Here is a 72,089-nt window from a genome sequence, read left to right as displayed (position 1 = left end):
ACTGAATGTAGCTGGCTAATTCTAAAGACAAGTTTTTCTCACCAAATTATGAATAACATTGAGAAGAATGGGAATCCCAGGACATTGAACAGTGTTCATGAAAAACCTCTACATAGGCCAAGAAACAGCCATCAGAACAAGGGATCACTGCATGGTTTAAAATCAGGAAAGCGGTACATCAAGGGTGTACCCTTTCTACACACCTATTCAATTTGTATGCTGAACTAATAACTCAAGAAACTGGACACTAAGAGGGAAAATATGACATCAAGACTGATGGAAGGCTCATCAACAACTTGCATTATGCAGATGACACAACATTGCTTGCTAAAAGTGAAGATTAAACACTCACTGCAGAAGATCAAATACTACAGTATTCAATATGGGTTACACCTCAACATCAAGAAAACAAAAATCTTCATCAGTGGACCAACAGGCAACGTGATGATGACAGATGGAGAAATGATGACAGTTGCCAATGTTTCATTTTACTTGGATCAACAATCAACACCCATGACGCCAGAAATTCAGAAATCAAAAGACATGTTGCACTGGAGATACTTTAATGACCTCTTTAAAGTTGTAAATAGCAAAGATGTCAGTTTAAAGACTAAGGTGAGCTTAATCCAAGCCATGGTCTTTTTATATTGTACTCTATCGTCTCAAAGTTGAACAATGAAGAATTAATGCCATTGAATTACAGTGTTAGTAAAAAGTACTGGATATCTCTACTCTCTCTTGAAGGAATTCCAACCAGAAAGCTCCTTAGACGCAAGGATGCTGTTGTTATGTGCTTGCGACTCATAGCGACCCTATACAGCCCTAAACTCTGCTCTGTCCTGTGCCAATCACACTGTCTCTGACACTCCCATCCCGATTATCCCAGTGACTGAATCAATCCACCTCATAGAGGGCCTTCTTCTCCTGCACTGTCCCTCCACCCTCCCAAGCATGATGTCCCTCTCCAAGGACTGGTTTCTCCTTAGAACATGTCCAAAGTATGTCAGACAAAGCCTCAGAATCCTTGACTCTCAGGAGCCGCCCAGTTTAACCCTCTCCCGGATGAATCTGTTTGTTTTTTTGGCGGTCCATGTTATGTTCAAGACTTCTCCAGCACCACAACTCAAAGGTGTGAATTCTTCTTCTGTCATCCTTAGCCATTGTCCAGCTCTCTGATGCATTGTAAAGAATTGTGAAGACCACAGCCTGGATCAGGTGCATATTAGTCTCTAGATTAACATCGATGCTTCTTATCGTATATATTCTGGCGAGGTCCCTGACAGCAGATTTACCTAATGCAATTCGTCTTTTGATTTCCTGACTGCTGGTACCAAGAGTACTGATTGTGGAGCTGAGCAAGCTGTAACTGTTAACAACTTTAATCTCTTCTCCATCTATCATGATGCTGTCAATTTGCCCAGTGGTGAGACTCTTTGTAGATATGAATTTATCATTCATATATTAGTCTTAATATGCTAGTTAGTGTCAACCAATTAAAAATAGGCAAGAACCCTAACAATATTAACATTTGTTAACTGCTGCACACCCACTAGAAAGAATATTAGCCCCTCTCTTTACCTTGTTTTTAAATTAGAAGAATGACTAGAATTAAATAGATCATGACCCTCCACGGGAGATTCAATATCTACTTTAGTCCATACTTGGTTCTCTTTAAAGTAGAGATGGCTAGTTAATGAATTATTGACTGATGTAAACACTTTCCCTTTCTTTAATTAAAAAAAGCCAACTCCAACAAACCCAAAGCAATATTGTCTCTTAACAACAGCTAGTTACATATTTATACAAATATTTATAATTATTTGAATATAAGCTTGCCTTGAGCCTTTTACTTCAGTGCTGTATTAATATTAATACTTGTTTTTATAGTATACTAATGAGGTCCATGAGTCTTCATTCCTGTATATATTTCATTCCTTATTCCTGCATTAATTAACTTGAAATAATACATTCTATATCTACAAACCACAAAAGCCTAGGAACAAGTTTATTGGACTTTGTTAACTTCTACTATTAGTTAATTTCTACAGAGAATCAAGGCTTTCTTTGTGATGAACTTCAAAGTAGCAGAGTTTAATCAAAGTGGCTAATTCGGACTCTTCCTTCTGTGTCGTTCATTGATCGGTGCTCAGCTCTACTTTTTAATTGGAACTTTGGTTAAATGATTCATTTGCTAGTCACAAACAGCAATGAAATGAACAACATTTAATGCAAAAAAAAAAAAAAAGGTGAACTGTCCCCTTTGTCAGGAAGCAAACAGACTTGATCATTTTTCACAGTGAAACGCCTTTGCACATGGAGGACTCATCAGTATCCTGGCTACTTATCAAACCCATATTGTGACTGGTCTATGCTTGCTCCTCTGTCCATTGGAGGCAAAGATTCTGAGGCTCCGTCTAACATACTTTGGACATGTTGTGAGGAGGGAACGGTCCCTGGAGAGGGACATTATGCTTGGGAAGGTGGAGGGACAGCGCAGGAGAGGAAGGCCCTCTATGAGGTGGATTGATTCAGTGACTGGGATAATTGGGATGGGAGTGTCAGAGACAGTGCGATTGGCACAGGACAGAGCGGAGTTTAGGGCTGTTGTACACAGGGTCGCTATGAGTTGCAAGCGACTCGACGGCACATAACAACAAAAACAACAACATTAAAGCTTCAGAATCCTTGCCTCCAAGAAGCATCCTGGTCTCACCCTCTCTAGGACAAAGTTGTTGGAGGTTGGAGGGACAGAGCAGGAGAGGAAGACCCTTGATGAAATAGATTGACTCAGTGACTGCGGTTATGGGGGTAGGTGTGTCAGAGGCAATAAGACTGGCACAGGATGGAGCAGGGTTTAGGGGTGTTGTACACAGGGTCACTGAGTCACAGGCGACTTGACGGCACATAACAACAACAATATTAAAGCTAACGGACTGCCAGGAGAACAAGCAGTCCTGGAGAGGGTGAAACCAGTTTGCTCCCTAGAGGATTCTGAGGCTCATACTTTGAGCCTGTGGTTAAGAGGGACCAGTTCTTGGGGAGGAACATCATGCTTGGAAGGGTGGAGGGACAGGCAGGAGAGGAAGACCCAGGATGGGATGGATTGACTCAGTGACTAGAGCAATGGGATTAGATCTGTTGGAGACGATGAGATTGGCTCAGGACAGGGTAGGTGTCAGAGCTAATGTAATGTTGCTATGAGTCGCAGGCAACTCAGTGGCACATAATAACAGCCACTGTGTAATCCGTGGCCATCAACCTATCATCTTAGCCTGAAGATGAAACATCTACAACCCACCTAGGTACCTCTGCCTGTTTAAGACTCAGGTCTTTGTCAGTGAGGGACAAGATTAACCACTATGGGAAAAGCTCTCCAGATGAAGTGGAAGTGCTCTGGCAATAAGTCAAGTGATCCCTTTAACAATGGCCTCAGTTGTTCCAAATGGAGTCACCATGAATTTTAGTGCATCATATATTCCTATTATGGGCCCATTGTTGGTATTCTTTTATTTTATGCTCATGGAACCATTTATTTTACTGAGATAATGTAAGGAGCTTCTATGTGTAGCACTGACCCAAGCCTAGACCCTCAACATTGATGGTTATTTACATCAGTCTTTCTGCTTCTTAGTTGTGGAGCTAACTCATAGTCAAGGTGTTCATGACTGGAGAATGATTCAACCATCAATGTGGTGTTGTTTTGTCTATACAGGAGAAGAATACATTTTTAAAACCAGTAAAGAGGGGGGAGGGTTAGGCAGGGAGAAAAGAGCAACAATGAATGAATGGAAATCCAAAGTCTCTGTAAATTTTCATTTAAATTAATAATAAATTTTTTAAAAAAGGAAAAAATAAGAAGAGTAAAGAATCATTGTAGACCTTGTATATGGAATCCAACAGCATGTTAAAATAATTAGTCATTATGCTCAAGTGAGATTTACCCAGGGAACAAAAAAAATGATAGTACGCTATTGATCTATATGTTTGTTATTAGGTAAGTAACTGATTCAGACAGAACTGCATTCATTCATTCAATACATTAATTCCATAATAACATCACTATCAATGAACCCAAAGACGCTAGAGATAATTGGGAATATTCCTAGCATTTGTGTACCCACTCAAAGAAACAAGTGATCATTTATTTAATGCTTGTTTAAACAACTTTAGTGAACACAATCTGATCATCCTTTTATTAACGACAACAGATTATCAAAAGCCACACACATTTGTTCTTCATACAATTAGAAACATATTTAATCAATTTCCTATTTAGATAGAAGTTTTCCCTTTTCTTAAGTAACCAGCTACAACCCACCATCAACCTTAGTCTATTGATTTTCTTGGACTTAGTGTTTGCAATCTGCATTAACACTGCTCCTTATTTGTTAAATACTCTCATCATTGCTTCAGGTAGAGTCTTCTTTCACCTTATTTCATCTAAATATTTTTCTTTTATTCATGCATTGAGATTTACTTTAAAAGATAGTTAAGAACCTCAATAGACCAAGAACAAGACCCAAGACTCCTTTCAACCTCAGCTCTTTAATTCTTTCCCTCAGAGATAACAGAATACTTTCCTTTCTCAAGTGGACCTCACATCATGAAATTTAATGACAGTGACATAAAGGCTGATTGACTGGTAGTTTAGGCACCTAGAGCTAGTGTTTCTATTGTGCACCATCAAGTCGGAACTCACAGCTGACCCTCCAACATGTCACTCACACAGGAGGAGACTGCATCTTTCTCCCACAGCACAGGTGGCGGATTCAAACCATGTGACTTTGGGTTGGCAGCATCAATCCCTTACCACTAAGCCACCGGGGCTCCCTTCAAAGCCCTATAGATGGATTCTATGTCTACTCCATGGAGTGTTCATGAGTTGGGACCAACTACCAACAACAACAAGCACACAGTTGAAAAATATGGCTATTACTCCCCATTCACACGTGGTGTGGACTCGAACATCTTTCCTAAATAATAGTCGTGACTCATGTAGAATTAGATGCCTCTAAATATTTATGGTGCATTCTCACCATTACTCCTTACTAGTTCTTAGGCATTTGTTTACGTACTAACAGAATGAATGCAACATCTATTTTCCAGAGAATACACAATTTGGCAAACGAACCCATTCATACCTCCAAATTACAACACAGTTAAATCAACGGTACATATAAACCCAGCTTGACATCAGAAGAAGCTAGGTTGGTTTTGTGGTTTTCCCCCTTTATCTAAATATTAATAAAGTATAACAGTTTAAGTAATTGTTATCCAACAGATAATTCTCTTTGGCTTCTACACCGCCTGGTGGTTCTCACCCAGAGGCAATGTCGCCCCCCAGAGGACATGTGTTAAAGCTGGGAGACAACTTTGACCATCACAACTTGGGGAAAGGGATTGCTAGTGGCATCTCTTTAGCAGAGACCTGAATCTACCAGACAAGACAGTCAACAGTGCACAAGACAGCCCTCTATGACAAAGGATTATCCAATCCAAAATGACATGGGTGTCAAGAGCAGAAAGCCTACAGGACCTTCTACAAGATAACTAGTGGAGATTTAAATGTTTTCACTCATTCACTTGTATTATCACACAAACTGGATTAGAAATTTGAAAGGTATCAACAAGGATCCATAGTCAATTACCCTTGGAGAAATAACCAACTAAATCACCTCTCCTGCTGCCACAGGCCACCAGCACCGCCCACAAAGCAGAGCAGAAACAACACTGACGCTCAGGGACTTGTCTCTATCTAACTTACACCACTATCAGTTTTAATCCATTTACTGGCACTAAAAGGCTTTAAAAATGTATTCATGATAGCAGAAACATTACCAACTCTCATAATCTGTCCACATATGCCTCGCCTTGTCATTCATTTATGTATCTATTTAATCAATATTATTAATACAAACCCATGTTGTTGGATTGTGTACTGTCAAGTTGAAACCGACCCATAGCTGAGCCTCCAGTGGATTTTCAGAGGCAGTTGGTCACATGGAAGGAGACTGCTCAGCCTTCTCCCAGAGAGGATCGGGTGGATTCGAACCGCAGGCCTTAGAAATTGCAGCACAGCTTCTTGCTACTGTTGCTGATTGCCGTAGAGTCGAGCACGACTCATATCGACCTTGTGAACAAAAGACCTGAAGCCATTCTATACCTACCATCGTTTCTCATAGTTCATAGAGTTTCCAGAAGCATGTGGTTTAGGAGGCCACCCTAAAAAATCCTGACTATTCCTAAATTCTGCTATCAACTTATTTATAACAGTGGGATTAACTTTCTGTAAAAGACCTCACTTTCTTGAGGTCTAAATCAACAATAGCACAGAATGCAATATAACATGAAAATAAACTCTTTTTCTTTTTCAAAATAATCAAAAGCCTTCCACCATTATTAATGGACTCCAGTCTTGCCGAAATGGATTAATTGCAAAATTTCAATCATTTCTATTACTGGTCCCTCCAAGATAGACTTTGATGCTACTTACATATTTTGGCCATTTATTCCTTTGACATGATTTAGGGATGAACCCACCACCAAAAGCAAGGCCATGGATTATACTGCTATTTATAGCAGTCTTATCTAAGCCTTACCTTGAGAGATAAACACCAAACACCAACATCTTATCACCATTAAATAATTAAATCGGCTATATTATTTGTAGTCTTTGAAGTAAATGCATATTTTATGAAGCATGGGAAAACATACATTTCGTTTTCTTAATAAAGTTGAGTTGTAAGGTGTGAGATTAATCATAAACTTAGGTTCCCCTCACATGCTCATTATTGAACCACGAATGGCATTACTTCAAATGTATTGACTTATTTACTGTTTAATTTTTAATAACATAATGAACACTGTTAAATTCACCACCCAACACAAGAGTAATAACTATAACTATTAACATAATCCATCTATATACCCCCTAACCACAGAGTTCACAGCCTCGTTAACCTTTGCTAATGGCCCATACTTACGCATACTGAAAAGCAATGGTCGGACATTTACCCTAATTTATGTATTCGTTGACTCACTCACGTTTTTCTCTTTATTTAATTACTCAAAAAATAATTTTGTAATCTATTTTTAAAAAGAAAAACCAAGAGTAGACACACTGCTGATATGCTCTTTGCCCCAAGTGAAATTAATCTAGATCTCTTTTTCTTTATCTATTAGAATGAATTCATTATCATCACTGTTTCTTAGACACACGCTAGTCACTGGTCCATTTTCAATCTTAACTTAGATAATCGACTAAGATGTGAACGCATTCATCCTTTCAGTTTTATTATACATCAGAATCCATGAAAACAAAGACTCTAGACAACAACGCTGACTAATCCACCTGTCCCTCACTTGCCAACTATCTCATTATCTATCCTTTACATGCACCATAATAACAAAAAGCCAAGTAATTACTTAGTGACATTAACTACTGCCAGCTGGGAGAAACTGCAGCTTGAGGAAGACGACCTTCAGCGAGACTGACCCAGTGGGATCAGTAGTGGGCAGCTAAACAATCATGAGCTGAGAATGGCACCGAACTGAACAGTTGTTGTGCCTAGAACTGGACAGCGTGTCCTTCTGTTGTGTCTAAGTTGCAACTGACTCGAAGCACCTACTACTCATTAACTTAATACTAATGCCATACATTCTCCCAACTCAAAAATCTCCAGACCACCGCCTTGGACTATTACTCAGAGCTCTGTACATGCCTGCTCTCCCTCCACAGAGCTAACAGATAAGCCTGCTGGTGGAGTGGCTCTCAGAACTGTGTGTCTAAATTAATTGGTTTATTAGTTCTTATTAGTTCGACTCTAATCACTGGGTCATTCAGGGCCCTACGTCACAGCTACATCTGACATCATGGCCCATCTCCTCCTGTGTTCTTTCCTCTCAATAGAAGCAATCTTAATCGTCATCAACAGAGAGATAGTTAAATAAGCTGCAGCACTGAAGACACAGAATGTGAAGCAGCTGTGAGAAGGAATGAGACATACGCATCCCGTTGGCTGGACTGTGGTGACTGAAGGCGAGAAATCAGAAACGCCTTTCCCCACACATTTCTACCACCGCCCCAGGGCTCGTGCTCTTGGGTTTTACTTAATAGATACACTACTTATTATTACTTAATAAATTAAAACCTCCACTTATTACTTTCCAATAATCCAGGGGAAATCCATAGACCAATCCCTCAAACCAAGAACATAAATTTGATAACTTACCTTGGCGTTTCTGTTCTTTCCCAAGGAGGTGAAGGCCATTAGAAAGATAATGATTAAACCAGGAGAGGCATGTTCATGTGATGGTTTAAAATACAGACATGCAAAAGAAAGAAATGACTTACAGTTAGAGAATTTTTAATTTTTCTTAAGTTAGTCTTACGGTACTTGATTAATAATAAACTTGGGCCATCTCCTAATCTCACCATCGCTCAAGGACGTCCTTTGTTTTATTTTATTTCTTTTTAATTATTTTATTATTTATTTTATTGAAATGTATTTTTTATGTTTAAACAATGTCATGAATACCACCGTGAAAATAAGAACTTTATTTATCCTAATTATATGCCAACCTATTCCTTATTTGCAAATTAACAGCTAAGTGATGGCTTTAAACGGACTTAACTTGTGCCAAATTGGATAAATGTAAATCCTTTTTTCATGGCATAGTCTCAACAACGATCCAATAATTTCTCAGATTTATATGTCTAGTGAGCCATTTACTTAGTCATGGATACAATTCTGTATGGAATAAATTAATAACCTACTTATTTTTCTGAAGAATTGATAAATGCAAATTTTAGGAGCATTTTACACACAGAGGGAAGTGCTTAGCATTCTATTTCTCTTTCAGGCCAACACTTAAATTGAGTAGGAGCACTCACTATTTCTGACTATTAATGACTAATCATTATAACACACGTTCCTCATCAGTCCCTAGTCCGGCTTCTCTGGAGTAAACTCATCTAGATGTAAAGGTATTCACTTCATTCCACTCTAACATCACATTAATAACAATAAAAGCCAAGACACCGGGTAGCAATGCTGTCTCTTTATAGGTGTATGGTCAGTTAACATGACTAACGCCTTCGTTGTTTATTTTAAAACTCAAAGATGACTGACAGTATCTTCCTATGTGATTCCTCCTTTCAAGATGAAATTTTTTAAGAACAGCTGTGAGAGAAATACAAAGTCAAGAGTAAAAAGCTCAGAAAATGGATAAAACACCTTCCATCATTTCTATGAGTCATTAGTTGTGCAGAATTAAACTAAACAGCATCACCGCAGCTTCCCTGTGTATTCCCATGGCAACGCGCAGCATGCTTTAATTCGATAATTGTGTATCACTAGCTATCACTTTGAATTATTCCAGTGAAAACTTATGAAAAAAATACCCCTAACCAAGAATCAACTTTAAATGTTTCTCACATCAATATTTATGCTCTTTAAGCATAAAGTCTAAGCCAACATCCTCATCATTTGATATTGATTAAATGTGCTCTGGTGTGTTAATTGCTACATGAAAGGTGGGTATTAGAAAATATGAAAAAGCATAAAGTTAGACATTTTTAAGGAATATTAAACAGATCATTTTGGGTCTTAAACAACCCACATTATGCGGATGACACAACCCTGCTCGCTGAAACTGAGGAGGACCTGAAGCGCTTGCTACAGAAGGTCAAGGACTGCAGTCTTCAATACGGATTGAAGCTCAACATCAGGAAAACAAAGATTCTCACCAGTAGGCTGATTGGCAGCATAATGATAGATGGTAAAGAGATTGTGACTGTTAACAGCTTCAGTTTGCTTTGATCCACAATCAATACTCTAGGTACCAGCAGCCAGGAAACCAAACGACAAATTCCATTGGGAAAGTCTGTTGTCAGGGACCTTGCCAGAGGACTGAAGAGCAATGAAGTCAGTCCAGAGACTAAGGTGCACCTGATCCAGGCCATGGTCTTCATAATTACTTGCTATGAATCAGAGAGCTGGACCCCATCACTAGGGATTATAAAAGAATTGATGCCTTTGAGCTATGGTGCTGGAGAAGAGTATTGATTATACCATGGATTGCTGGGACAAGAAACAGGTTCATCCAAGAGAGAGTGAAACCAGACTGTTCCTTAGAGGCAAGGATTCTGAAGCTTTGTCTGACATACTTTGAGCTTATTGCAAGGCATGACCACTCCTTGGAGAGGGACATCATGCTTGGAAAGGTGGAGGGACAGCACAAGAGAGGAAGCCCCTGGATGAGATGGATTGATTCAGTGACTGGGGTAATGGGGGTAGGTGTGTCAGAGATAATAAGGTTGGCACAGTATAGATCAGGGTTCAGAACAGTTGTACATAGGGTCGCTGTGAGTTGCAAGTGACTCGATGGCACATAACAACAACATTCTAGAGTACAGTGAACATAAAACTAGAATATAAAGAGGACCACACACGAACCAATGAAGATTTGCTTCTTTCATTGATTCAATATCGTCACTACATTTTGCTTATTTAATTACTTCATTCAATTTTAAACAATATAATAAATCCATACTCCAACCCACAAATAAGAAGCATGACTATTAAAAAATATCTGTCCACTTTATATCATCATTTTAATGAACATTTAATATGTAAATTAGATAAATTTAAATTCGATTTCATGGGATATTCTTAACAAGGTCTCATTCTTGATTCTATTTTGTTTTCCTTAAGATACTTATTTAATTGCTGTTTTTGTTGTTGTTGAGTACCATCAAGTCGGGACCAACCCATAGCTGACCCTGTGGCGAGTTTTCAGAGGCTGTAAATCACACAGGAGGAGATTGCCCATCCTCTCCTGCAGAGCAGCTGGTGGATTCAAACCGCGTGCCTTCAGGATTGCAGCACAGCAGTTGTTTATGGCATAAAAACAAGTAAAATGGTGAAATGGACAATAATCCATTACAAATACTACGATGTGCACTGGCCTATGTGTACATTATCCAATATGAGAAGGGCCTAGATGTTTGAAAACATGGGAATCCGCTCTATAATGCAGGATAATCATTATTCTTCCCAGAAATCTCTTCATTAGTGCTTAATTTACCACTTTTTAATGACGATATGAACATACTCATTCACTTATAACAATATATAATTACAGTATGTCATTATTATAATTATCATATAATTCACCAAAGCAAAACTCTGAATAATATTAACATTCGATCATAAGCTCATTGCCCATAGTAAATTACCTTAAATTAATCATAACTCTTGCTGTGACATATTCACATCATGAGGATGCTTGCAATTTAGGATTGCTCTTTTATCTTAATTAGTTATTCAATTAATTATTTGGGCAAACAGTTTGCCCTTTTCTTAATAAAGTAAACAATCACCAATCATCCACCAATGCCTAATAACGTTTCATATTCACACATTTATTTGCTCCTTAGTAAAAGGGCGGGGGGGACCTGGATCATTCCTTTACTAGAACACACTTCTTCAGAAATCCCATCATTTAGAAGCAGGAGCCTGACCTTGCCTTTCCTGATTTCCTTCTGTCTTCTTTATGCATTACTTTACTGGACTAAGAAATAAAAAGGCATACAAAGGCCCAAGAACAGGACCTTGATTACGCCTATTGTCTACTGTAACTTCCTTTATTATAGAGGAAATGGGGAAGTCTCTTCACCTACTGGACCTCAGAGTTAAAGGATTTAACCAAAATTGTTAATTCAGACACCCCAGGTCTAGTAAAGCTCTTTTTTCTCCTTCATTCTTACCCTCCTAACTGGATACATCCTTGGGTGCATCAATTATGCCATCATCACCACCCAGGAATCATGAATGCCAAGTGCAAATAGGACCGTCATGCTCATCTGGATTGATAGTAACATTCTTGCCTCTTACATATGTCTTCCTGCTGCCTGTTTGTTCATCTGTCAGTAACTCTCTATGCCTTTCAAAGCCAGCTCAAGGACCCCACTATTTTGCCTCACCTCTAAAGAGTGACAGAGCGTCAGGCCTTCCTCTTCAATGATGCAGCATCTAGGACGTTAGTTCACAGAAGAGAATTTTCATTGTGATACAAAAATAATATAGAAGACTAGACAGCTGTGAAAAATTAATGCAATACCCTCCCTTTTCATTTCAGTCACTCTTAAGTGGATTGATCCTAATCCAAATATTAGTCCATGCACATTATCCTTTGAAATAGTTTTATGAACCACATGAATAACCACTGTCAAATCAAGAACACAAACCCTATTACTTTCAAGAGTCCCTCTGTTCCTTAACCACGGTGTATTACCTCTACAGAGTGAAAGAAAGATGTTCAAAACTTGAAGGGGTGTCAGTCAAGTACTGTTAAGAAGTCTCACTCTTGCTGCACTAAATTTATCTGAAACTTCCATTTTCATCACGTTCCCTTTATTGGCCAACCATAGCCCTCTTTTTATTTAATGGCTTCTTTAATTATTAATTTGTGTAATATAATGACTTTGGAAGGAGGAGTGGCATCCACTTCCTAAATAACTTGCCTCTGGAAACTTTATGAACTTTGGTAAATGTCAACAGTTGTAGAGGGGCTTCAGGCCTCTTGTTCAGAGGGTCGCTATGAGTCATGCTCAACTCAAAGACAATCAACAACAACAAAACCAACAATATAATGACAATTTATATGTTATATATTTACTTATTTGTCAATTCTAGCTTTATTTTTCAAAGCAAATGAAAAATGATCTAAAATATTATTATAATTGATAGTTTCTACATTATTTATTCAAAGTGAGCAAAATCCCAAACAATTTCTATTTATATGGAAAGAAATTGTTAACTGTCTTAATTGAAACATGGTCCTGATTGGTACATGTTTATCTTTTTTTTTTTTTTAAGAATAAAAAAATCCATTAGCCTCGGACTTCACTCACTTCTATGAACATTATCACTGTTTGTTAACACACAGACCCCAAGCACCAGCCTGAATGCACTAACATCAGCGCTATTTACCAGGGGAGCAGCTAAGGCCTTTATCATCAGAGAATGATAAATATTTATTCTAAAGAGCAGAAAGCAGATATAGAAAAGGGTGAAAAATGTTAGATTTAAAGTTTTTAAGTGATAGTTATGCAATACTAGATTAGTCACAATCCTTGTCTTAAGCCACATTCTCAACATTGGTCTGTGTTTGGACTTTTTTCCTACCCTTAGCCTCTAAAAGCACTCCATATTTTACTTACTTAGTTAGTTCTTAATTATCAAGTTATAACTTATTATGAATTCAATAATTAAACATTTATCACATAAAATAAGAATTATCGCTATTGCAAATACCTGTTTAGATGTTGCCTTTCCTTGCAGATGACAGCTAATATCTATTATTTTAATTGGCCTCATCTGCACAAATCAAATTAAGTTTCAATTCTGGTTTCATAATGCGCGTCATCAGAGGTCCCTGCAAGGCTCTGTTCAAATCTGCTGCTATTTATGTATTTATTCAGCCAGCTAGTCAGTCACCCATCTATTCATTTACTTAAATATTCATGATTTAACTCATTTATCTCTTTATATATGTGAAAATAATAACAGAACCCAATATTCAAACAGTTACTACATGTTTCTGTCATATTTAGCTAATCCAAAGGGATATGGATCTACGTATTTTTCTTAGACAAATGAAGAATGACCACAGTGGCTGTAAATAATAAGGTTAATGTGGAATATATGAAACTTTAACCAATCTACAGAACAACTGCTGAAGTAGTCATAGACTCAAATGTGAGAAATAGATACCAGTAGTGCCATAATTACTGCTGTTATGTAAGTCACCAAAATTATATGTCATCTGCTGTCCTTATTAAACATTTCCATGGTACTAGATAATCTCTGAGCACAACAGTATGAAGCTAGAAATAAACACTTGGAAGAACAAGGAAGAAAATAAAAATTATGTAGAAATGAAATCGCACACTACTAAAAACTCCTATTGAGTTATAAAAGATATAAAAGTAAAATAAAAATTTGGTATCAAGTGAAAAGAAAAGCACAACGAAACTTTTGGGCCACAGCAAAAGCTGTGCACAGAGGAAAATTCATAGCAATAAATGCCTATATTAAAAAAGAAGAAAGATCCAAGATCAAGAACTCAACCTGACATTTTGAACAAACAGAAAAGGAAGAACAAAAGAAGCCCAAAGACAGGAAAGGAAATAATAAAAACCAAGGCAGAATAAACAAATAAGAAAAAGTAAAGCAAGAAAAAGTATCCACAAAACCAGAAGGTGGTTCTTTGAAAGAATCAATACTATAAACAAACCACAGGTCAGACTGGGAGAAAAATTAAGAGGCAAAATAACCAAAAGAAATGAATTTGGATATATTACAACAGATCCATCTGAGAACTGAATACAAAGAAAGATTGTACTTCAATACATTTGAAAGCCTAGATGAAAGAAACAAATTCCTAAAAACCTATTACTGACTTACCTATTTAAACTAGTTCAGGCAAAACACCCAAAAAGGCCTGTAACAAAAGAAGCAATCGAATATGCTATTGGAAACCAATAATAAATAAAAGCCCAGTACTTACAACGGGCAATTTGCCAAACATTCAACAAAGAGTTTACTTCAATTCTACTCAAACTCTTAAAATGTAAGAGGAAGAACAAGAAAATATTATTCTTCTAAAAAGAGAAAATATAAATAAAATAAAAGCATGTAAGAGGAAATAATACTTCCTAACTCATTCTAGGAAGCCAGCATCATGCTGGCTTGATACTGAAAGCAGGAAAAGACATCACAAATACACATTGCAGGCCAATACTCTTTGTGAATATAAACGCAAAGATGTAACAAAATGGTAGCCAACTGAATTCAACAATATATTTTCTGTAAAAACCATGCACTATTATAACATGGGATTCATATTAAGAATACAAGATTGATTTCATATTAAGCCATCAACTGGAATCACATAAATAAGACAAAGGAAAAGAACCAGATCATCTCAAATAATGCAGAAAAGGCATCTGATAAAATCTACACACTTTTTCATTAAAAACTCAACAAAAGAGGGATGGAAATAAGATTTTTTTTCTACTTTAAGTGAAATTAATGACAGTATTTCTAATGGAGAAAAAGCAAGAAACTTTGCCTTGAAAATGGGAATGAGAAAGATGCATTATCACCACGTCACTCAATAAAGTCCTAGCTAGAACAGGAAGAAAAGAAAGAGAAATAAAAGGCATCTAAATTGGAAAGGAAGAAGTAACACTATCTCTATTTGCAGATTATATAATCCTATACACAGAAAATTCTACACCTACAAAATAGCTGGATCTAACAGAAGAATGGAATTGAACTGCAAGGTATAAGATCAACACAAAAAAAGTTAGTTAGTTCAGTTCCTTTAGAGCAACAAGTAAGATCCAGAAACCGTAACCAAGAAGGCAGTACTATTTGTAATAGTTCCCAAAATTATGAAATACCTAGGAATTCACCTTGGAAAGGCTAGTTTTTGGCATTTGAAAGCTTAGGTCCTTTGTTTCATGATAGAACTTGATCAAACGGCATTATTAAGTTCCAGTGCTGCTTTCTAGTTAGCTGAGTGGTGGGTCTTAAAATCTTATAAGAAGCCATTAAAGAGAAAACTATTAGTTTGTACTCATGAAAAGAAAGAAGACAGCAGAAACCAAAGTCTCTGAACAATAGGTAATAGCCTCCAAGAGCTGTTTGCCCTGAGACAGAAAGAGATGGTGCCCAACTACCAATAGAAGGACCCTGATAAAATGGAATAAAAAAGCAGAACAGAAGGTAAATGCTTTTAAAAAAGAAAGAAAAAGTGCAGGCCTCCTGAATAGGCTGAGCCTGCAGGACTTACGGAGACTATTGTCCCAAGATACTCTTTAAATCTTCTATCTACCTTCTGAGATCACCTTTTAGTGAAATTGTATACTCGTTCATAGGATAAAGGGTATTATTCATACATGTGGTGCTCTGCAGTGTTCTCAATATGGTAACAACTCAACATCAAGAGACCAAAAATTCTTCCCACTAGACCTGTACCAGTCATGATAAATAGAGAAAAGATTTAAATCGTCAATGATTTCCTTTTACTCAGACTGACAATCAACACCCATGATAGCAGGAATCAAGAAAGCAAGAGACGTGTTGAATTGGGGAGATCTGCAGTCAAGGACCTACCTCTTCAAAGGGCTAAAGAGCAACGATGTAAGTATAGAGACTAAGGTGTGCCTGATCTAAGTCATGGTATTTTCAGTTGCTTCTTATGAATCTCAAAGTGAGTTGGACAATGAATAAAGAAGCCCAAACAAGAATCAAGAATGGCTGAATGGTGATGTTGATGAAGAGTACCGAACATACCAAGGACTGTCAAAAGAAAAAACAAATCTATCTTTAAGGACGTACAGCCAGAATATTCTCTAGAGCCAAAGATGGTAACACTCCATCTCACTTACTCTGGCCATATTCTTAGGAGAAACCAATCCTTGGATAGAGAGATCATGATGGGAAAGGTGCAGGGTCAAAAAAAGACCCTCAACAATATGGATGAACTCAGTACCACAACGGGCTCGAGCCTGACCGATCGCGGGGATGGTAAGGATAAGGCCAGATGTAGCTCTGTTGCTCCACACGGTCACTATGAGCTGTAGTCAACTTGATGCAACCTAACAACACTGATCTCTTTTTAAAAACTCTATTTAAGACCAAAAAGTAAGCAATTGTTCTAAATCACCAACCAAACACCCATCCTCAAGATCTCACCAGCCATTACTTGCACCAGTTGGCTCATGGGAATACGACTAGGAAAGAAACCGATTTTAACTCATAGCAGCCCTACAGGACAGGGTAGAATTGCTCCATTTCCTACATTTAACAAGAGAAGGAGGGGAGAAAGGATGTATACTGCATTGCAACAGATGAGGGAGAGAATTGTTTAAAAGGGACATATGATTGGGTATTATTGTCATGACAGGAGTCCAGAATGAAGGCTGCACAGTGCAGTGGACTTGGGGGGACGGAATGCATAACAATGAAAGAGTTTTTCTTTTACTTTTCAAGGAGAAGAGTGAAGTAGGGGGCAGGGGGTGGGCAGAGAGACAAGTGCAACAATGAATGACTGGAAACCCTAAGTCTCTATAAACTTCCATTCAAATTAATAAAATGGGGAAAAAATAATTACAAGCATGAAATGTCTCCTCTTTCTCCTCCAGAGTAGCTGGTGGGTTTAAACCACTAACCTCTTGGTTAACAGCTGAATTCTTAAGTCACTTCACCACCAGGATTTCTTACCATAAATACCTATACAGATCCCCATGGACAGCCGCAGTATGGGGCTTCCCCTAAATGTACTAGAAGGATAACCAGTCTGGAAGGCAGGGCCTCAGAGAGGCACGGTGGAGCCTCAGGCAAGACTTCCCCCTTGGGAGCTGCTGGTGGCACTACTCTCACTAGTGCCCCCTCCCTCCCAGGGTGATGCGGAGAAGAGAAGCATCTATAGTTTAAGTGCAAGTTCTCACCCAGCAGAAAGATCATTAACATTGTACCTCCTGCGAGCAGCACAGAGCTCCCAGGGTGCCTTGGCATACATTATCGCATTTGATCCTCACCACAGGCTCACAAATTAGACATAATAAAGTAATTACCCAATATTTACGCAATATGTACTCAGACCCATGGCAGCCTTGCCGGCACTGAGAGCCCTCCAGAGTGGGCACCATTCAACAACCGTGTGTACACTGTACCAGGCACTGGTCCAGGAGCTGGGAAATGCTACACTGAACAAACCAGCAAAATCTCATCCTCCAAGAGCAGTTACCCTGAACACGGGGTCTGGAACAACTAACGTTCAACATCAAGAAACAGCTCAACACAGAAGACCTAAGGGGGGTAACCAAGCAAAGGCATCAGTGGTCCCATTTTACAGATGAGAACACTGAGCCTGGGGTCCCACTTTGTAGCTGATCTCAGGGGAGTCCTTAATGCCCTCAAAGCTCTCTCCTCAGTCAGACACAGCTGGAATTCAAAGAGAGGGTGCCAGGCCTGATGGCCATGGAGTACCCTCACCTCCAGCTGTGAGGGGACCACGCCGGAAGCTGAAACAGGTTCCAGAAGTGCGCTGTGAAAACCTCAGCAATGTGTGAGCTGTGCATCTGGTCTGGTGGCACCTCCGGCCGGCTGGTGGCCCTTGCAGCCAGGGGCCACCCTTGCAGTTACCTGCAGAGGGCGCCACCTAGTGGCTCACCCCCTGAAGGTCCTGGGCTGTGTCGGGGCCGGCAGCCACAGGTGGTGGTGAGTGGCTGGAGGAGGTGCAAGCAGACCCCTTCCTGCCCACCTCACCCTGTCTGCCCGCTGTCCACTGTGACTCACATACTCTCTTGATCACTTAAGGGACCAGGACGGCAAGAGCCTGGGTATGTAGCCTGCAGCCTACCCCAACCCAACTTCTCCCCAGAGGCATCTGGGGAAAAGGAGAATTCTACCAGCACCCATGTGCTGCAAGTCTCTGCTCTATCAGACCCTGGAAATAGGGACTCCCCCACTCTGTGTCTGCCTCCTTCAAGGACCCCAAGAGAAACCCAGAATGTGCCAGAATTTGCCCTAATATAAGGTTTGCTTGAGCCTCTCCTCACTCAGGGTTGGGGACAGACATCCAAGTGTGGGTTTGTGGTGGCGCTTATCTGCCCCAGCCCCAGTGGACCTCCTCCAGCCCCAGGGGACCCTGAGAGCACAGAAGACATGTGACCACTGGGTGAAGGAGTCACCGTAAAAGAGATTTATGACTCCAGCGCTCTGCAAAGCTGAGACACAGGCAGGCGCCATTAAGGAAACACTGTCATTTCTTAGCTGTGATAATGGTTGTAGTTCTGATTTCAAAAAAGAAAATGTTCATGATTTACAGATACACACTGGGAAATGTCCAGAAAACGGGTGTGGAATTTGCTCTGGAATTGGCTGGTGGAGGTGGGGTGGGGGTGCATGCTGGGCGTGGGCCACGGCCACCAGGGGCCTGCCCCCAGGACCACAAATTCTCTGGTGCTGTTTGAAATGTCCCAGAGGGCAAAGCTGTCAAATTGACAGATGAAAACGATGAAGAGAGGGAGCAGAGGGGCCAGGGGCAGGGGGACAAGGAGCCCTGGAGGGGAGCAATGGGGCCAAATTCCTGGGGGGCTGATAAGGCTGGATCACCAAGAACAAACACCCTGAAGTGGACAAGGGGTTCTGTCCAGTGGGAGGGGACATCATCCAGTAACTGGAGCCAGCATCCTGATGGGGCATGTCAAGACCTCAGGGTGCCACACTGCGCCCTCCCAGCACTCCAGACCCTCCCACACTCATAAAGTCCTCTTGTTTCCCCCACATCCCCAGTGCCCTAAAGTCCTCTTGACCCCCTGACCCCCTAAAGTCCTCTTATTCCCTCACAAACTCCTGGTCCCCCCAAAATCCCCTTGGCCTCATCAAGTTCCACTAGACCTCAAAAATTCTTCTAGGCCCCGCTAGACTCCCCTGGCCCCCTAGAGTCCTCATGATCACACACCCCAGCCCAACGATCCTGGTCAGCTACGTGTCCTCTTAACAATCCTAGACACCCCCTCCCCAGTCACATACAATCCTACTTGTTCCCTCCAGACTCTCTTGATCTGCTATAAGGTCTCTTGCCCTCTTCACACCCCTGTTGGTCCCTAGAGACCCTCTTGGACCTCCCAGGCTTCCCTGGGCCCCTACAATCCCATTTGTTATGCTCCACACCCTCTTTAACCCCCACAAGTCCCCTCATCCTCCTCAAATCCTCCTGACCCCCAGATTTAGGGGGGCTAAATTCCCTTGTTCCTCCAGGTCTCTCAGGTTCGTTCCTTTGACCCTAGGTCTTCTTGTCCGCTAAGGGGTTCCCCATCTTTCTTCTTTGCCCCCACCCTCTGCCTCCCTAAGACCTTCCTACTTTGCTACAGGTTGTAGCAAATCCTTTTGTAGGAAAACCCTCTTGGTTTTCCCCAAGTCTTCTCTCCTCCAGATCATTCTCCCCACACCACTCCTGCTCGCTCTCCTGACCCCTGCACCCCCAACCCTGATTCAAAAGAAGAGCTTGGGACCCCCATGCCCCTCTGACACCCTGAGAAGTCTCCCAGTGTCCGCTCTCTCTGGCTCCTTGTTCCCAGCTGACTTTTTGTAATAGCAGTAATATTTCCTCTTTTGGGGGTCGGGGGAAGTGTTTTTCTTTTTTGGGTGGATGACAGTTGGTTCTTTTCCCCAAAAAATGTGTGCTTAGCAGCGAGAGTGAGCCGGACCCCTTGCTGCCACCTCCTCCCTGCCCCCAGCCTCCCCCTCACATCCCTGCAAATTGACCTGTTACAGCCCCAGCCTCACATTTCCTCCCAGGACCCCTCACTCACTGCCCCATCTCCTGGGTTTCTCCCCCACCCTCGTCCACCCAAAATGGCCTGACCCTGGCTGCTTCACCCAGCTAGCCCCCCAGGTGCCCTCTGCACCCGAGCTGTTCCCTCCCCACCGGTCTTGCACCACGGGAAGAATCAAGCAGCCCCTGGTGAGATCCCCGTTCAGTAAACTGCAGCGCAGAGCCTCTGAGAGGGCGGGGTGAAAGCGGGACAGGGACAGCGGTCACCCGCCCACCCAACCTAGCCCCCCAGGGCTTGTGTCGGAGCCTCCAGGAAAGTCGTGGTTGGGGTCCCTGGCTGTACGGCGCCTTCCTCACTATATGGGCTCTACAGTAGCCCAGGGGCCCCCTTGTGGCACTTGGGGGTGTCACAGACTTCAGGATCCTGGCTGGAAGCTCAGCCTGTCGGCTTCCACCGCACCATGAGTTGGCATAAATCTCAAGTAGCCCCAGTGGTGCCAGGTCAGCGCAGCAGCCCCCTGACAGGGGCAAGGCTCCTGGTCTCTCCACCTTCCCAGCCTGCCTCCAGACCTGGACTCTCCTTGGTCACTATGGGACTGGCACGCAGGCTGGGTCAGCCCTGGCTGAGCTGTAAGGCTCAGGCAATGATGTGTGCCTGGTGGTCCCCACATTCATCTCAAAAAATGGGGGACTGAATTCCAGGGAGGCTGAATCCCTGTCCACATCAGGGTGTGGTCTGGGGAGACCCCAAAAGTGGGTTTCAGCTGGGGGTCTTCTCTCTGGGGCAGGAGGCTGCCCTGAAGGCAGACACTTTCAGCCCTGCGCTCACTGAGCCCCTCAAAGGCTGATTCCTACGTCAGAAGCCCCAGGGGCACCAAGTTGGGCCTCATCTGTTCTCCCTGCCTCTGTCCCCACAAACAAGCCTGAGCCCCTCCCTCCGGCCTGCAGTCTGCTTGAAGACAGGCAGAGCCCTCCCCATGTCAACTTAATAAGCCTCTCTGCCCATAGGTGCTACGCCCACTTTTGAGTCTGCCCTTCAAACGGATTGGGCAGAGGGGCTTGGACTCGCGGGAAGCGCGTATATCAATCCACCCCCTTGTCTGCCACATCCCCCCCTGGCAGGCAGTAGGCACAGTCCTTGCTGGGCAGTCAGAGCAGCAGGGTGCAGCGGCCAGCCTCTCGTATGCTTGGGTTCCGGAACTCTAGCTGAGCGCAGGTGAGTGTGGAACTTCACTTGCTGGAGCCTCAGTCTCTCCATCAATGAAATGGGGATTCTGAAGCCCCCTGTCCCTGCAAAGGTGAAACCCAAGTGGCGACACAGCTTGAGGGCCTGGCCCTGTAAACCCCACCGGCCCGGCCTGCCCGGGGTCCTGCTTTATTATCATTGATATCCCCTGTCTCTTCCCCAGCAGACTGAGCCTGGACCATTGGAAGCAGAGCAGCGTCTCTCCCTGGTACCTCTCTTGATCCCCAGTGACAGCTCAGGTCTGGGCCGGGGAAGGTAGGTCCACTGCGGCTGCATGGAGGAGTGGGAGAGCGAATGGTTCTCTGTGGGGTCCTCTGCCTCAGATAAGTCCCTGGGAAGGCTGGGCCCTGGAGAAAGGGTGAGGGAAAAGTGGCCTGGGTCTTCACTCTGGGTCACCGGCTGTCACCTCCAGTGCAGATGCTGGGGCTATTAAATGCAGTGTGGTGACCTCTGAAGGGACCAGAGGTCCCCAGGCTGGGGTCTGCCTCTCTCCCTTGATTTGTGCAAGGAGCCAGTGGAAGGGACTCAGGGAGGCCAGGCTAATGGGTGCCTTCGCAGTCTGTCTGCAAAGGCCAGCTTGTTTACTCTTCCTGCACTTGGTTACATCCACCCTCCCACTCTGGACCCTTCTGTGGGTCCCGTCACGACTCCACACGTATTGATGAAGTGTCTGCTGTGTGCCCAGCTCAGCTTATCTCACTGAGTCCTCCCCGCCCGGAAGAGGGAGGGCCCCCACTCGGCTCCACTGCTCAAAGGAGGAAAACAGCCTCCGTGAAGTCAAAAGACCAGTCGTGGGGTCCCACAGCTACGGAGCAGGAGTCCAGTTCCAGCTGGTGCCTCTCAGGTCGGTCCCCTGCACTGCTCAGGAGTGCGCTGCCCACCAGGCACCTTCTGCAGCCTGGCCAAAGCCAGCTGTACTGAGAAGGAGGCAGGGGGCTTCGCACCGAGAAGAGTTCTCTCTGGCGACTGGCAAAGGGGTCATTAAAAAAAAAAAAGCTGAGAGAGGGCTGGAGGTGAAGACAGCGGCTCAGCAGCCGGGCTGGAACGGGCAACCGCGCCCTCCCCTGGGCCTCCTGCAAAAGCACAGGGCAAAGGGCTCCTTCCAGGAGCCTGGGACAGGTGTAGAGGGCCACCAGTGGCCCCCAAGCCAGGTCCTATAGCTGAGGGGACTTAGCTCTGCAGAGCGGAAAGGCAGGGGCTGAAGCTGAGCACGCTGCCTGCAAAGCTGCAAGGGCCGAAGGGGGCTTGAGGGCGGCTGCGAGCTGCCAGCAGCCGCGGAAGGCAAGGAGAGGCACGCGGCGTGCGCTGGGAGCCCTGAGCGGGCTGCTGGGGAGAGAGGGAGCTCCCTGTCACCAGAGGCATCTGAGCAGAGGAAAGCGGGCTTGCCTCTGGACTCGGGGAGCACTGTTTGGGCGGGGGGCGCAAGGCTAGGCCTTGGAGGGGCAGCTTCCACGCAGGGAGATGCAGGTCAGCACAGGGGCTCAAGCACCCTGCCTGGGCTGACTGCAGAGCACGGAGACGGCTGTGCGTGCAGCATCTGCCTGTCTGAGGGAGAGAGGAACGGAGAAAGGGGGTGAGTGTGGGGCCGTGGGGGGCTGGGGGCTGTCCTGCAGCCAACTCCCCAATTTCAAGGCCAGACCACCTGCAGTGGCCCTGCACCGTCCCCACTCACAGGCCTGCACAAGGTTCTTCCTCTCTGGGGGGATAGGCTGGTGGAGCAGGGGCCTCTCCTGGGGGTGGGAGGGGGCATCAGCCAGTGTAGGGGCTCTGGGTCTGGGAAAAGGACCCATTCTGCAGTCTGCAGCCTGGGCCATAGCTGGGGTCTTGAAAGTGACCCTAATTTGGATGCTGGGGAACTCTGAAAACCCCCCTTCAGAGTCCCCATGCTGATGAATGAGTCAGCTCTGCTGTCCCCAACTCTCAGCCCATTTAGTGTCCTCTGTTCCTAGGAACTTGGAGGTGCCACAGCCTTCACCAAGGAGCCTTCCCTAGAGGACAACACTCTGGTCTGTCTTTCAAAAGGAATTCTTTTGGTTTTGTGGTTTGTTTTTTTTTTTTGGTTCTAGGGCAAGCAGTGTGTGTGTGTGTACAGGTGTGCTTGTGTATGTGTATATGTGCGTGTGTAAGGACACCTAGGCACAGAACAGCTGGGCTGGGTGGCATATTCATGAAATGGCCAGGGCAGGTCTGACCAGCTCTCTGGAGCAAAGACAGAGCCCAGCGTTGGGCAGGGCAATTCTGGGGATGGCAAAGTGATGGAGGGCCTGAGAGACCCTGCTGGCTGTCACCAAAGTCCCTGTTCCTGACAACCCTGTTGCTTGTGCTGTCAACCCAGAGTACCGACAGCTGCTTGGGCTGCCGTGGGGGGGCAGTATCGTGACACAGGTGGGATCCAGAGGGGCTTCTGCCTCACAGACAGACAGACAGACTCTTCCATCCAGAAGCAGCCACCTCAGGTTTGAAACTGCTCACTTTGGGGGAGCTTTGGGGATTTTTAAAAATGTTTCGGGATGTTGATAATATTTGACTCTATTATAAGACTGATCTGAAATGGTCCTTTGAAAATGTTTGATAAATTGAGATTTATATGTGCGTTTCTCAGGGTGGGGAAGGGGAGGGTAACGAGGGAGATGAAACCAGGCAGGATGTCCATCAGAAATGCTCTGAATTAAAGATTTCAGGCCTCGGGGTCACCAGGGGTGCAAAAAAAAAGGGGCTCAGAAAAATGTAAAAAGTCACCAAACCAGGTATCAACCCAGAGGGCAGCCAGCCACGGCACCCCCTCCTGCCCCTGTCTTGCTGAGAGGGGCCCATCTCCTCCCCCTGAAAACTCCCCCCTTTCTGGCTGACTTATCTATGTATGAGGGAGAGAAGAGCCAGTTTGGGGGCAGGGGGCTCGTGCTAGTCTGTCTGCAAAGACACAGGCAGCAGATACCCAGGGGAAGAAGCGTCCCTAAATATTCAAGGCCAGGGATGCTCACTTTGGGGGTCAGAGACACCACCTACCTCCCCCTCCTGCAGGTGAGGCTACCACCTAAGAGCACACGTTCATCCAGGCCCACCCCGACCCAGGGAGCACTTCTCTGTAATATTCAGAAACTAGCTTTGATAGGAATTATTAACCTCTCCAGACTGCTCCACAGGCTGTCATCAAGGTCTAGGAAACAGGGGCTGAGAATGTACCTTGGGGAGTCTGATTTCCAATATATATTTACCAAAAAAAAATATATAAGATACACCCTCACCTAACTCTTCAGAAGGACTCAGTTAAAGGGAAAAGCTAGCTCTGACCCCTCAGAAGTTTGGAAAAGGCAAATGTCTCTACAGGGTGTTGGGCACGTCTAAGGGAAGCGACCCTGGGTTTATTAGAATGACTTGACCTTTTTGTTTATGTTGCTGTAGGCTCCCTGCAGAGAAAGCAAGTTGCCTTCTGTGGAGAGAGGACAGGGGGGTGGGCACTTAGTGAACAATGGGGCGAAGAGACAGGTGGGTTTTACAGGGTGCTCCGTCTTGGAAATTGGCATTTTTAATGTCTAATTTAGCTTCTCATTGGTTGGTTGGTTTGTTTTCTGGTGTTTTGAGTTGGTTTTGTTTTTTTCAATCAGAAAATCAAGACACAGAGATGCCTCCAGGTTTTGCCATGACACAACCCCCACTGCTCTGTAGCTGGGTTTTTGAGACCCTAAGCTCAAGCTGAGCCCCTGCGGCTCCTCCTAGAACTTCTGAGAGTAAGCCACGAGGCTCTTGTCCTCTCATCCTCCAACTAATCAATATATAACATTCACATGAGGACATACGGACGCTCCCACTCTTAAGCCTGTCCTGTGTTACAGTCACCCCAGCTCTGAACCTCACATCAGGGTTTTCCTCTTCTAAGTTCAGAGACACTTCTCATGAAAAGTGCACTCAGCTGTTTCTAGCTGTGATTGCCCCATAAGCCCATCCCAGTCACCCCAGCCCTAAGATAACACCCCATCTATGAGCCCCACACCCACCCACCCCCCGACCCTCTGAGCAGAGGATACCAGCCGACTCCTCCCCCAGTGTGCACTTTCTGTTGGACAGCACTCCAGGGTCTCACCTCATATCACAGGCTCAGAAGACACAACTCTCTGAGGCTATCAGTCTAAGAAGTCAGGGCATGTGGCATCCAGGTGGCATCACTGGCAGGCTGAGGTTAGAGGCCCCAGAGCTGCTGGAAAAGGTTGGAAGAGAGAGGTGATTAGAATGTGAGTGGCTTCATGAGTCCTAGAAACACGGAGAATGTTCTCTAGGTTTGGAAAAGAAATGTCCCTGAGACATGACAGTTGCGGAGATGGATGTTTGCTGGATTTTTTTCCCCCATGAAGTACTCAAGCAGGGGGGTGTTTCAAGCTGATTTGAAGGTTCAGGAGAAAGCAGAGCGCAGAGTGAGCAATACAGATAGTGCCCCCAACCCACCCCCACCCGGGGCTGCGGTGCACGAGGGGAGAGTGAGAAGGGGTGCACACAGCCAGTTAGCTGGAGCCAGGTTTGGGGGGGTTGGACCACATCCCAGGAGCTCCGGGAAATCATTGAGAGGATCTGAAAGAGGATAGTGGTAATGCGAAAATGGCATCTCACACAGATCCCTCAATTAAAAGAAGCTCGGGCAACCCTTTTAACCCAGCAACCTGAACGCTACCAAGTTGCGGTAGAGGAGTAACAGCAGGAGTGTTTACAGATTAAGTCGCAAGACAGCTCAGTGTGCGGTACGCAGCAGGGCAATGGCACAGCGTCCAGACAGGTCTCAGTGGCCAGCACACAGGTGCTGTGCACATGAACTTCATCCCTGCTCCATGTGGTAAGCCCACGAGGCCCACGCCTGTTCATTTCTGAATACGAAAGTAGGGGACTTTTTTTTATTTCTAACCCTTATTTTTTAATACAATGAATACAAAAACGTACTCATTTTTATTTATTCCTTAAAATAATAGAAGGCGCGTTGGGCACAGGGCCCCGGCCTGATTAATCAGGACACGGACCGAGATGTCACTCACACACCACCTCCTGCCTGCTCCTAGCTAGCGGCGGGAACAATAGGGGACGGTGTAGTGCACAATGGTGTACATATACCCCGGAATATTAAACAGCTCTTCAAATGAAGCTAACAGCAGGGCCGACTGGCTTTCCACGGACGCCAGTATTGGGTGCAGAATGGAATTAATCCCGATTCTTTGTCCATCAGCACCTCCTCACCACTGGGCAGGGCCTCCCCCTCTCTAAGGTGGCTAATTTATGCATTCATATATTCATTTGCAATAACAATGCAATAAACCCTTGAGCACACCCCCACCCTGACGCAGACCTGAGCCCGTAGCAGCCGCCTCCTCTATCGGTGCCCAGCCCGAGGCAAGGGTCCAGGGCTTGCGTGAAGCACAGAGGTGATTAAATGCACTCTGTGTGTATGTATTAGGGAATTCTGAGCTAGAGCGCGAAAGCAGGCTGTCAATGTTTCTCCCCTCCAAGCATATTCTTGAGTGAAGAAAGCCGCTGCAGCTGCTGAAAAAAACACAACAGGGCACCCCAAAACCCACCAAAACCTCCGCAAAAACCAAGATCACCTCCTAGAGGTTTCTGTCTGCACAGAAGCCAATGCAAAAAATAAAGGGGGGGGGGTCCCACTTTGTAAACTCAATGCCTGAAACTGCTATCGGGGGTTAAGTTAGGGGAGGGCCTGGACTGGGGGACGGTAACTGATTACAGCTTTGATGGCAAGCTCTGATTCTTAGTAAGGAGGGTGTAGGAATAATTTGATGGTTACTAATTTGATAGTAAAATGAAAATCAATTATTTTGCATATGAGATTTCATTTTGTTTTGCGCTGTTTTTCTCTCCACTCTCATTGGGGGTGGGGGGGCGGGTTGTTTTCACAAAATCAAAAGGTTGAGCCCTTTGGAGATGGACGGGGGTGCACAGATGTTTAAAGCAATGCTGAAAACAGAGGAGCTTAGGTTTTGCGTTATTATTCTTGTTCAATTGTATGTATCCTGAAGCAAGAGCCCAGAGCTTCCAGGGGTCCCTCAGTGCCATCGGGTTAGTAGGGGTATGTCTGCTGGCTGGCCGGGCCCCACCCTCAGCCCCTGAACACCCTCCCAGTAACTGCAAAGTACCCACCTAGGTGGGGGTGAGGAGTGGTGAGAGGGAGCTTTTCATTTTTGACCGTTCAGAGACTCTGGAAGCCAAAGTCTTGGTCCGAGATTATGGGGATGAGCTAAGCGCAATCTGACCACCAGAGGGGACTTGGGGCCCAGACCCCCGAGGAAGGCAGCTACAGCCTGTGCCGAACCTGCTCCAGCCCTGACAGCCTGGTACCTGTACAGACTGGTACAGTCCACCAACTGCCTTGTTTCCTCTAAAATTTCCAAACAGGCTAAACAGCGCCAGTATTTCTAGCTGGTCTAGTAGCAATGCCCGCTCCATCCCACCGCCCATGCCCTAGGGGTCATCATCTCCCACAGCACCCTAATTCTTATTTGCACCCCACATCCCTGTTTTAGCAATCACAGGCCATGAGGCCCCCTGAAGGGCATCACAGAAAGAGGCATCAAGTTTCAGAGATACCCAGTGATTCAGAGACCCCCCCAAAACTAAGCCCAACTTTAAATTCAGGTCAATCAGAACCCCCATCCCTGCAAAGATGATCTGATAGGAGAACCGGCATGACGTCATTCCTCTCATGGAGTTAGTGCAGACAGGGCCCTTCCAGAACGTTCTCCCAGCCCACACCCACTCCTCCCCTCTCCTAAGCAGAAGCCTTTTCTCAACCACGGCTTTGTGCAGGAGAAACCTGGATGCTGGTCGCTGCCTACAGGGGTGCTATCTGTGACAGAGAACTTATCTGGGAATGTGCCTGGTACTAGTGAACAGCATCACGTTTTCCGTCTTCATTTTGAAAAGATATCATTTAGAATAAGTAGAATAGCATGAAATCCTGGGTTTAGGGCAAGTGAATCATGTGAAGAGACCACGTCATTGAACACAGATACAGAGTTTTTTCCAGAGCCCAAGTAAGACCAGGCCACACCAAAAATGTGCTGTCAGGGCTTCCAAAGAAGGCAGAACACCCCCTTTCTCCCTCTCCTTTCTGGACTTTACACACCCCACGAGGGCTTTGGGGTGAGGCGAGGGGAGGGCACAGGGCACAGAACTGCTTAGACAAGGGTCTTTTTCATTTAGCATCATGTCTTGTTCAAGGCAACTCAGAACCCATTTCTGTCCTCCAGCAAGGACCAGCTGGCTTACAGGCTACCTGCCCAGGATTATGCATGCCTTCCAGGGTGGGGCTGGCCTCGCTGTCCCTTTAGGGTGCCCAGGCAGTGGGAGATTTTATATCTCCATTTGGGAAGCATTATGGGCTTATTCCAGATTTTGAGGATGTGTTATTACATTAACTTCACTAGACCCCCACTTCCCAAATGAAGCCAGCCGTCTGTTCCATGCCCCCACCCCCAAAAGGTAACCTGCACAGGCACAGCTGCTGCTAGGGAGCGAAGCTTTGTCAGGTGTGAAGGAGGAGGTGCGCATACCTGAGGGCATCAAAGGAGGCGAGGGTGTGGTCCCATCCCCTTCGTGGGCAGTTGGGGCATCTTCTTCAGGGTCTAGACCCCAGAACACTAGCTCACTGCCCATCCAGGGGGCAGAGAGCGTGGGCTGTGAAACAAAGGACCCGACTTAGTTCCACTCAAGGAGCCTCATGTCTAATTTTACAAATCAAGTACAAATACAGAAATGAAAAGCTCATTTTCCAGACCTGCGTGTGTACTCTGGGGCCAGGTGTCTGCCTGCTCCCATCCCGGAGGATGGCAGTGCTGTCATGCATGCCACCAGCCACGGTGCAGGAGGCTGTTCACAGGGCTCTGGTCAGGGTCATGGGCTCCACCTCAGGCTGACAGTGCCCCACTGCATGCAAGGAGAAAGGGCAGTGAGCACACGCGCCCACATGCCCACACACACACAGACACACATGCATACACACGCACACATACACATACACATGACACACACACCCCAAATACACACACACTAGCCACACAACTTCTGCACCCCTCACACAAACGGCATGTGCATCACACACACACATCCATGCACACTCACTAACCACCCCACATATACAGCACACTCATGCATCTACACGAACAGACACAGGCACACACACATGCACATACGTTTATACAAACACACCACATACCTGCATGTACTAGAGTACATGCATGTGTGTATACACGCCACACGGAGGACTCACACATTCACTTGTGCACCTAGGCACCCGAGACTCCATGGGCACATGCACACTCACGCACATTAACAGACATGTTCATATGCATTGTACAGACACACGCGTAACGCATGCATCTGCGTGCCACACACCACATGCACACGCATCTCATACCCAGCGCACACATGCAAGTGCACACACAACACACACACACACAGCATCCACACACATGTTGCACATGCATGGACACCACACAGCCAGATACCAGGCGTACCATACGGTGCACACCCCCCACATATTCAGATTCACACTTGCACATCCCACACATGTCACATATCCAATTACCTTTTCACATGTGTGTTCATCTACACCACATACAGACATGCATGTAACACAGATAAGTGTCACGTAGCACACATACACACTTTACACACACAGGCTCCACACGTACATACAAACATGCACACACTCCAAATAAAACATACCCATCACATACATTCACGCATACGCACCGAAGTTCACACAAGTGCACATACACGTATCTCTCAAGTCTACACCACATACATGTATCTTAAAGATCCCACACACTCCACTGGTGCAAACACATCACATTCATACACGTGCGTGGACCACACACCACACACATAACAACTACCATTTGCTCATGTGTCCACACGTCTGTGTATGCACTAACACACCCCAGATACTAACATGACACAACCCTCATGCTCTATGCATGTGCATGCCATCCCCACACACATCCATATGTGCACAGAGCATGTGTATATGCATCCTCCTAGCTGCATCAAGGGACTCAGGAGCAAACCCAGACCCCTCAGTGACCTGCACTGAGCGAGCTGCCCTGGGGGCTCATGGGAGTTAAAACAGGAGAGGTGTCCCCAGCACAGAAATGGAGACACACCCAGGTTCAAAGAGATTCTGAATCCAAATTTAAACCCTTGAACCAGGAGCCGAGTGGGGCCCATTCTGGACATTAACAATTTGAGAACTCTTTAGAGTTTAGAGTTTCCCTAACTTGACCAGGAGACCCCACGAGCCACTAACCCCACACCCAGAAGGGCTGAGCTGACCTGATGGCTCCCAGGCCAAGGCAACAGGAAGGCTTGGTTAGATCTGGTGAGGAAGTCAAGGGCAGGCCTGAGTGACCCTCAGTTCGCCTTTCTGAGAAACAGGAAAAAGTAAGGCGATGCCCTCCACACATGGTTATAGGGATTTAAACAACAAAACATAGCAAGTGTTTACAGGAGTGCCTAGCCCTTTGTAAGTACTCAAACCTTACTAAGCCCAGAGACCCCAAAAGCGGCAACATGTCTGCAGCAGTGGTGAGAGAGCCAGGCTGGCATGAGGGGAGGCGGGGCAAGACCATACACCCAGGCAAAGCTGGCCCTCCTGACCACTGGTCTCAAAGAAATGAACTTCTCCATTGACCTTTCAGAGAGAAGCCACCTCTCAGCCAGAACTCCAGGATTTCTCCTGTTCACCTGCAGCCAAGGTAAGACTTGGGGTGTGGTCCCATGCTGACCACCCCCAGGCCGTTGTGGGGCAGGGGGAACTGGACAATTCTGAGTGTGCTTTAACATGTCTGCTAGGAATAAAGTGTGACACGGAAGGGACTTGTGTCCCTCTGCAAATACTTGAGTGACTATAATTAGCGGTACTAGGCCAGCTGTCCTGTCCCTCCACTGATGGGCACATGAGCCAAAATGAGTTGGGGATGACAGCAAGAGCTTTTTGGGGAGATGGAGACAGACACCAAGGGCCCCCAGGCCTCTGGCCAGGCCTCTAGCCAGACTGCATGGTGACCACATGACCGCGAAGGAATGAAAGCCTCTGAGAGTCCCCAAATGTCAACTACTCACTCCACCCAACACCTGCTTCTGCCTCACTGTCCATTAGAGCCAAGCCTGAATGCTCCCTCTTCCTCCCTGAAGTTCTGCTGACCTCACTGTGCCTCAGTTTCCCTCTGTGGGCTGTGAGCTCACCCCTCGCCTCGTGAAGAGCAAATGAAATAATTCAGAGTAGCCAGAAAATGCCCACTGGAGTCAAGAAACTAGTGACCATCACTCAGCTCTTTCTGTCCACCGCTGCCTCCCATGAGCCTTACAGTGAGAAAGTTCAAGGCCAGGTCCAGTATCCTTGCCACCACTTCTTACAAATCCCAAGTACAATATCACCCCCATGGGGTCAATGGGGAAGTTAAACGCAAAGTCAGGTGTAAGGTGTAAGGCTTGACCTCTGGGACTGGAGTCGTTATCAAGAACATCTACCAATCCTGGTTGGTCTGTGGCACTCGCCACTTTACACAAGAGTTCCACGTAGCTGGCATCCACCCCCACCCCACCCCCACCGTCCTCCAGGGGGAAGGTTCAGCTCTCCTCCTGAACCAGATCCATGAAACGTCTGTGTGAACAGGACCCCATTCAGCGAACCCGACCTGCTCTTATAAAATCACAAAGGTTTGACAACTGCTAGAAGAAACCCAGCCTGCACTTCTGACCACTTCTCAGATGTAGGAACTTTGGTTGAAATGATGTCGCAGCAAGACCCTGACTGGCAAGAGGAGCTGGTGGCACAGACATTGAGAAGTCTGGCTGGCAGTAGAAAGGCAGGCGGTTCCAGTCCACCAGCTGACCTACAGCGGGAAGGCGGGCACCCTGCTCCCACAGACGTCCACGGCCCTGGGACCTGCTGGGGCAGTTCTGCTCTGCCCTTTATAAAGGGCTGCAAAGTCACAACTGACTGCATGACGGTGCATTTGCTATGGGGTGAAGCTGAGGGAAGACAGAGTCCTTACATGGACCTCCACAGCCAGCACTCCCTCCCCCAGCCCATCCCTGTTCCCAAGGTCGCCGGGTCCCTTAGAGGAGCTTCCAGGCTACAGGAACCAAATGGAAACCACTTGGCCCTCACTACCTTGGCCCTCCTTGTGGACATGAGAAAACTGAGGACCCTGGGGTGCAGGTCACAGGAGAAGTAGGGCGGGTGCAGGCCCAGGAGCTGGCGTGGCCTCCTGCCCGCCTGCTCGCCTTGAAAGGCAAGTTCAGATGAGGGGGCTGCTTGATTGGTTGGCCTGCTTGGGGCAGCCCAGAGGAGAAGGACACTCCTCAGTGACCCCCCACGCCTCCTGCAGGCAGCATTTCCCCTTCTCCAGGTTATTCTCAGCTGCCCCCTGGAGCTGCCAGTTAAGGGGAGGCGGCGGGGACAGGTCACAAGAGCCTGGCAGTAGCCCACCTCCTCTAGGTCAGGAGTGCTGGCTTCACGCAGGTAGGGCCAGGGGCTAGTGACCTCTCGAGGCCAGGAGGGGTGCCAGGAGAGCCCCCTACCCTGCCTCGTCCAGAGAATCTGGTTTGGGGGGAGTGCAGGGCCTCCTAGGACATCCTAATTCTGCAGTCACCACTGTAAGTCAATGACTCAGTTTCTCTTCTTCTGTCACCCCCAGTCTCTGTCCAGGCCATCGTGGGAGGAGTGGGGTAACTGACCAGGCCTCTCTAGGCCAGCAAGAGAGGCTCTCCCACCTCGAATGCCCCACTTGTCCTTTGCAACAAGTCAATAGATTGCATGGACCCTAAAACTCAATATGCTCCAAGGTTGGGGGACCCCCACTGTAGATGGTTCTGTGATTCCCCAAAGACCCTCAAGGGGCTATAAGAAAGCTGCCCCAAGGGTCCTCCATCCTCCTCCACTCCAAACTAGCATCCTGAATGGTTTGTTTACACAGGAAACTCAGAGAGACCTCAAACTCTAACCAGCCAAGGTCATATCTTGACCTTGGCATTAGTTTGACATCCTACAACCGTTCTTGGCACTCCCAGCCTCCTTACAGGCCCTAGCCCACCAGGCGGCATGACCATGTCCATATTCTCACAAAAATAGGCAGAGGGACATGGGAAACCTTCTCTTCAAGGTCACGGCCCCTCAGACTTGAAGTGCTGCCCCTCAAAACCCAAGCGGTTCTAATGTAGCCTAGAGACCAAGGTGGGGGGGGTGTCTTCACGCCAGGGTGACGCCTCTCCAGGGGAGCAGGGCCATGCAGCCAGCTCTGCAGACAGACCACTATCCCCCCACCTTCTCCTTGGTCTCCTCCAAGCTTCTCCACCACCCTCACCTCCACTCTAATTCCCCCACCTCTGCCCCCCACCCCAGGCACAACACTGCTCCGCTCCTCTTCCAAACTCTATTTTTAAAATCAGATTTCCTTTACAGTACAGGCTGACAGGGAGAGAGGTATTCGCTGAGGGATTTGCCCCTCCACCCCCTGCCCCCCCCATGCCAGACCCTTCATAGACACACGGTGGCGGCCCTGACTCCAGTGACCACTTGCTCCAAGGCAAGCAGGGAGCTGCCGGAGGCTCCAGACACAGCCGTGGGGAGGCTGAGGTGTCCACCTCTGAGTGTCAGGGAACGGGGTCTGACTCAGGAACCCCAAGGCTGATTCAGACCCCACGCCAGTTGCCCGGACTCCTGACTTTTACTGGAAGGTGAGAATTCCCAAAGACATTGGCATGAAGCTCTGGAAATCAGAACTGACAGAAAGGGGGAGGCGGCTGAGAAAACAACAACATCAAGAGTGTGGAGAGGGGAGACTGAGGCGTGAGGCAGCCCCTGAGCTGGGCGTGGGCAGGTGGGCAGACCAGTGGGAGTCAGCTCTCTAGGGCAAGAACAAGGGGACAGGAGAGTGCAAATCCTGATCGAAATTAAAAATGCCCAACAATGCCCCAAAGGCATCCAGAGGGGTAGCAGCAGAATCTCCAAGCGATGACCACTAGGTGTACAAGAAACCCCCTCCCCAATCCCCCAGGTGCCCTGTGCTCACCATCAGCTTGGCGTGTGTGGTGCGGACAGACATGGTTGTCATGGACACGCTGTCTCCATCTCTCAGCCTCAGGGAGAGGGTCTAGGACAGTGTCTGGCCAGGATAAACAATTAAGAGAGGAGATTAATGAATGAACGAATGTATTCTAGGCAGGGGGACTTAAATGAAACGACAGGAGAACAAATAAGATCAAGATGTGTTTGGGTACTGGGGAGAGACATTGCAGCTTTGTGGGGGAAATGAGACAGGGGGCAGGGGACTGGCCGATAAAAAGGTGAGTTTCACGCAAAGTTGCTGAAAGCTTTATATCCTAGGAAATGGAGAGAAACACGGAGATTGTCAAAGTAAATGCTCAACTCGATTTTCATTTCATCTGAGGCATTTGGGGTTTATGTGGTGGATGTGAAATCTGAAAGGTTTTAAGGCGAGAGGACCATAATTAAATGTGAATGCACATTCAGGGGTTGAGATTCTTTTCTGTTGTTAGTGATGCAAATCTGTTAAAAGATTTTAAGAAGGCATTTCAGGAACCAATTTGGATTTGAAGAGAAATCTGCACTTTATTTTGAGGGCAATAGGATCAAACTTTTCTATCATGCAAAGGAGTTTGAATATTCGCTAAAGTATTTTAAGAAAGGTGATGAGAATTTTTTTTTTTGGCCTGTGGAAGATAAGTAAAATAAGATGGCAATATGTATTCTAAAGCTAACAGTTTATAGAGTGCAGACACTGAAAAAATATTGAAAAATTATAAATACAAGAGAAATGGCTAAACAGAAAGTTGCACGTGAAAAATGTTCTATGTTGAGGGTTGTCAAAGGCTGATGTTCTCAGCACACCAACATGAGGTGACTAAAATCTAAGGAACCAAAGTGGAAGCATTTAATCAGAGGCAGTTCATGACTAACAATATACATACACACAAAAACATCTGGCTATATTTGTGGGTTCTGACATGATTAGTTTAGGTTTAAACTCTAGCACAGAAATTGTATTTTAGCCATAAGAAGCTTTCAGGAGTGACATGCTGGGGTGGTTTTTTGGTTGTTGTTGTTGTTATTTGTTTGGACAAGTGATTGCATTTGGGGGGGTGTGGGTAATGGAGGTGGAGGTTTTGGTGGGGTCTGCATGTGTTTTATATAAGAGAGATTACCAAAATACACACTTTATGCTAAAGAACTTGTACTTTTATCTCAGCTGTAATTAAGAAATACTGTAAGATTTTTAAGGTAGGGTAGACGAACACATTTTATAGATGGTGCTGGGAAGTGTGAATTTTATTTTAAAGGCTAACATGATCAAATTTTTATACCATGCTACCATGTTTGGATTTGAGTCAACGAAGGGAGGGCTGGGAAGGAAGGTGAGGTGAGGCATAGGGAGGTGTTTATATAGCTTAGTCTGAAGATAAATTACATGGTAAAACTTTGTTTTATGTTAAGCAGTTAGGACTTTATGTTACAAGCAATAAAGACACTTGGACAATTTCGATAGAATTTATGCATTTTTACATAGTCGAAAGAAAGAGGGGTTTTTTACACTGAAGATAATAAAATGCAATTTTCATAGCATGCCAAGGAGATGTGATATGAGAATTGACGCCCTGGATAATTTTCCTCACAAAGGGCCAGGTATCATATTTGAACTCTCCAGTAGAGAATGTATATGGACTGTTGCCAGTAAAGGGTGTTTAGGAGTTTTGTCTACAGAGGTAATAGATACCCAGAGGTCTAGATGTGAGGGAGGTGGTGGTGAAGAAATCTACGCACACTTTAGGCTGAAGAGGTAGATATTTTTTACTGCAGGCCCTATGGAGATGGGAAGGGGGCTTTCCACAGAATAAGCTCTAGGATGGAATTTATGTAACATGCGAAGCACTTTGGACATTATTCAGGGGAATGACAGGATGATATTTTTGTGTCATGCTAAGTAAGACATCTGGATTCTAGCCACTTAAAGGATCATAAGAGTGGCATGGTGAAACTTTGTAATAGTGCTGTCTGCAGGGAAATTACCTAGTAAGATACATATTTTACGCTAAGAAGTTTAGCTTTTCTCATAGGTCACTAAGAGATCGGAGAAGGCTATCAGCTATAACCTTTTATTTTAAGGAATAACATTTTTAAAAAATCATGTAAAGAAATCAGGAGTTAAATTAATAGAGTTTACAGATTGACTTAATGAGATTTTGGGTTTCATCCTGATTATTCTTCAAGAAAATTATTAAGTAAAAATGTTTCTTTTATGGTACATGCCTGGGACATCATATTCTAGACAATGAATTCAACTTTTAGTGACTTAAATAGAGACAGTATGGGAGGACCTGCATACACATTGTTGAACATTTGTCTTTCATGTTAAGTATCCAGACTAAGGCTTTTGCAAGTCAAAGATAAGAGATTTCAGGTAGAAGACAATAAAGTTGAAAGACTGAATCAGAGTTACACAACCAAATTTGTAACTATAGTAGGAAGGATACAATCTACTTTGACGAAAGGAATGACCTAATGTTTTAAATTATCACGCCAAGGAGTTCAAACTTTAGCCAACAAAGGATTTTTAAATGGGGGATGTTGTAAGATTGTTTACTAGCACTCAGTGTGTCTACAGGTAAGTTGCTAGCTAAATTTTGTCTTTTCTATCATGATATTCACTTACGATGACTTGGTGTTTTACAATGTAGCATTAATGTTACACAGATGACAGTCTTTGTGAAGGCAAAATGCATTCTGACATGCAATACGCTATCAGGAGGGTGATGCAGACGATGAGAATTTTACCTGATCTGTACACCATGCCATAAAAAAGGAAAATTATTACACTGAGGAATAGCCAAATCAGAATTCCGGGTTATGTTAAATAAAGCCTTTACATTTTCACCAGGGAGTGGTTTTCAGTCACTAGCTTGTGAAATTATTTCTAAGCTTCAACATTTGGATTCAACATTGTAGACATCAAATAAACAGAGTGAGGTTTTCATCATGATCACTTTTAGATGGAAGAAGAGTCTACTTAATTGGGAGAAACAGCAGATCAGAATGTCATTTCTGGCTGGAGAGTATGGATTCTAGCCAATGAAGAGTTTTGTTTTTAAAAAAGACATGCATTGTTATTTTTTCAAAAGCATCAGCCTGGTGATTAGGAAGAGGACAGAGAAGTAACAAAAGGTTTCAGGTTATAAAGAGCAATAACGACAGAGCAAGCTATGCTACTCAGTCCTGGGAGTCCAAATCCCTCTGTCCCAACAGAAAAGTAAAACCGTATTAAGAAATCCAACAGAGACCTCTCCTCCTAGGTCTCAACCCACTCTCAGCTCCACCACTCCAAATAACTACATTTCAAAGCATCAAAGGCCCACCTGTCTCCCCAACCCAGGATCCCAACGCTGTTCTGTTCAATGTGCTCTGATGGGGTCAGGAAATGAGGGAAACTAATCAGTGACAGAGAGAAAAGTGTATTCAGAGGATGACTAGAAGGTCACATAAGTACGGCTACAGGTGAGAGGTGCAGACCTCCTGTCTAAGGTTTTTGGATGCCAACAGACGCAGTGAGGTCAGTCCTGGAGAGTGGCAGGGAGGGGCTGGTGGATAGGAGAGACCTACACTGCACACAGAGCTGATGAGAACACAGCGTTAGGCAGAGATTCGAGAGGTAAAGAGAAATCTGCAGAGCTTCCTTCCAAGTGAGATTCAAGTAACAAAAAAGCAAATAACTGGTACATAGTAGGTGCTTAATTGGCACTACAGGGAAAAGAGGAAACTGCTGAAAAAGCTCACTGTTGGACCTCTGCCTGTCCCTTAAATGCCTACGTTGAGGTCCGAGAGGGAAAGAAGAGCTATTTTGGGCCTCTGACCCAACTGGCGGGAGCACAGCCAAATGGCATTCTCTGCTCTCCCATGAATGTGTTAAAGAGGCAGCATCTCTGGGGAGGTTCCACCTCCCCCAACCGAGCCTGGACGGGCTCTGGAGTGCCAGGCCTGCCAGGCGGCTTTGGACAGCACTCAGATATGACCTCTGTGGCTTTCGGGTGACCGAAGAGGAAAGGAGGGTTCACGAGGCTTGTGGGCCAGTGGGAAACAAAACCACTGGCACACATCCTGCCAGGCTGCCTGCCCGCCAGGGGCAGTCACACCACAGAATTTACAGGCTGTGAAGTTCTCATGTCCCCTGGGGAAGCAGGCAGCGAGCAGAGGGATCGGGTGCCAGCTCAGCAACTGGCAGATTTTTTTTTTCACGATCTCTGCAGTGTGATCAGCTGAGACTCTGACTCGATTTCTCTCTGTTCTGATCAGGTGGGCTTCTCTGATTTTTGGAGAACTTGACCTGGTTCAGATCCTAAACTATTGCCGCTTTTTCTCTCTCCTTCTCTCCACCCTCACCCCCAGGTTCTGATCTCTGTGGTCCCAGCTGCTAACGGGACTCACAACCACCTTACCAGTCTTCAGAGGCTACTCTTCCCAATCCGAAGAAATTATAGAACCCTCTGAAGACTCATTTGAGACGATGATGGAGCGTAAGAATCCATCATCAAAACAAATGGAGTCCTCCGAGGGCTCATCCAACACCACCGTGGAGATGTCCAGCAGCCAAGTGCAGGAAGCGATGGGGCCGGCCAGTGGAGCGGCCCAGGAAGTAAGGGAGCTAGCCAGCGGCCCCCTCCAGGAATCGGCAGCGTTGCCCACTGATCTCCTCCAAGCCATGGAGGAGCCATCCAGTGGCCCACGTCAGGAAATAGAGGATCCACCCAATGACCTACTCCAAGACATGGAGGAGTCACACAACGGTTCTCGCCAGGAAGAGGGGGGTCCAAGCAGCGAAGGCGCTGGTAAAATGGAGAAAAAGTCTGTCAACCCACGTGAAGTCCCCAAGAAGCAAGGAAGCGACACTGACCTGTCCGATTCGAGTGAAGACGAGGACAGCGGAGAGCGGATGAGGCGCAATGTCCTCCAGGAGCAGGAGCTGGTCACCGTGCGCTGCGTCACGTCTCTGTACTACCGGATCCAAGATCTGAGAGAAGAGCAGAGGCTGGAGGAGCAGCTCCTGCTGCAGGGCATCTGCACCGGCCGGCTGCCCGTGCCGGTGCCCTTCGGGGGCGACCGCAGGCAGTACCGCGAGTTCCTGGTGCTCTGTCAGCTCATCGTGGAGCACTACCCGCGCATTTTTGCCAACGACAGCCTGCGCGTCGGCTACATCATCACCCACCTATCCGGCATGGCCCTGGAGTGGGCCAAGACGCTCCTGCAGGCCAACAGTCCGCTGCTCCGCAACCTGTCAAGCTTCCTGGGGGCCATGTCCAAAATGTTCGAGTACCGCCAGGTGCTGCGAATGGCCGAAGAGGCCATGCTGACCATCAGGCAGAGGAACCGTCCGCTCTCGGTCTACATCACTGAGTTCCAGGGCCTGGTGTCCATCCTGCGCTGGCCAGATGAGGTTCTGCAGGCCCACCTGTGCCAAGGCCTCAACGAGGAGATCAGGCACTACCTGTTCCGCATCCCGCAGCCCGACTCTCTGGAGAGCCTCATCGTACTCGTCCTGCAGATAGAGGAGAAGCTGGCCGAGAGGAGGGCCGTGCTCAGGCTGCCGCCAGAGTCCCGTCCACGCAACCTGACCTGGATCGACTCACCTGCGCCGGAGAGGTGGATGGTGAGCAGCTGGCTGCCCCGCGAGGTGCACCCGGCCATCGAGCGGGCCCATCTCTTCCTGCTGCTCCTGGTGCGCGTGAGCCCCTACCACAGCGTAGCCGTCCGGGCCCTGCTTGACTCCGGCGCCAGCGCCAACTTCATGGATGAGAAGTTTGCCCAGGAGCACTACGTGGAGCTGCACGAGAAGCCGTACCCGCAGCACATCCGCAGCGCCGACGGCTCGCTGGTGGGCGGCGAGCCCGTGTGGCTCTACACCGAGCCCCTGCTGTGCATCCATCAGAACCACCACGAGTACCTGGAGTTCGACATCCTGCCCTCGCCCAGCTTCTCCGTGGTGCTGGGCATCACCTGGCTCCGGAAGCACGCCCCCGAGGTGGACTGGGCCCGCGGCCGCTGCTCCTTCCACTCGCCCTACTGTCTGCTCAACTGCTTCCGCCCGCCCCCGCCATGCATCGCACTCGACAGGCAGGGCCTCAGCCTGCTCCCTGGCCTGCCGCCCCCGTACTCCGACCTGGCCGACGTGTTTAACCCGAGAGAAGCAGATGATGAGACTTCCGACCAGCCAAGCTCAGACGGATCCGATGATCTTTCTGAATCAGAGCCCTCTGAGCTTCAGCAGGCTGGAGACAGTGACCACGATGAGATCGGTGACGAGCGTCCCTCCACCGCGCCGCCGTGGGAACCTATGTGGACTGGGGTGCAAGGCAGCGCCAGGCCGCACAGCGCACAGAGGGACGCGCGAGGCATGCGGAGCGACACACAAGACCACATACAGATGATTCCAGAACTCTTTGACCAGTTACACGGAGCGACATGGTTCACAAAGCTGGTGCTGCGTGGGACCATCGTGGAGAGGATGGAGGAACACCAGACAGAGGCGATGTGGAGGGTGGCATTCGGACTGGAGGGCCAGGAGAGGGCACGCTTCTGCCCTTTCCGGATCTCCGCTAACCCTGTCCTTCCCCAGAGCATGATCCAGTTTGTCCTCAAGGACATACTAGGCTACTTCGTGCTCTCCTACGGCAATGAGGTCGTGATCTATTCCATGAGCCGCCAGGAGCACCCTGAGCATGTCCGCCAAGTGCTTGTGCGCTTCCGGCGCTTCTGCATCTACTGCTCCCTGGACCAGAGTCAGTTCCACCGCAACACCGTGGAATTCCTAGGCTTCGTCATCAGCCCCAAAGGGGTGAAGCTCCACAAGAATGTGGTCGCCACTGTGGCCGGGTACCCCACCCCTCGCTCCCAGCGGTCCCTGGGACAGCTGATGGAGTTCATCTTCCCCTACCGCCACTTCGTGGAGCGCTTCACCGCCCTCACCGAGCCCCTCCAGCGGCTGCTGCGCCCCAGGCGCGCCTTCTCCTGGGCCGAGGAGCAGCAGGAGGCCTTCGAGCGCCTGAAGAGGGCCTTCCGGAAGGCGCCCCGGCTCCACCACCCAAAGCCCCAGAACCCCTTCTTCTTGGAGACGGGGATCACCGAGACATCCCTGCATGCCACCCTAATCCAAGTGGACGAGCAGACTGGCAAGAAGGTGTACTGTGCTTTCTACTCTCGGAACACCCAGACTGATGAAGACAACTACCCCCAACTGCAGAGGAGGATCCTTCCCATCCGGGCTTCCTTCATGGTGTGGCGCCGTTACCTGGAGAACACCGAGGAGCCCATCATGATCCTTCTCAACACAGAGGATCTAGCCTCTCTGAATAATGACAGGCTCGCCGTACTTCTCCCCGGCCAATGGGTCTTCTTCTTCTCTCACTTCAACTTCGACGTCATGGAGTGGCCACCCCGCGAGGGCCAAGAGTCTCGACTGCCTCTGAGGGGTCAGCGCGCGGACACGGTCGATCCCGAAATGACCACGCAGCCCCTGCTGCTCTTTCCCACCGACTCGTTCCCATTTGGCCCAACAACCACTCAAGAAGGGGAGAATACGGCCCAGCAGGAGCCGCCGAGTGCCGAGAACATACTGGCCCTGCTGCCCATCGACCAAATCATCAACATCTTCCTCGTCCACTTAGGTGCTGTCCAGATGAAGGCGGTGGTTCTGCACTTCCTCCGGAGCCTGATGCTCTGGAAGAACAACCTGGCGCTGGCTGCCACCCTCGTGCTCCTCCACCTCAGGCCACGGGCCCAGCGCCTGCTGACGCAGACCCCACTGGTGGCTCAACCCCGACTCAGGCACCCGCAGTGCCTCACTCTGGACTCGTCCATCATCACCCACTACAGTCTGGCCAACAGCATCGCTCAGCTCCTCATCCAGAGGCCGCCCCTCATGGGTGCCAACGCCATGCGCGGCCGAGAGCTGGCGCAGCTCTTCCTGAGCCCGGACAACTGGCAGGACTATGTCCCGATCCCCGAGTCCTACCGAGGGCTGCAGTGGAGCCCCAACTTCTGGCTGATGCTGTGTGAGTTCTTTGGTGTGAGAGTCACCCCCGGAGAGGACCGCCACCCACTGCCGCGCCACCACCGCTGCCTCGAAGTGCACGTCGTTAGCGATGACAATGTCGTCTTGCGAGACGCCCAGCAGGGCGACCTGCAACGTTACCGTCAAGGTGGCCTGCATGACGGCCTGCAAGACACCCCGCAGGACGATCAGGAGCACGCTGCACGAGAAGACCCCCAAAGGGCCGCTGCTGCCCTCGCCGTCCCGCTGCACAGCCAGGCCCACCCCGCTGTCCTCGCCTTCCTGCGCAACACCCGGACGGAGGGGCGCCCGGCCCTGCTCTCTGGGAGAATGGTGGCCAGACTTCTGGTCCGCTTCCTGAGCATGAGGAGAAGCCAGCCTACCCCCAGCGCAGTGCAGGAAAGCCCACCACGAGGGGCAGAGCCCAGCCTGGAAGAATCCAGTGACAGTGATGATGGCGCTAACAACTGAAAACACCTAGACTGCAACGCGGTGCCTCCTCCACCCCAACGTGCCCATGGCGTTTCCGCTAGCCTCCTCGTGCCTCTTGCCTGCTTCGCTCAGATTCAGTGTCCCTCCCTGATGCTTCTGGCTCCAGGGGACCCCACTTGTGAAGGGCAAATCATCATCCACCAGCAATACCATCAACACCTAAGGACCACAATCCATCTGAGACCCACTGCCAGTCTCAGGGCTACACAACAATCCCTCCGTCTTAATTCTCCAGGTCCCAGGCCTACAGCTGGGGGTGCGACCAATGTGAGGAGAAAGCGGTGATGAGCAGAGCAGAGGATGGACCCCATGACCCCAGGCCAGGTGGAGAAGCAGGCACAACAGAGATAGCCAAGCAAGCAGGGGCCAGCCATGCTGGCCCCCATGACAACCTGGGACACTGACCTCGGTGCTCCACTGACGTCTACCTCCATCACCGGTGCTTCTGGCCATGATGTAGCCACTGTTGCTGCTCCCGTGGGAGCTGTGCCCCCTCTTGCCCGCCACCCAGTCTCATGGTGCATCATCCTGTTGCCTCCCAACCCACCCTGCAAAAGCAAGCTGCCTCCCACTGCCTAGCTCAGCACAAGCTGCCACCCACTGCCTAGCTCAGCGCTGACCCTGCTCTTGACCGTGAGACTGAGAAAGTGAACTGGGCTCTCACCTGGGTGCTCCGGGGCCGTCCAATGGACCATGTGACTGCTACTTACCGGACTTCACACTTTATTGGTGGCCTGTCTCATAAGACATGGAAACTCAGGGGTTTACAGGACAGCAAAGGGGGTGACTACCCTCAGGGGGCTTGCTCTCTCCCCCTCAACACGGACAGTGCCAAGGCCCAGGCCCCAGCAGAAACAGGAGGGGGGCTGGGAGAGAGAACTGGTGCAGAGCCTGGACCCGACAGACTGTTTTGAACAGCTGAAAGTCCCTGAACAATGCAACCTGCCAGACAGGAGACCCCTCTCCTGCCCTCGCCCTCTTGCCTCTTTTTACTTCAATACCCCTCCTTCAATAAAACAAGATGAAAGAATAGCTGACTTTCTAGTTTGTTCTACAACGGTGGGGATGGGCAGGGGCTCTCAGAGCTACATGAGTGGAAAGCGGGTGAACGGGGTGGGGGGAATAACGTAAGGGGTGGGCAGGGGTTTTTCAAGCCTAGGTGGGTGGAAAGTAGGTGAGGAGGGTGGGCAGGCAAGGAAAGGACAAGTACAGCAAGGGGCAGGTGGAGGCAGCTGGCAAGGGCATTCATCTTATGGGGAAAAGATGGGGAAGGAGAGACGGTCTATACCCCGTCTCACAGAGCATGGATGGCAAGGGGCTCTGACTTCAAGGAAACCATCCCCTGCACTCCATGGAGAAGTCCTAGTCCCCACTTTAGAGGGTTTCACTGCTCTCCATGTGGCCCATAATCATCGAGAAATCTCGATCCTGTGTTGGGGGCTGAAGGAGTATAAAGGGGGGGGGGCTGACTTGATTGGCTCACGGAGCTCACCATGCTGCCACTGAGGCACACACACACGTGTATCCATGCTTAGATACTCACTCCACAGGCACTTGCACCCACACACAAGCATGCACAGAAACACACTCATTCCACAGGCACATGCATCCACACATACACACACATGCACGCAAACATACTCCATACACACACCCCCATACACAAGCATGCACACAAACACACTCGCTCCATGAGCACATGCGTCCACACATACACACACATGCCAACATCCTGCATATGCACATGCACCCACACACATGCACACACATCCATGCACGCAAACACCCTCATTCCATATGCACATGCACCCACACACGTACACACACATCCATGCACGCAAACATCCTCACTCCATATGCACATGCACCCACACACATGCTCGCAGACTTTCATACACACACATGAAGGAGAGCAAGGGACCAGCCCACTCTAAGACTTGGCTTTCATCTACACTAGAGTTGGGTTTCTACATTGGTGGGCAGGGGTCCTCTGCGATGGAGCAGAGGGGAAGGAATGAAGACTTCTCCTCTCAGGGTGACCATGGGCCTCAGCTGGAGAGGTGAACCCCTAGAGGTCGTGAATCCAAACAGCATGTCTCCCACTTGGCAGCAATCTGCCCCCAACCGGGTACCCTGAGATCACAACACATGTCCAGGTTCAAAGGGGAGGTGTTATGAGGGCAGTCCCCGCTCCGCACAGCCCACCCTCCCTTGCTGGCCTTGGACCAGCCATTTCCCTCCATGATCCTATATTCTCCTATCCACAGACCCAGAAAGTTTGAAACTCCCAGACCCAGACTTCCACATGCACCTGCCCAGGCATATCCCCCATTACCCTGTCTTCATGCCTCTGCCTTCCAGACTCCCAACAGGGTGAGGGATCAAAGCCCATCAACCCACCTGAACAATCTCCCCCTGACATCAGCACTCAGAGACCATGGTCAGGATCCTGAGGTTCAAAGTCAGGGGCTCAGCAACCTTCTCCCACTCCTCTACCCAGCAATGCCTTTCCTGATTGGCCACAGTCCCTCTTGGCTTCCTCCCATTCCCCATTAGTCAACCAATCCCAGCAAGACCACTTGGAGGATTGCAAGGGTCACAAATAAAGTGCATCCTCCCCTCGCAGTTCTCAAGACCCTGAAGTGGCAAGCAAAGGGTCACTGAGCAAACTGGGGACAGCGGCTGGACTGGTGACTCCACAGTTCACCATGGGCCTCTTCTTGTATGTCCAGACACAGTGACAATAAGGGGACCTGGTGAAGGCCCCACACTGAGCCAACCCCACACTGACCCAGAAGGCCAAAGGTCTTTCTGTCAAACCCGGAACCCCAACCTAAGTTCTGCCCTACAGGATTATCAGCTGACTTTTGAGGTTCACGGTCCAGGATTCAATGTCAAGACTTCCAGTTTCCTCCCTAAATACACAGATGTGGCAAGTCCCACCCCACCGCCCCTGAGGTATACTGAAATGGGGTCCCAAGCCTCAACCCATGAGGTGACCTTGGAGGATAGCTTTTCACCTTGAGCCTCTTTTCACATCTACTCAGTGGGTTTTCAGCAAGACATGGAGAGCATCAGGGGCTCTTGGATTCCAAAACTCTGTTCTGATGCCAGATAACACTATTCCTAGAGTCTTTGAATCCCTTCTGGTGAACTCAGAAGTGGGTGTCTTTCTCTGAGGGAGGAACTCACATCCACCACAGCAGGGGCTGGGAGTCCCAGGACTGGGCTCCTCCTCAGCTTGGCTTAGAGGGATCGTCTGTGTAAATTATGGTGGACGGGCAGCGTGGCAGACAGGTCAGCCCTGCTGCAGTCCACAACCGCGCCTTAGGGGGAGGAGCAAGCAGGAAGGCCTTGAAAGAAGGCTCATGGCAAACTGCGCCAGCTTCACTCACCCCTCACCGGTCTAACGCAAGTCAGGGTCAGCTCTACCCACCCATCCACACACCTGCCTGCTGCGGGGTCAGGATGTTCCCTAAGGTGTTTACATGTATCCACAGTGTATACACACTTATGTCTACACTCCACATATCCCAGAGTCACGCAAAAGCAGCCCATCATCACACTTCTACCATCCTAGAGAATAGTTAAAATGCAAAAAACAAACAAGTAGCACACGCACTCACACACGTGTATGCACACAAATACACAAATACTCCACACATACATATACACATGCATGCATCCACGCACGCCACAGTCCTTCACATGCACTCACACACTCGTATGAAAAGACATGTTTACACCACATCGATAAACACACTCACATCCATGTCCAATGGCAGGCATACACACCAGTGGGACTAACAGTACGTGGTCAATGTGTCCCACGTGAGCGGAGAGCAGCGTCCTTCCATGCTGACGTACCCTCATCACCGTCTCAGACAGAGGAGCCTTTATCTCCATCTGACAAATGAAAGGGAGTCTCTAAACCCAGTGCCACTGACAAGACACAACCAGCCCGTTAGCCCAGAAAACAGTTAAAATGCATAAAACAAACCTTAGAGTCTCCTGAGGAGGGAAAGAAGCATGTTAAAAGAGTAATTATACCCTCAGTTATGACATTATGGCCAACACAAAATAAGCGAGAACCCAAGACAGTTATCCCATTGATCAATTCCAGGTCAAAACCAACTTGCTGCCCTTGCAGTTCTAGGCCGAGGGCAGCAGCCAGCCCTAACCCACCCCTAGCCCTTGGGCCAGGTCATCAGGCTTCAAATGAATCTAGATCATGCTACATAACCTCCCAGCCTGTCACACAAATTGTATCACATCTACTTACCACTCTGGTCCAGACCTAGTCTTCCCTTCTCCATGATCAGGCAATCATCCTTGTGTTAGTTCCTATCAGAGTCTGAAGTTCCTTCCTCATCCATCAGGCAGATCTCAGCCTTATCTCAAAGGAGAGAAAAGAAAATCAGGTAGAGTCCATGCCCACACCTGACTCCCACCAGCCCCAGACCCCTGCTGCAGGACCAGGGAACTCTGACTGCAACCAAGCCCAACAGAGAAGATCCCCTTCCTGACCTTCTTGAGGGTCTATGAGAACAGAGGATGGAGTTGTGACACCTCCAGTTCAAGTTCACACAGTACTCCACGGTAGTGGCCAAAACAGGCCCTTTAGAAGGTCACCTGATACAGGCCAAGGCAAAGAGAAGCTGCCCTAGAAGAGAGAGAGGACTGAACAAGTTTGGGGCCTAGGCAACTTTCTCAGGGGCAGGGGATCCAGGGTGGAAGGGTGGTATCAAATACTGACCACTTTGTGTAATACATTCCTCCAATGAGGCCTAGGGCCACACGCATCAGACTCATGGAGGTCAGCTACTTAACACACAGGTGGCCACTCGGACACCAGGATATCCTATCCAGGGAAGCAGAGAGTGGAAAAGAACCAGTCTTTTGTGTTCCCAGTACTGTTCACCCTTAAGTCTTTGTCTTCCTTGGTGATCAGATGAAGTTGAAAATACCAAGGGAGAGGAAAAGAGGAGGCAGAGAGGGAAAGGGACAAAGGGGGAATGTAGGTGGGGAAGGGACAGAAAAGGGGAGGAGCAAGTGGAGGAAAGGGATTAGGAAGTAAAGAGGAAGGCGGTGAAGGAAGGAGAGGCTGAGGGGGATTGGGAGGAGGCTGAGGGGAAGCGAGAGAAGGTTGAGGAAGGGAAGAGGAAGTGAGAGACAGAGGAAGGAGAAAGGTGGGTGCAAAAAAGGAGAGAGAGGGAGGTGGGAGGGAGGAAGGAAAGAAGGAAGGATGAAAGGAAAGGAGGGAGAGGGGAGTAAGAGAGGGAGGGAGGGAAGGGGGAGTGAGAGAGGGAGGGAGGGAAGGAAGGAAGGAAGGAAGGAAGGAAGGAAGGAAGGAAAGAAGGAAGGATGAAAGGAAAGAAGGAAGGAAGGAAGGAAGGAAGGAAGGAAGGAAGGAAGGAAGGAAGGAAGGAAGGAAGGAAGGAAAGAGGGAGGGAGGGAGGGAGGGAGGAAAGAAGGAGGGAAAGAGAGGGAAGAAGTGAGGGAAAGAGAGAGGGAGGGAGGGAAAGGAAAGGAGGGAGGAATGAAGGGAGGGAGGGGGAAGGGAAGGAGAGAGGGAGGGGAAGGAGAGGGAAGGAGGGAAAGGGAAGAAAGCAAGGAGGGAGGAAGGGAGAGAGAAAGGAATGAAGGGAGGGATGGAAGGAGGGAGGGAGGAGAAGAATGGAAGAAGGAAGCGAGGGAAGGAGGGAAAGAGGAAAAGAAGGGAGGGAGGGAAAGACAGAAGGAGGGAGGGAAAGGGAAGAATGGAAGAAGGGAAGGAGGGAAAGTGGGAGGGAGGGGTAGAGAAGGAAAGGAGGGTACAGCAGAGGGTGCAGTCAGAGAAAGGGGTGATGCATGAGAGATACCGAGGAGAAAGGGGGGTGGTGAGGAAGGAGGGACAGACAAGGGAGGAAGAGAGAGGCAGGGGAGGTGGTGGGCGTGCAGTGAAGGAAAAGGAGGTGTCATAAAAGAAGGGGGGCTGCAGTGGAAGCAGAAAAGGTGCAGTGAGAGCAGGGGAGCTGCAGGGACAGATACGGAGGTGCAGTGGAAGAGGTGGCACTGCCGTGAGAGGAGGGCAGCTGCAGTAAAGGAAATGGAAGGGCTCTGAAACAAGGGGAGCTGAAGGAAAGAAATGGCCCTGCAGTGGAAGAGGGGGGTGCAGTGCAAGAAGGGGAGCTGCAGAGGAATAAAATAAAAGAAGGGGAGCTGCCATAAAAGAGGAGGTGCAGTCAAAGGGGCTGTGCAGTGGAGTGGGAGCTGCAGGGAAAGCAGGGGAGCCGCACTGGAGGACAGGAAAGGGAGGGTGAAGAGAGGAGGGAGGGAAGGGGAGGCGTCCAGGAGGAAGAAAGGAGGTAGGGAAGGAAAAGTGGAGGCAGGCAGGATGGGGGAAGATAAGGGAGGAAGAAGAGGGGCAGTGGAGGAAATAGGGGGACAAAGGAGGAAGCGGGGAGAGGAGCAAAATGAAGGGGGGAGGGGCAAAGCAGAGAAGGGGAGAAGCAGAGGATACCTAAGAAGAGATGAAAGGTAACAGAGGAGGTGAGGTGCAGAGGAGGAAGTGAGGCAGCGATGGGGGCAGAGGCAATGGGGAGATGAGAACACAGGGGCCAGGGCAGGTTCAGGGTAGGAAGTGGAGAGGCAGGGAGGTGAAGTAAGAGGCAGAGGAGAGGAGGAGTAAGTGGGAGGAAGGAAGAGGTGGAAGAGTTGTGGGAGGAGAGGGAGGTGAGGGAAAGGAAGGGCCGAGGCGAGGGAGAAGAGAACATGAGGCCAGGGAAGGGGAGCACATGGCAGGAAAAGGAAAGAAGACGTGTGGGAGGAGGAAAAGGGTGGCCCTGGGGGAAGGGAATTGTCAAGGAAAGGAGAGAAACAGGACGATAGGAAGAGGGAGGAGAGAAGAGAGAGGAGGAGAAGACAGCAGAAGTGCATGGGACAAAGGGGACAGAAGAGGAAGAGAGGGGAGGTGCAAGGGAGGAAGGAGAAGCTCTGGACAGAAAGGGAAGGAGGGCTCAAGGGGATGGAGACAAGAGACATGGAGGAAGTGAGGAGGCCTGAGAGTAGAAGGGAGGGAACAGAACAAGGGAAGACAGGGACAGGAAGACAGAAAAGGTAGAGGAGTTAAGGGTGGGAGAGAGTTAGGAGTGGAGAGGGCCCAGGGAGGAAGAAGAGGGCCAGGGCAGAAGGGGAGAGGTGGGGAGAGAATGAGGAGTGAAGAGTGGTAGTGAGAGGCGAGGTGAGGGAGAGGAGAGGCAGAGGTGGAAGTGGCGAAACAGAGGAGGAAGAGGAGGGTCAAGGAAGGAAGGAGGGAAGGGAGGCGCATGGCCTTGACAGATTAAGAAGCAGCGTGCCAATGAACTTCCAGAGGTGCCAGGTTCACCCAAGAGTTGGGAGCCAAGCAATGTCCATTAATTTTACAGTTATGTTACATCAGAGAGAGAGAGATACTGTGTAGCGTCTATTCATCTTCTGCACAGGCTTAGATTAAGGTTCCCTACGAAAAGATCTGGCATTGGTGTGGGTTGCTCTTTAAACAACGAGACATACACCTCGAACAAACACAGTCCTTCCATGTTGATGCCTTATTTTTGGTCACACAGCTTGTCCCAACCTCATTCCATCCAGCAAGAGCTCACAACAGACACCCCACAGCTCCTTGCCTTTGTTCAAGCTGCTCCTTAAAAGACCATCACCAAGGATGCCTTCCACAACTCAACCAGAACCACCAAGTCCATCCTTATACCAAGAACAATAGCTAAAACTGTAGAGGGTGGGGTGACAGGGAAGAGGAAGGGGGATGGAGAATGGGGGAGGGAAAAGGAATGTGGGAGGGGACCTCATGGTCCTCATTGAGACTGAGGGCTCTACCCCTTGGGGCATGGCTGCCCTCCTGCTCTCCCCACCCACCATGTGTGCCTGGGCTGGCTGCCAGGAACTGGTTAGTGGGGTTAATTTAATGGCCCCAGTAGCACAAGGGCATGGTCAAGGCCACAGCCCACCACGCAAGGGACCTGAGTTAATGATCTAGCCTCCCAGGGCATTAGATGCCTGTGGAGGCCCCTCGCTAATGGAAGCCAAGGTGACTATCAGGAAAGCTAAGGAAAATGAGGGGGCATGGAGGGTAACGGGAGATGCATCTGCCTGCCGAGAGTCAAGAAGCCGCCTGAGAGGGGCCTTGGCCTCCTGGTCATGAAGAGTCCTGGGGAGAGACCAAGGCCCCTCAAGGAGACCCTCCTCTCATGGCCACCAGAAGGGCCACATCCCCCTCAGTCCTAAACAAAAGTACCCTCTCAGTGGGAGAAGCTCCGGGGTCCTCACACCATCTCTGGTCCTGGGAGTTAGAGGTTGACCATGTGTCCAGCCCGGGAGCATGCCCATTGTTGGGGGAACAACCTTCCCTTTCCAAGGAGAGGGTCCTAGAAATGGCCCAGCCCTGGACCCTCCCCTCTAGGAACTCGGAGTTGGGAAGAGGAAAAAGCCAGGGGGGACGGGCAGCAAGGGCAGCTCCAGGACCCGCCCCAGGCAGCCAGGGTGCAGAGGAGGGCCCGGGGGCTGCGTGCGGCTGAAGGGGATAAAGAAAGGCATCATATAGGAGCTGGATAACTGTGCAATCAACTCCTGTATGAAGCCGTTCTCACCCCCCACCTACTGACTACGGCCGAGACCCTCCTCCCGGAAGCAAGGGACAAGTGCCCGGGATAGCAGATGGGAAGCCTCCTGCTAGTGGTTAGAGCAGTGACAGAGGGGCAGCCAGCCCAGGCAACACGCACACCACGCACCTGTGGCACCTGGCCCTGTCCTCACCTCCCACAGTGACAGACCCCTAGGATACCTGAGGTGGACAGCCAAGGGGGTGGGATGAGAGGGGAGAGATCTGAATGGGAAGACAACATTCAGTCCTGCCCCCTTCCAGCTCAGCCTCCAGGTACACCACACCTGGTGTTCTCCGAGCTCCATTTCGGCAACAGTCCCTTATCCTTGAACTCCCTTCTTCACCTCCTGGGCTTGCTCTCCCTGCAAGTCGCCCTTCCCCTCACCAACAATCAGCTCCATGGAAGGACAGCTATGTGGCCCAAAACTCCAGCCCACTGTGGTCCAAAACATCTACTACTGGCACAAATGTTCTAACAGAGTCCACAAGGAGAGAATCCACCAACGTGCAGAGTTCAAAGAAAACAGGACACGCCGCCCTCTTGCCATGAGCCAATCCTGGCATACACAGACCCTACTGAACCGAGGAGAACTGCCCTACCGGCGTCCACAGCGTCCTCGGACCTCGCGGACAACAAACCCTGAGGAACAGCTCTCTCTAAGATTATGAGAGGCAACCCTGGGCCACCTCATGTCAATAGTCCCCCCTGGACCTCTATCATCCACATCAATTTTGAATCAGAGGGAAATCAGAATGGCACCAAACCCCATGCCCTCTAAGACCTACAAAGGCACACAAAATGACCACCCTACTCTTCCACCATAACTTGAGGGAAAGAAAGTACATGAATGAGCCCAAGTAGCAACGGCTGAGTTTGGAAGTTCACAATGGAGGCAGCTCTGCTTCACAAAAGCACACCCCCTGGCCCACCAGACCCCCGGGAACACACCACAGAGGGGACCCGACTCTCACCCATACGCACAGCTCCTGCCCTCCTCCGTCTCTCACCCCCTGGGCTCTCTTCATCGGGAAACCATTCAAGGGCTGAGCAATGAGACGAGGTAAGCCAAGTTAGGCCCAAGCCACCCTGTCACACGCTGTCTCCTCATCAGCCTGGAGACGCCTGGGGCCTAGGCAGAATCTCACTCCAGTCTTCACGGTGATTCTGTCACCCTGGATGAAGGCTCTACCTTGATGCAGGTGACTTCAATCAGTCCTTGTTAAGCCATGAGGCCCTTTAAAACAGCTTTGCCTGGAAGATCATCAATTCACTCTTAAGTAGTATTTGATGTTCTTTCCTAATGTTTCTTGGAAAATCTACAAAAACTAGCCTACCGGATGCTTCTGTCTCCTCAGCAGCATCAAGTTCCTGCAATGGGGGGGGGGGTGTTGTCCCTCGCTTGATGAAAGACTGTGGATTTTATTATCTCAAGAAGACTTCATATAACTCTTCTCTGGGGGGCATCATGCTATCTTGGATTCAAGATGCCCCTTTGTTGCTTGAGGACCTGTGCTTGGCAAGTGCAGGACTTTCCACACCTTGTCCAAGTCAGGGACTCACCTGTGACTCAAGAGTGAACCCTCCATGATCAATGTGGAGCAGCACCCACTTCCTAAACAACATGCCTCCGGATGCTCTATGAACTTTGATAAACGTCCATCGTTGTAGAGGGGCCTCAGGCCTTCTGTTCATACGGTTGCTATGAGTCATGCTCAACTCAAAGGCGATCAACAGCAACAACAACCCACAGATGTCCACATCCTCTTCCCAGCAGTGAGCCAAGCGCCTCTCTGCACCCTCAGCACCCCTGTCCTGGCCCAGGCTCAACGGCATCCGCGGCGTATGTGGCTCTGTTTCTCCCAAGACGTGCATTCCCTGGCAGAGGGCCTGGCACACAGTAGGCCTTCACCGGATGTGCAGACAATGAATGAAAGCCTAGAGTGTACAAGGCCCTGGAGGCCAGAGTGAAACCCGTGGCTGTGGAGGGGAGGCGGGTGATGGAGGCAGGCGATGCAGCTGGGAGGCCAGGTCCGGACAAGATGACATGCCGTGCTAGGAGGATGGCAAAGACCAGATAGAGGTGACACAGACCATAGTGATGGACAGGCCAGCTCCAGGCACCATAGTGATGACAGGCCAGTCCCAGGCATGGTGGTTGTGGGTGACAGAGACCAGGTGGAAGCGAGGAGAGGCCAAGGTGCTGAAGCCCACGGTGCTAGACAGGCCAAGCTCTAGGAGAGTAGTCACAGGAGAGAGTGACCAGTGAATGACCAGTGGAGGTGATGGGAGCCCAGGATGATGGGGCCCATACTGGCAGACGGGCCAGCCCTGGGCTTATGCCAACCCCAATAATGGAGTTCATGGAGAAAGTCAAGTACAAGATGAGTCCCACCCCCAAAGTTAGGAGGGCAGGAGGGAGAACCCATGGCCAGTTGAACACCTTTGAGACTGAGAGGCCAGGTAAGACACCAAGGCGCACCTATGGAGTCATCACGCTGCCTAGTCCCCAGCTCAAGATCCCGCCACATCTCTGCCCACATACATTAATGGAATGGCCATTTCAAGAGACGGAGAATAACTACTGAGCCCTTGATTCTTTTGAAGGGGTCTTTGATGCCCTAGACCCTCATTAGGCAAACACTTTTTACATTCATGTCCTGTGTAGGAATTTTTAAACAGCATATTACCTCTCCCCAGGCTATTTGGCAAATTAGTAACAACTTTTTCATACCCAGTTTAATCTTTGGTATATATAGTATGGTGACCATGTAATTTAGACAGAATGGATAAAGAAATAAAGAGAGACGGAAATAAGAGATAAAGCACACTCTAGACTCACAGGAAAGAAAGATAAAGACTGAGAGAAACATAAGACATAAATAATTTAGTAAGATAAGGAAATGAAAAGAGATAGAAAAATTAAAATACACTAGAGACTGGTAAAGAGATATCAAACTAAGAGAGAGAACAAATATGCAGAAACAGAGGCAGAGAGAGATGTGATAAATGAGACGGGGAAGAAAAACAGAGTCAGAGAACTGCGCTGAGAACCTGCCAGAGGGTCTTCTGCTACGGGTTGGTTCCGACTCAGTGTTGCACAACAAGAGAGACACAGGGGAGAGGTTCTTATAGAGGGATAAAGAAGGATGCTAAGTAGGTAGGTAGATAAGAGAAGAAATAGAGACAGAAAAATAAAAATAGTGAGGAATAAAAAAAGAGCTCAAAATAGAGACAGAAGCACAGCTAGAGACAGACGAGAAGAGTGAAAAATAAAGAGCTAGAGGGAGACGGAAAGACAGAAATTTTAAAAAGAGTTTAAGCTAGAAATAAAGAGCTAAAGGGAGAAATAAAAGAGTTAGGGACTGGGGGTCGGGGGGAGAGGGCTGGGCGGGTAGAGAAGTGCAGCAATGAAAGAATGGAAATCCAAATTCTCTGTAAATGTTCATTAAAATTATTTAAAAAAAAGAGTTAGGGACATAAAGAGAGAGTGAGAGAGACGGAAGTAGAGACATAGAGACAGAGCTCAACTGACTTAGAGACTCGGTTGGAGATAGCACATGAGCTAGAGACAGAGTAGAGAGAAGGCAGAGAAAGACAGAGACATAGAGAAGCCTATCTCCTAGACAAACACAGAGAGACACAGGAGAGAGGAGGGCACTGCAATCCCAAAGGCACATAGTGGGAGAAAGATGGACAATCTCCTCCTATGCAATTTACTACCTTCGAAAGTCTGTTGAAGGGTCAGCTATGAGTCAATTCAGACTCAACGGCATACAACATCATATATACATTATATACATGAGACGTATATGTGAGAATGTATAGAGGTATATATGCTGTATGCTGATGTGGTCTATATACAGACACACAGAGAGAGGTGGAGGAGGGAGAGAGGGTGTGCAAGGAGAGATGGAGTGAGCAAGAGACGTGGATATTTAGATAGGTAGGTACACAGATGTGGGAAGAGAGAGAGAGAAATACAGCTGTAGAGATAAAAATAGAAGGGGGGAAAGGGTACAGACTTCGCAGAACCTCCGACGTGCATATTCAGTTCATCTAATTTATGGGGAACATTTGCCCTCAACCTTATTGACAACCAATCAGCCAAATAGATTTCTTCATTAAAAGTATGACGTCACTTCTGCACCTTTTCAATGGTCCTCTGATGTCACCAGGAAGCAGACCTCTTATTTGTAGATTCTGACCCAAAGACAAGAATGTCACATGAATGGAATAAGAGAGGGTGAAGGAGGCAGCAGGAACTGACCTGGGAGCCAGCCGGCGGGTCTTGAGACTCGTCATCCACATCCACGGTCCATCATGGCGTGGTGCAGAGGCTGGGGCCTGGGAGGGCTGGCTTGGTCCTGAGGCCCCCACAGGTGCTGGGCAGCCACACATGCACTGGACATGAGCCAGACTGGCCGGGAAGGTGGGGACACAGACACCCCATCTTGTGCCTTTCTCCAGCTAGTGTCTCATGGTCTACTATGAGTGGCCGTAAGGAGCTGAGGGCTGGAGCTGGGATGGGGGAGAGGGTCCCAGCCCTGGGCAAAGAAGTAAGGACATGGTTGGCTCCCCTTCGGGGCTAGGGAGGCAGGAGCCATGGGGAGGGGCTGAGGAGGAACAAGGGCTGGGCTGGGGAGTATCTCTTGGGGGACACAGTCTTGCTGGAGGGAAAAGCAGGTCTTGGAGGCTGGGAGAAGGGACATGGGATCCAAATTCAGGGCATCTCTCGTCTTGGGGGCTGGGAGAAGGGACATGGGATCCAAATTCAGGGCGTCTCTCTCTCTCTCACTCGCACGCTCGCTCTCTCTCCTCAGTCTGTTCCCATCATGTTTCGCTCACATGCACACATGAGCACATACAGGCCAGCACATACACACACTTCCCAAGGACACACACACCACGTCCCCAGGCACATACGCATGCACACATGCATGGGCACACTCCCAAACATGCACACTGGTACACACACACACACACACACACACACGCACGCACACGCGCACACACACACACACACACACACACACACACACACAGGCACACAGCACACCCCTGCTCTAAGCTGCTCCTGTGTCAGGACCTGCCCTGGGACCAAGTCCAGTTCCAGCTTGCACACACCCTAAGCTGCCCCCTAAGCTGTCCCCGAGGCTCCCCTGCTGCTTCTCTAGGGCTGGTGCTGAGCCAGGAGCCCGGGCACCACCCTCTCAGGTCTCCACTACACAAGAAGCCCTACTTCAGGTGCTACTGGAAGAGCCTCTTGGAGTACTAGGTGTTGGGAGCTCAGGCCCAGGGCTTGGGGAGGTCTGGGGGTAACTAAATCCTGGCCCCTGAGGATCACAGTCAATTGGAGGTGAAGGGAAACCAGTTCCTGTCCAGGAAATTACTCCAGGATCCCAGAAAGTCAGGTTGGGGCCCACCAGGGGTTAGGGACTGAGGTCAAACCTGTGTGAAAGGCTGAGAGAAGAGAATGGGGTGCTGGGGAGCTGGAGGACGGGAAAGAAGGGACCAATGCTGCTTAGATCTCAAGGGTAAGATCTCAGGGGTACCCTAACCCTAAGTGTGTATGGGGTCCCAGGACCCTAGAGGGCTAATCTCACCTCCCTGTTGATGTGGGAGTGCCCAGGAGGCACAGTTCTGGAATGGGGCGCTAACTAGAGCCCAGCCCACTGACATCACACTTGCACACCTCCATACAGATCACCAGGCAACACCAAGCAAACCAATAAAGTGCTTTGTAAAGTGCAGGTATAGAGGGAAGGTTCCAAATACCCAGCCAGCCCCCCGCCCAGCCACCCCCCAACCAGCCACCCCGTCTCCAAGCCCAACCAGCCCAACCATTAGCACTCAGCAGTGAGAGGGGACAGGGCCACCTGCTGAGCCCTCCCCCCAAAAGCCTTCAGATGGAGCTGCCATGCTGTGCGCCCCCCTACACATAGGTTCACCCTAGGCACCAACCCCCAGCAGAGCACTGGGGCCCAGAGCAGGTGGCAGGAGCACCATGAAGGTCTGCCGAGCTAAACCGATGCCCAGCAAGAACCCCACCCATCAGGGTCATTCTGGACAGAATGGGTTGACCCAGAGAGGCACTAGGGTGCTGTGGGCTGTTTGGGACCCTCATAGGCAGTAACTTGGCCTCATCAATAAGGAGGAAGCCCCTGACTGGAATTGGGTTCACTCAGGTCACCCATCTGCCCATCTGGCCACTGCCCCTCTCTTCACAAATCCCAGCCTCCACAGGGTGGACGGCTTTTGTTGCTGTCCTATGCAGCTTCCCCAGAAGCCCTCGCTGCCTGGGTTGAATTTCCATTTCAGTCAAATCAAATGCTCTATCCCACAGGGCTGAGGGCGAGGAGGTGGGCAGAGGGCGAAGTGTCTTCTGATTAGTAGGGGGAGGGCATGAGGCGATGTGGGGCACCCTGCCATGCAGAAAGCAAAGCCCTATTTAAGGGGAGCTTTTGGGAGTGCTCTGAGCAGGCCTGGCCGGCCCCACTCAGGCGTCCAGCTCGGAAATGGCAGCCACCAGAGAGGATAAGAGGTGCAAATTACAGTCATTGTGGAAAATTGCAACCTGGGCCATCTCTGTGCCTGACTCTGCTAAGAGCTGAACTGAAAGGGTCCAAGAAATCGGAGGCCCGTCGGCCCCTCCTGAGAAGGAAGAAGGCTGTGATTTTTCTCTCCCCTGGAACTGCCCACCTGCTCTGACTCAGGTCCATTTTGCCAAGTAGTCACCACTCTTAAGACTTCCCTACCAGTGGAGCCCTGCACCCCAAGGGCCTTGGAGGCTGGATGGAGACCCATGGAAAGTTCTACACCAAGGTGGGTTCCTCTAGACAGGAAAAGACAAAGCTGGTGGCGGGGAAACTGAGGCTCTGATAAAAAGGGACAGAGTCAGGGCTAGCCTAGCTCTCGGAATCCCACACAGCCCCAGGGCATCCTTGCCAAGCTGGTCTGGGTCTCCAACATGACAGGGACGGAGCTGAAGGGCCAGGTGCCATCGTGGTCAGTCTGTCCAGAGAGGCAGCAGCCTCTGAACCCAAACCCTCCTACCTGCGCTCTAGGATGGACAGATGGCCACAGCTCTCCAGAGGCCTAGACACTTGGTAAAAGCCAGGCCAGCTGAGCTCAGGGAGGAGCTTGTGGCCTATAGAGTGTCCTGGTCTTAAAAGACATTCAGGAGCCAGCTTTGCTTAGCCTCTCCGTCCTCATCTGTGAAATGGGCAAGCTAACTGAAGGACCTCCACATTAAGACAAAAGCTCCCCTGAAATTTGCTAACAGGGACAGTATGGAATTCACCTTCCCTCCCTGAACCCTAGCACAATGCCCAGCATATAGCAGTCCTTCTGGAATCATCTGTGGGGCTCAGGCTGACCTTCGTGGGTGATGTTGTATGAGGATCACTGATCTGCAGCGTGAGAACTCTGCCTACGAGCCAGTCCACTCCTCCCTCCTTCCCTGACAGCAGTCTTACTTTCAGCCCAGCTCCCTATGCTGACAGGCTGATGGGACAGATTCCACATTCTCTTCACAGACGCTGCTAACACAGCTCACCCGTTTTGCATTTGGCTTCAGAACGTGGTGGAGACTTCTAGGAAATCAGCAAAGAGTGCTTCTAATAACCACCTGTTTCTGAAAATTCCCCAAAATAACCTGGCCCCGTTGAGGGGGTTGGTGTGGAGCAGTTCTTTAAGATGGCGAATCTCTTTCATTCCTTCCCAGGTCTTGAGCTCCAGTTACCCATCAGAAGTGTTTACGTGCAGAGCTGCAAGTCTAATGACTTTCCAGGAAAGAGTACCAAAATAAGGCTGGCATCTTTAAGACATGTGTTGGTTTGAGAACTTTGTGTTTTTAAGAATTCTGGCTCATTGCTCTCTTTGCTCTAGATTGCCACTGTACATAACAAGTCATCCTTTGGATAGTCTATTGTGGCGCTGTCCAAAGGTAGAGCTGAAACTTCAAAAGAAGGGCAACAGTATCGCAGAGGTACTTGTCTGGTCCAGAACAATCTTCAGCCTCTCAGCCCCGAAGCCTATGCTGTCCATTCCATTGATTGTATCTACCCAGGTGATGCATCATCTAACCATGTCCTGATGGACGCTCTTGGCCCTTATTTCTTTCATTGTCATATCTTCACAGTTCAATGTGATGTCAGTCAAGTTCCCAAAGGACAAGGGTCTTGTCAAAGGACACTGAGCAGGGCTTCCATCCAAACCACAGCTGCACCAGAGAAGTCAACATCCATGGCGCTTTGGACCTAAGGGCCCCTGTTGCCATCTGTTTGGTCCATATCCATTCCAATGGTCTTGCCGCATCTGGTCCCAACTTTGACGAACTTCCACAACTTCTGGAACAAGGCAACAGATCTGACTAGTCCCGAGAAAGTCACTCTGTGATGGGCTGGCAAGTGGGCGTTTAACACCTTCTGCCTGCAGAGGAGTTAAGCCGCTGAAATGGGCTTGGGTTACATTCCAGGGTACGGCCAACTTGGCAGCCAGGGGGTCAAGACTGGTATAGAGCCAGTCATGAGTCCAGTACAACGAAAGCAGCATAGTAAGGTGAGGCCTCATGACTTCCTGCTTTCCAGGCAGGCCTTTTCCTAAGGCCATGTTCTTCCTAATGGTCTTCTTTCTACCAAGAGTCTTTTCTTCATATTAGGTGTCTCTGTTTTAGGAACAGATGCCCATCTTTCATTAGAAGCTCAACTACCACATTTGGTTTTGCCAGTGAGAAAGGCTGCAAGTTAGCAGGCAGAGAGTAGACCCTCCTCTTCGTATCAAGTCTCAAAGCCATTGTCCAGATGTTTCATCACTGGTTCTAGATAGCTGAACACCACCAGAGGCTACAGCTAAAGTCCCAGCTACAGAACATCGAAAGGGCCTCAGTTAGATATCTGAGTTCTATTAGACACGGGAAGGGGAAGTCCCACCTCTAGAACAGGAGGCAAGAAATCCCCATTCTGGTCGCTTCAGCTTTGTTGACGGCAGCAGCTGAGTCCTATAACTCTGGGACATGAAGAGAAGAAACTTGATGCTGGTCGCTTGACTTCTGTCAAGGGCTAGAGCTGAACCTCTGACTCTGGGACGTCTGGCTGCTCGAGTTGCATCAGAGGCTGGAGCTGCTGCTGTGGGTCTGGAACATGAAGGATGCTGGAGCAAATGCTGAAACCAAAGTCCTGGGTCTAGAACCTGGAAAGAAGCGGGCTCGTTCTGGACTCTTGAACTTGGTTGCAGACTGGGGCTGAGGTCACAGCTCTAGAACATCAAGGTCATCATTCTGGATGAAGTCGCATTGCCAGAAGTCATGGCCAGAGTTCTGGCAGCAGAGCATCAAAGAGAAACCTCCATCCTGACCCCTGTACTTGAGCAGAGGATTGGCCTCTGCAATATCAAGGAAGGCACTCATTGCATTTGGCTTCAGAGAATCCCTGGATGAGACCGCTAAAGTCCCAGATCTCGAGCACGAAGGGAGAAACGTTCATTTTAGAATCTTGAGCATCTCTGGGGTGTACAGCTGAAGTCAAAGGGACATCAAAGGGACCCTCATCCTGGTGTCCTGAGCATCATCTGAGACCAGGGCCAAGTCTTGACTCTACAACATTATCTGAACACCGGAGTTTCATCAGAGGCTGGAGCTGAGGTTTTGTTTCTGAAACGTGAAGGCTGACCCTGTTTCTGATGCTGAAGGGTCAGTAGGTGCTGAAGGTAAAGTCCCAACCCTCAAACATGGAAGGGATATTGTTCACTCTGGACTCTTCTTGAGCTTGGTTGGACACTGGAGCTAAGGTCCCAGCTCGGACACATCAAGGGGATCCTCGTTCTGGATATCTGAGCATTGTCAAGGGCCGTGACTAAAGGCCTGACTCTTGACTATCAATGGAAATCTCATCTGGACAATTGAACTTTATGAGAGACTAGAGGTGGCTGAGGTCCGGGCTCTGTGCCATTGAGGAGAACCTTCATTTCAGACATCTGAACATCGCTGGCTGCTGCAGCTCAGGTCCTGGCTCCATCTCACAGAGGGAAGAACCCACTCATTCTGGACGTCTGCATTTCACTGGAGACTGGCATTCAAGTCTCAGCTCTAAAGCATCAAGGGAACCCTCATCTGGACACTTGAGTATCAGAGGCTAAAGTTGAGTTTTTTGGTCTTGAATATCAAAACTGACTCATTTTAGTCACCTGAGCATCATCTGAGGCTGACACTAAAGTCCTGGTGTTAGAACACGAACTGCAAACCTTCATTCTGAACTCCTGAGTTTTGACAGATGCTGGAGCCAAGTCTTGGCTCTGGAACGTCAAATTATGCCCTCATTCTTAGTTTCTGGATCCTGTCAGATGGCGGGGCTGACGTCCCAGCTCTGGAATATCAAGGGGACCCTTGTCTAGTCGCTTGAGGACTGTTGGATACTGCAGCTGAAATCCACACTCTAGAGCATCAAAGGAGTAGGTAGGTACCTCATTCTGGAAGTCTGAGCCTCATCAGAGGTCAAGGCTGAAGCGGTGCCTTCAAGAGGACCCTTGCACACCCTGGGATACTTGCACATCACCAGGTGCTAGAGATGAAATCACAGTTCTGGAAAGTAAGAAGGAACTTTTATGTGGACTCTTGAGCCGCATCAGGCTGGAACGGAAGTCCTTGTTCTAGAACATCAAAGGAGAACTTTATTCTGTAACTTGAGTTTCAGAGAATGGAGCTGAGGTTTCAGCTCTAGAACATAATAGAACGCCTCACTGAGCGTGCCTGAAATTTGTCAAAGGCCAAGGCTGTTGCTCAGTCTACACCGGGACCTTCATTGGTTACCTGCTGGCTGAGTCTGCACTGGTCTCGGTGGCATCCACTCTAAATGCCATCTCCTCGTTTCACTGCTCCTGAATCATCCTCAGGGCCATTAAGACATCTGTCTTGATTGAACACTGGGCCCAGGTATCTTAGGCTGCATTGTGGCCATGATCTCCCAAGGCTGTGGTCTGCTTTCTTCTAAGCAAAAGTGACTACCCTCAGCCCGCGGCACTCCCAGTTCTCTTGATGCACCTCCCTGCAAGGAGGAGGAGGAGGGAGGAGAGAAGGAAGGAGGACGAGGAGGAGGAGGAGGAGGAGGTGATGACGGTGGTGATCAGACCTTCCCTGTCGTCGAGGGTGTGTTCATCTCGGCTGCTCCAGCCAAGGGTGTCGCACTGCCTCCAGGACTCCATCTAGACCTCAGTCCACAGAACCCTGTGCCCGCCCCCCAACAATCCCATGAGCCTCAGCAAGATGTTGCTTACCGACTGCCTGATCGTCCTCTGCTTGGTCACCTGGGCACAATACACCTGGGTATGAGGTTCCTTCTTGCCAGGCAGATGGTGGGCCCAAAGTGCCACCTGTGGGCCCACCCAAGCCCTACACAGAAGAGGTGCTCAGCAATTAGGCAGTTGGATAAGAGTTGGCCCAGGGTCCCAGCCAGGCAGGCACCCTAGAGCATCCACTCCACATCAGCTCAAGCAGGATCAATGCCAGCTTCACACCCTTGCATGCCCTGGTAAGTGTGGAGGAGGAGGAAGAAGAAGGCAGCCCTGGGGGACGTTCCCCCCCTTTGCTCCCAAAGCCAGACATCCTCCACCTCCTGATTTTGGGGAAAAGCTAGATCTCAAGACTATGAGAAGGAGACCAGGATTAGTTCATTCAAACAGGCATCAAGCTCAGAACCTACTGAGCTCAACTTTGCTTCTGAGGATCTTAGAATGTTGATATCTTGTCGCCTTCTCACACATCCCACTGGCCTTCCCCCAGCCCAAGCCACCACCCAGGGTGAAAGACACACCAGGGAGACAGGACGTCCAACATTCACTCTTCTTATATTAGTAGCCATACCCATCACCAATTTTGTTAAGACAAGAAATACATTTATTGAGAGCATACCCCATGCCAAGCGCGGCCGGGCACTTCCAACTTCATCAGAGCATCCCTCACAACAGCCCTGTGAGGTAGGTGTCTCAGGCATTCACAGACACAGACCCTCACGGGCCAGCAGTTCCCCCAAGGTCTCAGGGTTAGTGAGAAGGCATGAGCCGAGGCGGCCCCTCCTTCTGACCCACAGGTCAGCTCAGTCCATCAGTCAGGAGTGTGTGCAGAGTAGGCCAGGGAGAACACACCCTATCTCTCACCGGTGTGGCCCCAGTTCCATAGCTGAGTCTTTGGGTCCAGCCTGTCCATGGCTTTGGAGGCTGAGAGAGACAGAGTTGTATATGAAGACCACCTGCTCCTGGCCTCCCAGTGGACAAGAGTTCATATGCAGACAGGCAGCCTCAGAGGAAGGCAGAGAGGGTGACAGGGTCCTCTCCACCGAGACTAGGGCATTCAGGGAAAAACATTCTGCTCTTGGGCAGCCATTGTGGAGAAGGGGAAGCACCTTTTAATCAATGTACCTCGCCTCAACATCGGGCACCCCACACGTCACCTCGATCTTCATCCACAGACTTCCAGAGATATCATTCTAGTCCTAGCAACCCCCCCACCCCCGCAATCTAATCACCTGTGATTTAGCTCATCTCATCTTACTAATCTAGAACGTTTTAGAACTTCTGCTATTTCTAAACATGATCTCAATCTTTCTTGCCCAATCAATTACTAATTCAATTTTGTTTGATTCTTTAAAAGTCTCCTTTTCTGGATTTTCAATAATCTGACCCCATGCCTCACTTCTGCCTCAACTTCCTCCACCTTGTCAACTCATTGAAGTTCCAGATTTAAAAAGCAAATATGTCCCTTCCTCTTTGTCTCCCAGAGCTGGCTAGGTGCTTCCCTCAGGGTCTTCCACCATGGCCAACATTCACATGGTCAACCAGGAGTCTACCATGCACAGGACCACTGGGAGGGCATAGGGCAAAGGCACGTGTGGGCCACATCACAAGGTTTAATTGTCACAGGAAAATTTCATTGAATTCCACAATAACCAGACTAGGGAGATGTAACTGTACCTGGGTTACAGGTGTGCAAACACACTGAGGGTTACACAGTGAGTCAGGGGTAAGGGTGGCCCCCAGCCCAGACCTTGATGTTCACATGCCAGTTGCCGGGGTCCATGGGTGCCATTGGGCAAAGTCTCAGACCCCAACACCCTCACCTCTCACCACAGTACTCCTGAGTGCAAGCCAATCGTTACACCCATTTACACAAGTGGTCCAGAGGCTCAGGTGACGTCAAGACTTGAACACCAACCAGCGAGACCCTTGAAGCCCCGCCCTTCTGTGAGCCTGTGCTCTCTGGGCAAAAACATAAAAGAGGGATCAAGATCTGGGGTCCAAGTATCCCCCAGTTAGCTCCCTCCCCAAAGCCACACTCTGGCCTCACAAGTCACTGGGATTACTACCAGCTGACAACAGCAAAGACCCCTCAGGTGAAGAGTATCCCTCTACCTCGTGGCCTGGATGCCCCTCGATTTTGGAAATGCCAAAGGCTACATCTGGGCTGGAGCACAATAAAGGCCAGGTACCCCAGAAGAAGCTGTATGTCTGGAGACCCCAAAGTGAACCCCTAGGGTCTCCCCTAAAGAGTCTTTGCTGAGAACCACGCTCTTGCCTATCAAAGAGAAATGAGGAATTGGAGCACACAGCAGTGGTCAGCTCAGCGCAGGTCCTCACACCCACTGGAAACTGCCTTAGCCAGTGAGTGCACCACCTTTATGCCCTACTGGTCAAGGAAGCAGGTTGTAGGAGGTGCAGTGGCACAGACCCCAGGGCTAAACAGCCTCAATCTCATTGATCCCTCTTTCTTATGCCCTCAGGATAAGAGGGCTCCTTAAAGGAGCACGGGCATGAATATGGGGAACTCTCTTGTGAGGCCACTGAGGTGTATCAGGGCAGCAGACACTTCAACACAGACTCTCAGCCCAAAGGGAGGTTCCCCGGGAACCCTCAGGAAAGCCCCTCTGCTTCTGGCATGTTGTCAAGGGCTAGGGGCGGACACAGAGCAGTCTAACACCCAGAGGTCCCCTCAGCAAAGCCCGCAGGTGCCTGCACAAGGCCCCGGCAGGCAGGGTGGACCCTCAAAGATGTTGGCTGGACCCCAAGGAAAGTCCAGGCAGCACAAGAGGCACCAGGCGGCAGGAGCCAGGCCAGGTAGAATCTTTCACCTGTGAGAATCCCACACGTCCCTTTGCCTGCAGGGAAATGATCTAAGAATAAGGTCAAACTGACTTTTTCATTCTTTACAACTAGCAAACAATGGCACCACACGTGCACACGAGACCAATTGCCAAGAGAAGACCCTTCTAAATTGAGCCCACAGTGGTACCAACGTGCCATTACTGTGTGCCCAACCTTCTATCCTCACAACAACCCTGTGAGGTAGGCTTTCAGGTTAGAGAAAAAGAGAAGGAGGGTCAGAGAGGCCGAGAAGCCATAGGATGTGGTCCTGAGGCCCACCTGTGCCCTTTTCTAGCATGAAACTGCAGAAAATTCCATTGCAGGATACCCAAAACAGAGATTCTAGCTTTACAATGATACATTTCATACAGAAATCCATGGAGTACAATACAATTGTTAACAGGTTAATTTTTAGCAAATTACAATCTCTTAGTAAAGGTTATAAACATCACTGATTGCATTTTATTACAATTCTGTCATCCATTCACCTAGCCATCTGTCTATCCGTCCAATCAACTAATCAACAAAAGTGGAAGGTGAGCCCCTAGCACTGGCCAGTCACTGTGTTAGGCACCAAGGCGGTGGGCATATGGGGCCCAAATATTGTCATGAGGAGAGGGGACACTGAAAGGGAGGTGCAGCATCTTGGCTACTGAAGCCAAATATTTTGGGGGGAGAAAGTGTTGAGGGCCTTGTGTAAGTGCCGCCCACAGGCCAGACCATGCTAGACAACACACCATAATCAAAAGGTAAAGAGTAGAGCGTGAACTGTGTACCCCAGGAGGGTCCAAGGGGACTCCCTAAAGAGTCCCCCAGCCCCAAGTAAGAATGCCCTTTCCAAGATGACTCCGATGTCATCTTGGAATTCTCTACAAATTTGAGAATCCCACAACAGGTCCTTGCTTATTTACCCAAAATATTTTCCCACCAAACTGCCCACATCGGGCCACACCCCCTGGGGTACACATGCCCTTTACGAAGCATAGTTCAAAGTCAGGGTTATACTGGTCCTCGTTAACAGCCCTGGGAGGTGTGTGCATGGTGTTTTCCCGAAACACTCGCAAGCCCTCCCAGAGAGTGCAAGGCACATACATTTGTCCAGTCCAAAGGGTCTAGCCATGTCCCTACACCTTCTCGCCAATGGGGGAATTGAGAGTTCTTGAGCGAACCCCGGGATAACAGCCTGAACATGGAGACAGCAGGGAGCGAACACTGCATGCCCAGGCTGTGTGTGGGGTTTGCAAAATGTCCATGTGCCTGGACCACCAAATCTGTGAGCGGCTGGCTCCATGCAGAGCCCAGAGTGGGCACAGGCCTGGTCGCCCACACGAGCAATCATCTCCCCAATTTCCCCTTAAGTGGAGCCGAGCATTCAACAAGATGGAAAGAGGGGCGGAAGGGCTAAACTGGGCCGAGGCATAGATGAGGGCGTCCTGATGACTCAAGAGCCCACACCTTCCAGAATCAGCCGCTCGTTTCGGACCGCCCTCCTCCCGCTCACTTTGGGGCCTCTCAAGGATCTGGGCTCTGATTTCCTAGCACTCAGGGAACACGGTTTGCTGATTACTAATCAACCAAGTTCGGGAAGGAACAAAGTTGGAGGGGGCGATCAAACTTTCAGCTGAACTCGGCTCTCCAATTCTGAGCCGCAGTAAGAGCCTTGTCTCGCTCCTAAGACTCACAGGCCACTCTCTCCTTTCCTGGGACCCGCTCTAGTATAGCACGAGTTACTCTTTTAAAAACAATGTCTGTTGACTGTGAGAGATTGAGGGAAGGAAGGGATGAATGAGTGGCCTCCACGGCTGTGTGGTAAGGAAGTGAGGGGCAGAGGGAAAGCTTATGATCATGCATGTGGCAGGGGGAAGCCTGGGAGGACAACTCTGCTCCGAGGAGGGGGCCTCGCCCTGCAACACCCGGACCCTCACCCTGCAATGTGGCTGCAGAGCGGGAAGTGGGGGAAGCATCAGGGGACGGGAGGAAGTTTATGAGTAACGGTGGCAGGTGAGATCCAGGTGGGACACGCTCAGACTCTGGATGAAGAAGCCAGAAATGAGGGTGTTTGCTTTGTGATGGCAGCCCATGGGCCAAACAGCCCACTCAGAACAAAAGGAGCTGCTCTCACCACAAGGAAGAGGCCAGAAGCACCAGGTCAAGAGTTGGTTGCCAAATGCAAGGACGGATGAATGGACTCAAGTCATGTCAAAATAACTGTTGGTCACCTAAGCATCAACATGGAGATGGACATGGGTAAGAAGAACTGACTTGGGCAATTTGGGCAAACAGGACTCAGTGCTATGGTAGAGAGGTCCGAGGAGGGGTGAAGAGGCCCAGATAGAGAGTGTTCTGGAGAGCAAGGCAAGTGCTCCATGGGACTGGCCCCTGCACATGATGTCCCAAACCCAATAGCTGACATTTGAGCCCTGGCAGATTTTGAGATGGGAGCATAGAGACTGTTTGGCTCTTAAGATCACGGAATTCAATAGGTCTCATTGAAAGAACACTTAAAGGTCTTCCAAGAGTCCTGATCATTCATCAAACATACTCAGAAGAGCACCATTGAGGAGACCCATTGGGAATGGGGCTCAGGGACAGGGGTTCCCAGATCACACAGCCTCTCCCAATTCCCCCTGCTGTTTCTGTCGCTGGGAGCTGTTAGAGATGGGGAAATGGAGACCCCAGAGGAGGAGCTTCCTGGGGATAATTATTATGGTCAGAGATGATTGGAGAAGTCTGCCAATTAACTTGGTAAGGTTGCCTGGACTTTGGGAATTCGAAGAGATATTCCTGTCCCACATAAGAACAAACAGAGGGTGAGAAGAGTGAGCTTACAAATTATGTGAACAAGCACATACCCAGGACAGAACTTTGAACATCTCAGACCACCAAACAGAAGGTGCCCTGGTGCCCGCCGCCACCCACTGCCTAGGGGAAACAAATTCCCAAAGCCAGACAACCCTAAGGGCATGTTCATCAACCATATCCCCTAAATAAATCCTTTTCAAGCTATTCTCTCAGTCATAGTGTGGCCTGTCCTTGAATGCTTCAAGGATAGAGCCTTCTCTGAGCTTAAAGGATACACATTCAGTCCTTGAACTCTCTCTTCAATAAGCTATGACGCTATGGACATGGACAAATAGTTCACAGCAAAGAAAATACAATTCATTAACACATATGTGAAAATGTTCAAGTCTGGTTAGTAACCAAGGCAAGGCAAGTTAAAACGGCGGAAATGAACTTTTTAACAGAGACAAATGAGGTGAATCTTAATAAAATCCTAATACACTGTTGGGCATTGCAAAATGCTGTAATTAGTTAATGTTCAAACAAAACTCTTTGAATCAAGAAGTTCACCCTTAAGAATTTCATTCGCTCTACCAATAACCCATTTCTCCATCCATATCTCCATTCATCTACTTCACCATCCAACCATCTATCCATCCCTCTGTCCCTCCACCCACCTATCCACCCATTCCTCCATCTACCCCTCCAGCCATCTACCATTCCACTTACCCATTCTTCCAACCAACCTCTCTTCTAATTCATCTACTTTACGACCCGTCCACTCTTCCACCCACGTACTCCTCCATCCTCCCCTCATCATCGACCACTCACGCTCTCACATGTCCATCTCTCACTCCACTCACTCACCTGACATTTATTTCGCACCTACAACATGTCAAACACTGGAAATAAAAAGATGGACTTAGCAAGCTCCTTGCCCTAAAGGGGCTCACAATCTAGCAAGAGAAACCGATCTCTCATGAAGTCATTTGTTTCTTGATGTAAGGGAGGAACCGTGAGCATGAAAAAGGAGGCGTGCTAAGTCAGTGAGTGTGGAATTATTTATAATATCCTCGGGGGGGGGGGCGGGGGGAAGATGATTTATGCAAAACAGTGACTACTCAACGGGACATCCAGCAGCCAGGGAGATGAGGAAGACTACCGAACAAAGAAAAATGCAGATGACAGACATAAAGTAGGAAAGGCAAAGATGTAAGAGTGGATAGAGTAAATAAAAAAAAGAAAATAGAAATTGATATTTATAATTTAAAAAAATATGCTCATTAAAAAGGAAAGACCATGTACCTATACACAAGAATTTGAAAAGGCAAAGGCAAGACGGCAGGTAAGTTGGGGTGATGGAGCGGTGAGTACCTTCCTCCTTCTCTAGGTTATGTGTCATCACACCATTGACCAAAACATAGGGACCTTGGCCCATCTGTCCAGAGGCCCATCCTTCAGAAGGAAGGCTCTGAAGCCAAGCTTCCACAGGAAGGCTGGGCATCACAGGGAAAGTTCGAGGAGAGTTGTAACTCCTGGTGGCACCAGGAGATGGGCAATGGGCCTGTGACGGGAGTGCCTATAAATGTCAATGTCAAAAGAAAAGAAGTGTCCTCACTTTTCTAAAATTAAAGGACAGCAAGAAAGGCACATCTCAGGGGGGCCTCATGAGGGAGGAGAGCTGGAACCACTTCCAGGATCTGTGCGGGTGGGGCACAGAGAGACCAGGTGGGGCGTACAGGAAGGAAGGGCCCCCTCTACCAGACATCAAGATCCCTGCCCTGAAGCTTAGAACCCCAAAACCCTTTGGGCTCAGATCCAGGACTCTTAGGAGTCAAAGACTCTGAGAGCCCAAACCCAAGCACCCCACCTTCCAAGGCTTATCCACCGCTTCTCTTGGCCCAGTTCTCCCCACCTCCCCATGGCCCCTCACAGGTTTGCGTCTACCAGCCATCACCTGCTCTCCACTGTCTCCACATGACCCCTGATGTGCCCACCTCCCATCCTCTCCATCTTACACCTTCCCAAGCACCCCTGCCCCCCACCACTGTGCAAACAGTCTGAGAACCTGTTCTTGGAAAGAACCCTCAAGTTTCACCCTGGCCTGTTTGCATGTGATCCCAAGCTAGCACCCCAAGATTCAGGCTGCCTGCAGAACCCAAGGCCTTCAGGTTCCAAATCAGGAGGAAAACAGAGCCCTGGGGCTCCAGCACTGACTCCGGGCCCATGTGGCCCTGGTCACTGGGGCCTGGACACTTAGTACTGGAGGCCCAAGCCTGGAGTTCACGTCCCTCCATCTTTGGAAATGCTGCCACTGTCCCTTCCGCTACCCTTGCTCCAAGTGTGAGAACTTCTCCACTCCCTCCCTCCTGTTCTTCTCACCTAGTTAAAAAGTCCCCAAGTCCCTCACCTCGGGGAGTGTGGCCACTCCACCCCCAACCCAGTGTCTTCGAGTCATTGCATCCTAGAACCCCCCCCCATTCCAACCCCCAGGCAGACTCCCAAGACCCTAGCTGCCTGCAAACCCATCACCCCCATCTCACCTCTCCCTGGTCCCTCACATGCTTGCCACCCGCCACGTATCCTGGGTTCCAGCCAAATTGTACTGCTCCCTGTCCACGTCATTCAGCAAGAATCCAATCCTTTCTTTCTTTAATGTTCCAAATAGGAATAGATAAGCGGAAAGAAAATTTGGTTCTTGGTTTTACAGACAGACATAAGCACACGACACAGCCGTACAAATCCTGTTCCCTCACAGAGAAAGGAACCTCAGACGGACACTGAGTCAAGTCCCTGGGGGTGGGGTCAGCACCAACAACTCTCCAGAACAGCCCACACGGCCCCCGGGAGGGCGGGTCAGACAGAGAGGACAATTTCCACACACAGTACAAAAGTAGTATTTTGCAAAAAAATACAGAATACATCATAAAACAGTCAGGGAGACAGAGAGGCCTTGAAACAGGCTCTGGGGATGCCACGTCCAGGGGCCAGGACCCGGGACTATTTCTGCAAAGTGGGGCCACCATGTGCCTGCCCTTTGGGAACGGGGCTGGAGAATGGCCGGGGACACCAATCAGAAAGTTGCAAGAACAAGGTTTCTGGTGCTCAGCCTCTGGGCACCTAGAGCCTCCACTGGGTCCCTCCGTTGGGTCACCCTGTGTGGATGCTCTGGTCACTGGCCTGTCTTTCCTGCACCACCCTGTCGGCCCCGTGCATGAGCCCTGATCGCAACTGTACCATCCCCAGGTCGGAGCACAGGGGTGCCCTGCTCCACCCTGCACCTCCAACTCCTTTGCCCTCTGCTGCCCCCTGGCGGGCAAAGCCTCCCTCACA

General features: G+C 49.1%; 1 protein-coding gene across 1 annotated transcript; it reads left to right on the top strand.

The window, feature by feature from the left end:
• Positions 1 to 18,140: 18,140 nt before the first annotated feature.
• Positions 18,141 to 43,188, top strand: RTL1 (retrotransposon-like 1). The gene is made up of 2 exons (XM_006879176.1): positions 18,141 to 18,296; positions 39,082 to 43,188. Exons 1-2 carry the CDS (start codon positions 18,141 to 18,143, stop codon positions 43,186 to 43,188), a joined length of 4,263 nt encoding a protein of 1,420 aa, XP_006879238.1.
• The last annotated feature ends 28,901 nt before the right edge of the window (positions 43,189 to 72,089 follow it).

The sequence above is a fragment of the Elephantulus edwardii genome, unplaced genomic scaffold (assembly GCF_000299155.1).
Source record: "Elephantulus edwardii isolate Elephantulus edwardi_28Jun2011 unplaced genomic scaffold, EleEdw1.0 scaffold00002, whole genome shotgun sequence".
In the NCBI taxonomy this organism is placed as follows: Eukaryota; Metazoa; Chordata; class Mammalia; order Macroscelidea; family Macroscelididae; genus Elephantulus; species Elephantulus edwardii.
The sequence above is the reverse complement of the archived record's forward strand: the minus strand, read 5'-3'. Positions and strand labels throughout refer to the sequence as shown.

Coding starts and splice junctions, on each gene's coding strand:
- RTL1 (XM_006879176.1), top strand. CDS start 18,141: ATGTGTGAGCTGTGCATCTGGTCTGGTGGCACCTCCGGCCGGCTGGTG. Junction 18,297..39,081: donor GCCGGCAGCCACAGGTGGTG/GTGAGTGGCTGG, acceptor CTGTGGTCCCAG/CTGCTAACGGGACTCACAAC.